General features: G+C 32.5%; 1 protein-coding gene and 1 long non-coding RNA gene across 2 annotated transcripts; both read right to left on the minus strand.

The window, feature by feature from the left end:
• Positions 1-14,967: 14,967 nt before the first annotated feature.
• On the minus strand, positions 14,968-21,119 carry LOC134244926 (uncharacterized). Its single transcript, XM_062727188.1, has 7 exons — positions 20,570-21,119; positions 20,328-20,451; positions 19,788-19,846; positions 18,897-19,303; positions 16,463-16,556; positions 16,073-16,205; positions 14,968-15,975 (listed from the first exon to the last, which is right to left on the minus strand). The coding sequence occupies exons 4-7, from the start codon at positions 19,213-19,215 to the stop codon at positions 15,448-15,450; spliced, it is 1,074 nt and encodes a 357-aa protein (XP_062583172.1). The 5' UTR covers positions 19,216-19,303; positions 19,788-19,846; positions 20,328-20,451; positions 20,570-21,119; the 3' UTR covers positions 14,968-15,447.
• Positions 21,120-33,313: 12,194 nt separating this feature from the next.
• LOC134244925 (uncharacterized) lies at positions 33,314-43,695 on the minus strand. The gene is made up of 3 exons (XR_009987330.1): positions 43,532-43,695; positions 43,177-43,233; positions 33,314-33,534 (listed from the first exon to the last, which is right to left on the minus strand). It is a non-coding gene; the product is annotated as an uncharacterized LOC134244925 (long non-coding RNA).
• Between the last annotated feature and the right edge of the window lie 25,522 nt (positions 43,696-69,217).

Raw genomic sequence — 69,217 nt, forward strand, 5'->3', positions numbered from 1 at the left:
TGGGTATACTAGTTTGCTACAATTTATGTTGCTGTCAAGCCTATTTTGATCTGTTGATAATGAACACAGACTTAAATGAGCAGTTCACGACAAGAAATATTTACAATGACAAGGCTGCGGCTATAAAACTCAAAAAATTTCTCACACATGAATAAAAGTTGGTTTACAATAGATCTATGTATATGGATGAAATGTGTAAATTAATACTTTGAAGAAAACTCTTGAGGTATTTAAAAAAAGTCCCTGAGAAATCGATTTTTATTATTGTTATTCTTGAAGGTATTGGATGTTGACCCTGTCTGGGTGCCCACTACAGAGGAGGAATACGCTCATTTTGGAGAAAAGGCAGACTCTGACAACAGAGCCAGACATTATATGAACCAGGTCCGGAAACGGAAAGGACTCGATGTGGACGAGAAAATAGTGGAGCATGCTGAAAAACAAAGGAAACTCACCAAAATGAAATAAATGTGTTTCGTTAAATGAAATTTTGATTGTGTCTGTGTAGTTTAAAATAATTTTTTAAAAAAACTGCTTTAATCTTGGTTTTATGTCAATTTCAAAATGAGTGTTGTATATTGATTTAAAGTTGCATAAAGACACCGATTTGAAGTTAATATTTTCTGTATAATATCACAACTGATTTAAATGTAATAGCATGTCACAAGAAAATATACACATGTATTAAAAATTTTATTTCATCTAAAGGTAATTTAAACTTCAAATTTTTGGATGGATTTGATTGACACATCCTTGCACTTTTTATAAATTTTACTTTTTTAATTACTTTTCCTAAGTATTAAGAATAAAAATTGCAAGGATGTGTCATTCAAACTCGTCTGAAAATTTGGAAGTTTCAATAACTTTGAGATGAAATAAGATTTTTAACATATTTTCGTGTGAAACATAAGTCGTGATATTATAACAAAAATTTTAGAAAATGTTAGCTTCAAATCTGTGTATATGCAACTTTAAAGTCTCAATACTAACCTTTTTCAGTACAATATCTTTAGGATCACATAAGCAAGAATCTTCCATAAACATTTTTGCAATGAAATGCCACAACTTCAAAATAAAGTGACCCACAAGTTGATTGCACTAAGATATGTACATTTTACAGTAATTCAATGCATCAGTTTTATAATTACTTCTTCTCTAAGACTTACAGATTTAGTCTGATTTTGATATAACTTGGCATACAAGTAGTCTACTCTTAAATTGATAAACTTCATGCATTGGTTTCTGATTTTGATGAATGTAGTTGCCATGATAACATGTCCTTGAAAAGGAAATTTCTGTGATTTTTTACCGGACTTTGCTGAAAACAAAGTCCTGGCTATAGGCATCATGATCGACTGCCTTACTATAAATAGCACAGTAACAAAAAACCAAACAGCATCAAAGCAGATGCTTTCGATAAACAAAATAGTCTCATTGCGAGAGGATATTCGAACAAACTTTTAACATCCCAATCATTGGACAAGTTAATGATCAATTTTTTTGCTTGAGAATTAAACTGAAGAGAAATTAGATATTTGCTTTATTGGTATAATCTTGATACTAATATAACAATTTTGTGAACATACGCTGCTGAAGCAAACTACTTTCAATAGCGCGGGCTTTTCAAAATGTTGATATTGTTGAAGAGATTCATGTTGCATATCGTTTTCGTCGATATTATGTTAGTGGTTATATCCTGTTCTAATTTTTAGTAAATTAATGGTATAGTGAATTGGAATTTCAAGAATTAACATGCGTGAAGTTGCTTGACAATGTACATGTATCAATGTTTATACATGTATTGGCTATAATTAAAACCACTGTTTGTTTGAAACTAAAAGAATGTTCATAAAATGAACATGTGCATTATTTTTTAATATTCCAAGACTGAAATTTTTAAAGTATGAGGGGAAAATGTTTATTGAATAGAAAATATGCGAGAATTCCTCGGAAGTATTATTTATTAAATTTTTTAAATCATATCATCTCTTGGGGTCTGGACTGTTAATTTTAATTACTGGCATACGAGATATTGTTTTAACCCCTTAACGGCCAAGTGCGCCTTTTGACGCATTTTCAGCATCACAGTGATTTAACTGTTGGCGTTTTGTAAATAATTGGGATACAACAAAACAGTTGATATTTTCTAAAACTAGAGAAGAAACACAACAATTTTTTTATTATCAGTTTTTCTCTGCGATGTTAAGAAATTACTGTAAACTTGAATTGAACATTGAATATAATTGCGGGAAGTTAGTGAAATTACGCAAAAATGAGTGATTTTGTGCTATCTTCTGTAGGCTGTATCTCACTTACAGCACATGATAAAAGAAAATTAATGCCATATCCTAAAAGCGGAGAATTTTCCCTACATTTTCTCTGTTGGACATTGAAAGGTACGAGCATCCGTTACAGAAATATTTGCTGTTGAATATTGGAACTTTTTTCGAGTAAAACAAAAAAAAATGCACTATGACGTCATCTAACGTTTTACGTTTACATAATGAAATCGTTCATAAGCTCGGTGTAAAATGAATCGATTCTTTTAATATGCGGAACAGATTTATTTTTGAAAAGAATTTATATAGAAGACTTAATATACGAAACGTTTTGAGTCATAATCATGTAATAAAGGGAATTTTCATTAGCTTTAGAATATGTGATAGTTCTTGACCTAACGCCCCGATTTCGCGCACCCACTGTTTCATAAATCTCTGTCGAATTTTGTGTTATTCCTACATGAAGTATAGGAATAATTAATCAAGTAATCAGGTATTTTACCATTTTCTTACTTTTCGGATTTGTCATTAAAAGTTTAAAAAAAATATACAAGCTTATAAAACTTTTTTCGAGTCCTTATGCTAGTATTTTAAATGTACTTTGAAAGGAAAAGATGTCACAACGACGAAACATATTAGGAGTTAAAATTTCGATGAACGATATATTTTTGCTAACGCACAAACTGCATTTAACTGACGCGATTATTTTTCTTACCCTTATTTTTATCAAATATAAAATGAATGTATAAGAACATGAAAATAAAATAATAAATATACACTGTGATATTTAATTTAAAAAAAAACGGGAAACTTAATTTCGTTTGAATTATTTCCCTTTCTGTTACCATGGTTGTTATATACACAGGGAGACATAGCACGGAACAGTCATTCTACAAAAACAAGCATACACAATTAATTTTTTTTTTCATGCCACTTACAGATTTGCCGTTATAATATCTTAACTATAAATTTTAAGATCGAATTCAGCTCTAAGATATAACATACACGCATGTTTTTTTTAAAAACAATATTTACCGATATATATGTAGTTAAAGTTTAGATATGAACATCACGAAGGCATAATTTTAAAAACGCGTTCCACTGCAGATCTTCATGTCGCTTCATTTATTTACAAATTTCAAGACGGGATTCTCAGCCGTAAAAGCGTTCCTAACAGATTGCGATTTATGTTAAATAATTTTTTTTTTATCTTGATTAAAAAAATTATATCAAACCACTTCTCGAAAACGAAATGCATGGATCTGCTTTCATAAGTAATCATAGCATATCGCTAAAAATCAATTAACTTCAGTACTGAGTTTGCTCTAATTTTCACGGACAGATTATTTGCAGGTATCAAAAAGAACTGAAATTTACCAAAAAACCTTATATCATTAATACTAGTTGCGAGTCAGCTATTTATTTTTAAGACAATGCCTTTTAGATATAACAGATTGAATTGGAAAAAAGCAATTACTTCCGAAATGGTAATTCAGGAAGGATTTTGCATGACAGATATAATATTTTTCATTCTTTGGGGAGCGAAATTTTTCTTCGTACTTTTGTTTTATATCCTAAAACAAGCTTTGATTTTAACTATTGCAGAGAATTTTAACTTTTCTAAAAAGTTGGAGAATTAACTTCCGTAACCTTAACTTCGTAACGATATTTTTACCTAAATTCTAAATTTTAACTTAATTTTGGATATATGAGACTTCATAAATCATACATTTCTGTCTATATTAGGTATCAGAAACAAACATCATATTTAGCTGTCTTTAAGAAAAGATAATGGGACTGGATAAAGTATTAATTTCATAACATCACCTAAAATACAATGGAATATTAAAATTGTTTCCCCAAGTTCAATGATATGTCTTTAAGAAAATTATACTTATGTTTTTGCTCTTTGAAACAGTTATTTCTTTCTTGATTTATGTAATGAATTCGTCCATTTATCGTAGAATGACTGGGAATTACATGTAAGGTCGGGCAGCGAAGTGGGACATACATGTGCAGTGGAAGTATATGCATTGGCGTTGGAAGCAAACTGAAAGTGGAAGGGGGCAAAGTAAAGGAGAAAAAAATATTTAAAAGTAACATTGTATCAAAAACTTGAAAAGTGAAAAAAAAATTGTCCTTCGCCCTTCACGAAAATCCTATTTGGGGGGGGGGGGGATATCGAACTTCTCTCAGTACAATTTCTTTCTCAACCTACGCTCCAATGTTCATTGTCTATATTATGGTTATCTTCGCAAAAAAGAGGCTCTAGCCTCCCAACCCCGGTTCCGACGCCTATGATTTGTAATATGTGTAGCGATTCAGATTTCGTTTTTTCTATTGCGACTTTGAATTAAAAAAATGGAAGAAAAATCGTGTTTTGTCAGACACAGATAGAGATGCTGTCCCTGAATTGCAAGAAACGTGTTTGTCTGTGTAAACCATAATGAGAAGGACCCCCTCCAATAACCATTCTTTTTACATCGAAGGTTCAAATTGTATCGTAATATTCTTTTTTTCTAAAAACGTTCTCGGAAACTGATATCAACATGTATTATGAATATATTTATACAAGTACCAAGTCCAAGAAAAGACATTTGCATGCAAGTCTAATATATGTCACCTATGAACTATTATATACGCGTTCATTGTGAATGCCTAAGTATATCGATAATCAACACTTAAGTCACGGTCCAGAGTCCAAAAAGTTTGGTGATTTCGTTTGCATAAGCTTGCACTGATATTACCACCTAAAATATTGAAGATCTTTAATAATGAAACGAAATCCAAAAAATGAAAAACTCAAACTTTAATCTATATTGCGCTGTCGCCCCATGCGGGTTCATCAGTAGATTAAGCAATTAAACAGATAAATAAAATTAAATATACATGCAAAGCTAACATGATCAAGATTGTGACTCAGACTGGACTCAAAGTGATGCACTCAGTTTTTCTTAAGAAGGTTGACACACGAGAATACTTATTTTAGGGTTTCTTTAGTAAGGACATTTTCAAAGGCTGCTTCATTTGTCACCTCCATTTTTGTTTACATTCCAAGCCTAAGTTTCGTTTCCTTTTTTACTCATCGGTAACCCCCCCCCCTTTTCCACACACACATATTGCTTCACGTCTCTTAGTAAATAGAGATAAAGGATTACTCTGGGTAATTGGTTTAAAGGGGATCAAACAGTTACTTGCCCTGGTTGGAATATTTATTGTAAATGCTACATGTCACAGCTAGTTGGTGTTCATTTTGCATTTGCATTGATAATTGATTTGGGGAGGAGATCATAGGTGATGATAAACCATGTAATGGAGTACATGTGCAGTACTTGGTAAAACCTTCATAGGGAAAAGTAGAATGGACTAAATTTAAATTAAAATTCATGCATGCATAACAGTGAGACCAGTAAAAAGTTCCAAAGTCATGTAAACTCGTATCAATACTGTCAGTCTTTTTATTTTAATCCCGAGGTAAAAATTTTACAATTTGCTTTATGCATACGCTACCGATTGCAATTACATACTCCCAGGTATATAGAACTATATATTGATCAATCAGATTAAATCAGCTGTAAGTTTTAGTTTGGCTACGTTTAATACTAGCCCAGGTACTACGTTGTTCGTCGTAAACGTAGACGAACAGCTGGGGGCATGTTTACAGATAAAACAAAAAAAAAATACATTAGTGAAGTAAAGTGAAAACTGAAAAAATATCCATATCCATGAGAAATGAAAATTTGAAAACTATTTTTAAATCTGGTGATGTTTAAACTTAATTACAGTGGATATATATCTTATAACCCCACCCCACCCCCTTCACCCTTATACAAAGAGTTGTAATTAAGAGCAATTAAAAATTTGAAACTGGTATTAATATAATAAGTAATTCACTTTTAATTCATGTTTGTAATTAAAAAAAGTAATGGCATAATGTCATTTTTATTGAATTGAAGGTGTTTATGTAAAATGTAGGCTGGAATCTAGAGTTAGTGTGCATAGTTCTTTGTCATACTCTCCCCATGACCGTCATATAAAACTTAATGATATATACTGATGATATTGTATATATGTTCCAGTACATAACAGGACATTGTGAATTCTTATATGCAGATCGCTGGAACTAGGCAGGTAATTTTATTCATTGATAACACTCTACTGAAAGTAAATAGATATATAATACCCATGATTTGTTAGAAAGCCCCCTTCTCAAAATTGCTATTTTGTAACCATGGCAACACACACTGTTCCTTGAAATAAAAATACTAAAATATAAAAACAAATTTTTTTTGTAGTCAGTAAAAACGTAGGAGGGAGAGCGATTGCTTACGAAAATCAGACAGTTGTAAAGCGGAAGTCGAACGGATGAAGTACTGACATTGTGTAATTGTATAAACTCTTTCTATTAAATAAAATTGACCAGTAAAACTAAAAACTAATTGAATGCGTACTTTGTTTTAAAAGTAAAACCAAATCCTCTGGTTTGGAAACATTATTTGTAAAATTGTTTGTATTTCATGGACGGATAAAGGGAGAGAAACACATATTTTGGCAATTATGGGTCTCAATCGTTGCCATGGCAACCGTGACGTCAAATTACTCTGCATAATCAAATACTTTAGGATCTTACCTTTCAGAAAATATGTAGGTTGCTCCATGTAAAAGTGACTAGAAAATGTCAAAAATTCTATTTGAACTTTTTTAGGCAATAATGCAGAAAAATTGCAAAATCTCTGGCCGTTAAAGGGTTAAATCATAACCATACAAACTCTACCTGTAAAAAATCAATGGCAAAAGGGAAAAAATAAAATATGTACTAATATCGGATCACGGGATCAGACAATATACTCGAACAATTAAAGCCAGGCTTTCAGTTCTTTCAATACTTTGATTTAAATACTACTCATCCTACAGTTTTGGTTTGATTTCAATATACACTGTACTGTACCTAGGCACACAGGTAGACTACAATAAATAGTGCATTAGTTTTTCATTTTGATGAAAGGTTATGCCATGGTTACTTAAAATAGGTATTTCTTAAAAACGCTACTCCTCCTACGGTTTTGGTCTGATTGCAATATGACTTGGCACACAAGTAAACAACCTTCAGATAAATAACTTTTTTATTTTGTGGAATAGTGTTGTCATAGTTACTAAAAATAAAAATTGCATTTTTTAAAATGCAGTTTTGATCTGCAGGGTTCTCCACAAGGGGTTTTCCCATGGCGCCCCGCCATGGTTTTTATATGCGCCATGGTTAAACGAGCTGCGCCATGGTTAAAATCGGCAGCCGCCATGATTAAATTTTTATACCCCCCGCTTGAAAAGCAGGAGGGTATATAGTGATCGGGATTTCCGTCCGTCTGTCCGTCCGTCCGTCCGTCCGTCCTTCTGTCCGTCCGTCTGTTACGCTTTTTCTCTTATCCGCAACTCCTCTTAAACTACTGAGTGAAATTTAATGAAACTTTCACAGAATCTTTATTACATATTGCCATTGTGCACCTCCTATTTTACTTTTTTATTCGACACGTATTTTACATTTCCCAGAGCAAAACATGGACATTGCCATTTTTTGTTTACCTATGACGTCACATAATAGAAGCTTCTGGATAACATTTGATTGGACGAGTTATTCCTCTTTACACATTACCGTAAAACAATATATAGCAACACATCGACATTATGGGAGGCGGGGGGTATCATTTAGTGAGCTCATTGCTCACAGTACCTCTAGTTTGCATTTCAGTCCTAACACCTACTTTTTTAATTACTTGAGTAGTTAATTGTGTTTAGGCTACGACTGCCATGTGTAAAGACGAATAATGACCCCCATCGAATAATGAGCGGGGGTCATTTCTCGACAGCGAAAAATGACCCCCGGTCATTATTCGACGTCGAAAGATGACCGTTTTGCCCATAGAAAAAGTGTCACCACCCTAAAAATTTGCAGAACCCACGTGAAGAAAAATGACCCCCGTAGAAAAATGACACCCTGTGGATTAAAGCTGAAATTTTTAGGGGGCAAAAAAAAATTAGATAAAGAAGCATATTTGCCAAAATGCTCACCTGAGCTAATTGGGAATAAATTGATGATATGTTGATCTCATAACATTATACAATTATAGCTATATTTTAAGGTCAATGCGATGATTCAGAATCTAAAGGAGTAAAAGATTTATCGAGCCTAAAGGGTTAGGTAACCATTGTTTTTGGAAATCATCGCACTGACAGAAAAAATCAGAAGTATTATGTATTATCATATCCTCCGCTTGAAAAGTGGAAGGGTATATTATTAATGATCAGGATGTCCGTCCGTTATTACACTTTGGGGTATCCATCTCTTATCCGCAACTGCTCTTATATATAAAAAAGATGTGTTTTTGAAAAGCTATGCCCCTGTATGGCAACAAAGCAAAGATTAAACTTTTCTTAAATGCAGTTTAAATATATTGGTACCCAAAGTAGGGTCTTCTCACAAGAAATACAATTGCAAAATAGGAAAGCCCTAGCACCACTTGTTTAAAAGTAATGGCTAAGGATAAGTTTTTGAAAGGTAGGTCAAACTCAAAGGTCAAAGGGTCAAAGTTGATGGTTTCTTAAGAATGTAACAAAGATTACATACCGGTATGTGAAGTATGAAAACCCTAGCCCTTACCGTTCAAAAGTTATGGCCAAGATTAAAGTTTTTTTCATACGTAAGGAAATATCCAACGTTAAGGTCAAAAGGTCAAAGTTTTGAGTATCCAATGAAAGGTCATGTAAAAAAATACCTATGTGAAGTATGAGAGTACTAGTATCTACCGTTTAAAGGTTATGGCCAAAGTAAATAAAAATTGGCATTTTTGTGTAAAATGGGAAAAACTCCAAGGTAAAGGTCAAAAGGTCAAATTTGGTAGTACCCAAAGTAAGGTCTTGTCACAAGGAATACACATATTAAATATGAAAGTCATAGCTCCAATAAATGAAAAGTTATGGTCAAGGTTAAAGTTTTTGCGGACAAACAGACCGCCAGATAGACAGCTGGACATAAGACGGACACGATAAAAGTATATACCCTCGAATCTTCTTATTACGGGGACATCAACAAAAGAAATGGTCTTCAAAAAACTTTTCATATGATGATACAGTTTAAAGAAGACGTTACAAAAATGAAAATGTTTGTTCCGATTTTTGTATTAAATGCTCTGAAAAACTGAGTAAAAGGGTGGAGTAAAACAAGAATTAAGAAATGTAATGAATACTGTGTGCTAACTACATTATAGTTTTTGCATTAGAATGTGCATTAGAATGTGTTTTTACACTAAAAGCTCATATATTTACAGAGCATATTTTTAGGTGTATATACTCTCCCCACCCCTTACTTATTTAGGAGGAAGTCGATTATCAACAAAAGCATTTAAAAAAAAAAAAAAAATAAATAAATAAAAATTAAAAATAAAAAAACTATCCAACCTTTATTTTTCTTAAGAACAAATGGGACTAAAAAATATTTACATTATAAATATATCTACTATTTCACAGTTCAATTTTCAAAATACTGTCAAATACTTTGCACACAATACTTGTCAAGTACATTTCCCATCAAAGATGCCACGACAATATCATAATAGTGGATAGCCTGTTGTTCTGAAACAAACAAACAAACAAAATCATGGCAGTACCTATTTGCCTACCAATTGAGCATTGTATTATTGATAGTGGGTTTTTTGAAGGAAATCAGGACAGTTTATTTTTTAAATTTTTTTAAGAGCTAAAAATGTCCTCATTCTCTTTGTAACGCATGTATTGAAAGGTACAGAGTTTTATATATATATATTTGCTTTTCATTTATTTTTTTTTTTTTATTTAACTTAATGTTCTTTTTCGGGAGGGGGGGGGTATAAAAATTTCCTCCTCTCTCATTGTCAAATATGATTTGCCAAACTTATACAAGTTAAAAGTTGAAATGAAGGAAAAATAAATTTTTCCTATTAAAGAGTAAGTATTAAAACCTGATTGTTGCATGGTTTTAATTTCTAAAAACAAGTGGAAAATCATTCTTTAAGCAAATATTATAAGGAGGAATATTAAAAAGAAATTTTATTTACTTGACAATTAAAGAATCTCTTTTTAAACACAATTTTAGCATTGAAAGACTACGTGACTCTTTTATTTATTTCATACGACTTTTTGTATTTTTCTGGTTACAGAAAATGTAAAACTTTGTTTCGCTGTAAAAAAATATCAAACAGTGTATATTGTGAGAAAAATATTAAAAACTTTATCTCTTAATAAAGTTTATTCATACATTTAAAATTATGGAAAAGGTATGCCTCTCTCTCTCTCTCTCTCTCTCTCTCTCTCTCTCTCTCTCTCTCTCTCTCTCTCTCTCTCTCTCTCTCTCTCTCTCTCTCTCTCTCTCTCTCTCAGCGTGCGTTTGATCCATTTACATGTACCATCTTTGATTTTCTAGGTTTGCTCCTTTATCAGAGAAATGATGATTAATTGATTGATTGTTGATTGCTTAAAACTGATTTTTCAAGATTTCGGCAGAGAGAAATGAGGAACTTTATTACCCCTACGTGCTAAGAAGAACAAAGATCAAATCTATTCGAACAAATGCATGAATTACTCGAAGGAAGAACAATTATAATATACAGCATACGTTTCGTTTCACCTGTTATAAATTTTGTATCACTTTCAAGGGGGTCATTTTTCAATGGGGGTCAATTTTTTATAGGACTAACATATAAAATAATGACCCCTAGGACCCATTTTCTACAAAAAATGATTTTTTTCTACGGATGGGGGGTCATTTTTTGTCGTTGAAAAATGACCCCCGGTCATTATTCGATGGGGGTCATTATTCGTCTTTATTCGTCTTTACACCGGATAGAAGGGCATTGTTGTTTATTCAGAACGCTGTATAACATGCTCAATTCTTTTAGTGGTGTGACTATGATTACAGTTTTTGACCCCAACGTTAATTGCCGTCTTCCTTTTACAGACTTAAAATACTTCCCCCTTCAACAGATGTTCATCTGACCCATTAGCTCCCACAAGAGTATAAATCTATAATAGTCATTTTTCTAAGATCAGAGTTTAAATCGGATTGTTTTTCGAAATGGGTACATGTAAGAATTTCAGATATCTGTTGAGTTCAAATCTTTATACTGAAATATTTTCAGATATCAATCAAAACTCTGACCCTCTCGATAAAACACGCATTTATTTAACCATTTGAAAACATATTGAAGAATAATTGTGTTTAACCTCTGCTTTGGCAAATTTTAGCCTGAAAAGGAAGAAAATGAAAATAAAATAGATATTATAACATTAAAAAACTGATTTTGTCCATATGTTGATTGATGTACATACTAGTTAATTGATGTCGATGATTCCAATTGGCTTACCAGTTTCTTTATTTTCCCATTAGCATTTTATGTACATGTAATTAAAAAGACATAATTTATACGGTTCCTTAATTGAAACATCAGTGACATAATAGATACTTCCTTTCATACTTCTTAATGTACAATAATGCTTTTAAACTAAAGCTCTTGAAAAATTTGATTGTAAAACCATAAATACTGTCTTTGAAATGAATGTACACTCTGCTGACTAATAAGCATTATTAGAACTGGAGAAACAAAAAAATTATTCAACAAAATATTGTCTGGCTGTAGGGTTCAAATAACATAAAAAAAGCAAAAGTCTTTTATGATACTCTAGCTCTACTGGTTTGTACTTTTTGCAAAGAAAGAGAAAAGTTGCAATTGAATTTAAGAGTTTGCAAGAGCAATAAATATTATCGTTTATCTTTATGTTGTCAATTTGTGTGTCAGATTTGCGTAGGAAGTGTGTGTGTGTGGGGGGGGGGGTGCTACGTGAGAGAAAAAAATTCAAACCTTAAAAAAAAATCCTAATTCATGGGGGGTGGGGGTGTTAAGGATCGAACGTTTTATCAATACCAACATTTTTCCAAGCACAACCAATTACCTTTTTCGACATAAACTTCGAGGTGCCTGTTGACATTGGGGGAGGGACTAAACCTAAGCCCTAGTGTTCAATCTCTATGTTATGTCTATCTCTGCAAAAAAGCGGGGGGGGGGGGGGGGGCTGAGATCCCTTACCCCCCACCCCCACCCCCGGTTCCGACACCTATGTTTCAAGATATTTTGAAATCAGACCAAAACTGCAGAAGTAGCATTTTAAAAGATTTTTACAAAATTTATATTTTTAGTAACCATGGCGTCTCCGTTCATCAAAATCAAAAAATGATGCATACATGTTTTGTCAGTGAGTAGTCTACTTCTGAGCCAAATATTATAGAAATCATACCAAAACTGTAGGAGGAGTAGCGTTTTGAAGGAATTACAAAGAAATATTCTATTTTAGTGACCATTTCAACACCATACATTAGAATCAAAAAATGATGCACTACATTATCTCACTTTGGTCTACGTGTGTACCGAAATCAGACTAAAACTGTAGCAGGAGTAGCAGTTTTAAGGATTATCACATATATTTCTTTTTGCAGTCACCATGGCGACTACGTTCATTATAATTATATAGACGTTGTGTAAGGTGGTGTTGTCGATTTTTGTAACATCAAAATGACGTTACTTTTCGTAATGCAATAGATTTAATTTGACGTCACTTTCTTCACTGAATTTTTAATGAAGGAAAAAAAAACCCAAAAATGTCGTTAAATATACAATGCAGTTTATTGAAAAAACATGTAATTCAATTCTCTGCTATTTTGCATTGATAATGGGAGGGTTATATGTGCATAATTTACCCAATTAAATAAAAGCCTCGGTAGAAATTACAAAATTTGTTTGGCATCGCATTTTAAATTAATTAACCTGCTTTTGATTTTATTGAGATACATTCAAAATGATTCCATATTATATCAGAAGCCTTTATAGTGACCGTCATTTATTTTCAGTACATTGTACGATTGTAGATAAGTAGATAAGTTGCCGATTCAGCAATGAATTTTTGATTTATGTTTTTCGTTCAAAGCCCCAATCCAAATCCCATATTTAACCCCCGCCCTCACATAGACCCCTTGTTGTAGGAGATATATCTATTTCAAATAATTCAGTTGTAAAAACTATAAGCAGCGAACCAGAGAATCGACACCCCCCCCCCCTCAAACTAAGAATTACAAGAAAAAGGATATTCGATGTGGTGAAGTTTTGAGATTTTTTTTCAGTTTTCTCGTCTCCACCCTCTTTAATGTACGATGTTTATGCGCAGCAACGTGTGCCCCACAGATCTCTGATCGTACGGTTTGTATTTCTTGAAATATCTGTACTTATGCAGTTTATTTGTTTTATGCGATTGTATGGCTGTCATCATTGAGCAAATGAGCTTTCAAAACATAACTAAAATCAAACTATTAAGAGTGTTGAATGGAATAGATGAAGAAACTAAAGCAAGACTACAAATTGATTCTTCGAATGAAATACATGTATATGTATATGTAGATAACGAACATTATTCAACCTCAAAAGTCCATTAAACAAAACAAATTTAGAGCAGAGGAAATTTAGAATACAAATCGTCTTTGTGATTATCGATGTTGTTCATGTTTTCCAAATAAAGTGTAAGTCAGATGTGGGTTCTCAAAAAAACTTCTTAAGAAAGTTCAGTAAATTTAATATAGCCTATTTCTTTTTCAAAAGTTTGTAAATAAAGATACATATAAAAAGATTTTCTACACTTTCTCACGATAGATTAGAAACATTTTAGACACCTGCTTCATTTAAATAAAGTCACCGGACCACAAGTGTGTGAAAATCAGGCATTAAGTGAGTCTTAATTAGAGCTCATTCGTAAGCGCGCTAGCTAAATACTCAGAGTTGTTTTGATATACTTTCAGTTGTCTATGATGTTTTTGTACGAGGAAGTTACATTGTATGAATTTTAAAGTGCCTTCTTGAAATATCATTTTCCTTAAATAGCCGTGTATCGATCGAGTTATTCCGGAACACCGTTTTTATTTCCTGTTTGTTGCATCAAATTGTTTCTCGACGTTACTTCCGGTAATATTTATTACATTATTTTTATTGAATACTTTGATCTTATTTCATTAAAATTGTTGCCTTCGTGTAAATTTACATAGCAAACATAGCATTGTCATGAGTCTAGACGTCAATGTTTTACTTTTAAGGACTTATCTTGAACACGATTTAGGAACATCTCAACAATTCAATTAATAAATCTTTTGTTAATTTGGTTACTTTAATAAGGCCAATGCATAAGTTGCAGGATAAAAATAAAATACATAAATATCTGCCTTGAAATATACTTATGTGAAAGTAGTGACATACATCAGGATCTACTTAATGCGGGATGTTGAGCCCTATAGTGCCTTTTCCTGTTGAATAAAACAAATAATGAATGTCAGCATGAACATTTTGCCCTTATTTTGATGAATATAATTTATCCAGTCAGAATGCATCTTTTTAATTTTCAAAATAACAGAAATTCAATTATTAATTACAACAAAATCATAACTGCTTTTCTCTCAATTTAACTTTATCACAATGAGTACTTTATGAATATTTTTCTCTTTTGTAAGATGTAAAATCTAAGAATGAGAAGAGAAAATTGTGTTTACTCATACTGTAAAATAACATATTTTCGTGGGTTTTTTTTTTTCGTGTTTTGAGTAAAAACTTTTTTTATAGGAATTTGAAATCATAGATGAAGAATTGTTGAGTAGTCATGTATGTAACATTTTACATTTTGTAGTGGACATGAATTCGTGGGTCTCTCCATACCTTAAAAACAACGAAAATTAGACCCCCATGAAAATTTGTCATTTCACAGTAAATGATGGCGCAGTTAAATGTGTAGTGATCATTTTACAATTTCTATTTTTACACAAATATAAAGTATTTCAGTCCTGCACCGTCAGGATGCTTCCACCTGCCCTGTAAGGGCTTTTTTGTCATGAGAAATAAGTATACATTGTTTGCATCCAAACGAATAGAAAATCCATTTTTTTGCTGAAAGTTCCTCCAAAGGTTAAATGAAATTGTGAAAAGTAAAAAAAAAAAAAGCTTAAACATTTAGTAAAAAGAAAAAGAGAAGTAAATTCAAACCCTTAATCAATCTTCCACTTTTGGGAGAAGTTTTTTACGGGTTATGTTTTGAACAGTGTCCTGGTCGCTGCTTAATCACATGTATTGGTATAAACGGGTGGATTTGTCTGAGTTGTGCTTAAAACATAGTATGCTGGTTCCTCTTCACTGTAATCATCAGTAAACTTGCAAAGGTTTGATGACCTACTATTTTTGTCTTGTGGTAAATAGATTTTACAATTTTCTGTGGAATTCTCGATCAAGATCGAGTAATGATTAACATTTTCGGCATTAGGACCAACTAGATTTGCACCATCCTTTTCATTGACGTAATGATTTTCTTTCTCTAATGAACAACCTTCGTCTTCTTTTTTCTCAATTTTAACAAGATCGCTATCCACCTGCAACTGTCTGTAATAATTGTGAGTGGTAAGTTCCAAACATTCTTCACTTTTTAAAGCTTCAACAGATTGTAGTGGTTGTGAATTTTCCACAAAGCTTGGGCTGCTGGGGCTTTTTGTTACAGTCAGGGATTGTACAACATGTGTTTCAGCACAATCATCTCTACCTTGTTTGCAATCAATTTTCAATCTCTTTTCTTCCAATAGTGCTTCCTCTTCCTACAAATTTCGATTTTAAATTTTGTTAATAAACACAGATTACACATTATACATGTGTCTACATCGTTGTTCTTAGATGTGTGTTCAGTATACTTACTTCAATATTACTATAACTGTTAGGGATTTCAGAATATTCAGTAATTTCCTTGAAAGTGATTTCTTCGTTGTCTGTCCTTTCCCGATTATATACCATGTTACGAACCGATAAAACTCTTGGTTTTTTAGATTTTCTACAATGCAAACCAATATCATTCCATGTAAGAAATTTTAAATAAATATTTATAAATTTTCTTGTGGAGATGGCTTTTTTTATGTGCAATTGACTTGTGATGGCACAAAGCATTGAATGCAATATAAGCAGATCATGTTTATATAGCTTCACTTAATAATGTCATTGTTACACACATTGTCGTAAGAAGTATCATCATACATATATCTGTGTAAATATCTATGCTTTATTCAACAACAGCAAGAATAGAATTCTTACCTTTTAAAATATGCTACAGTGATACCTATTCCAAAAAACAATCCCAACATTGTTCCGCCAAAGAAATAGAGAGCGTTGATACCCATGTTAGTATCTAAAAGTGTAATTTTAACTTTATCAAACGTAATTAAATTTTTACAAAAAACAATTTCAAAAACATAAGTATATGATTTTATTTCATGTATAAACCCATTATTGAATTGACTACGGAATATTTCATTTGTCCGACCATGACAAAGAGCACACGGCTGGTGTGATCGGTCGGCAGGGTCTTGTATGCTCACGCCTACATTACATATGATCCCACCTTTGATTTTTTTTTATGCAAACCATGTTTTCTTTGGTGCTGATTTGTATGTTTTGATGGACTTTGGAGATTAAATACAGTATGTTATCTCACTATTTGTACTATGCATCAGACAAAATTGTACTTAATTAATTAATAGCGATATCAGTACCATTTGAAAGAATTTAAATGAAATAGGAAAATTAAATATTATGCTGTTAAAATATACTGGTATGATTTGTATTCGATTTTCTGAGTGAAAAAACTTATTTTTAAATCAGCATGAATCGAGCAATATTTTCCAGGCATATAACAAATTGAACCGGAAAAACGTTATTTTGCCTTTATCCGATGACTTTAAAAATTACCTGTCAGGCGTATGAAATTATGATAAAAATAATGTTTCTGTTTCATTTAAAAATCAAGGCTCTTCTCCCATGGGATGCTCACTCCTCCATGGCACTTGATCCCACCTCTGATGATTTGGAGGTCCGTGTTTGCTCTGCTCCTGTTTTGTATTGTTTTATGGACTTTGATATTAAATATTGTTCGTTATCTCCATATCCTTCATCCCATATGATTCACTTCATCCATGCACACAAGTATACAGAGAGTATAAAAATCCCAGGCTGAATTGTTTCAATGCAGTACCCTGTTACATGGCAACTTGCCTCTTTCTCTGTTATCACGTTATTTATTTTCTAGTTTGAAAAATTAAAAAAAATGTACTCAGCTTGCATAATCGTTTGATATTTTGAACTTACATTTTATCATTGCTACAAAAAGCTTCTTTTTTTTGGTATTACGAAGGCTGTTCAATAAGTTATGTCCCCGATGTTAAAAAAGAAACAAAAACACCTTAGATTTTCTGCTATAGATCTCCTTTAGATGCTCTCTATTAATTAAAACATATGTCTGTAACATTTTTATTTAATTTGTTTCTTTAATAATACACATGTTCGAACATACTCTCCGTATACTGGAATATATCAGATCCTTCAATTTTCTGGAAATGATTTTTTGTTGTTAGTTTTATTCGCCAAGGACGGTCATCATCTTTGATGCATCTTTTTATATATATTTTGATCATTGAAATCTACCTGTTCATTTTATTAAAAAAAACAAACATTGGTTGCTGTAACAGCAAATATCTCAGTAAATATTTCTTTGTAAATCTGACCAAGTTTTATGGCAGCTTTTATGGAACTTCTGACTTTATTTTTAATGATTCTTAACAATTAATTTTAATGCAGTGTCTCTTTTTCCAACGTCTTGCTATTAAACTATTTGAAGAAACGTGGTCACATAAACGGTTATCAGTTAATTTAATGAATCACTGTCTAGTTAGTAGAGTATGCAAGGGAAATCAGCAATAGTTAGAAACTTAGAATAATTTATGCAAAACAGGCTTCGCCTTAATCCAAATTATCCCACGTTTCCAACTATTGCTGATGTCCGTCGAAAAAGAAAATCCGTCGACAATTCAGTGTGCATATAACGGTCAAACAATTTGTATGAAAAACGTCCGTAAGCAGTCTACGAAAAAATACAAATTTGAAATTGATTTCTTTAAACTATCAATAAAATTATCAATCATTAATAAAATTCATTGAAGACAGAGTCCTTCCTTTGCGGTCTTTTAAAAGAAAAATCTCTTGCAGATGTTTATCCTGTGCTCATACTAAAATGTTTTTGTAAAATATTAATCATGAATGTGGTTGATTTGTACAAATCATGTGGTGCTTTAAGACACTCATTCGTACTACAGTCGTCGCCCACAGTGGCTAGAGCATCTGCTCTGGAGTCACGAAGTAAGGAGTTGATCCTTACGTCGCGGCTCAAATCCCACTGTGAGACGTTGAGGTCGTTCCTTCAAATGAGACGGTATAAACCGAGCTCCCATGTCACAGTAGGTGCTGACACGAAAACGATCCCTCCCTGCTCAATGGCCCTGAGTGTCGAGTACAAAACAAAATTTGCAGCTCTCCATCGGCAAGTGGTGGCGGCTCAATATGAGTGAAAAAATCTCGAGAGGAACGTTAAACAATGTACAATCAATTAATCAATCAGGCTAAAATTATTTTGTGCTAAAATGCTTTGCAATACTAGTGCATGTCATGACATCATGCCAAAATGTTGTTCCCATACCTCTATTTTTTCGATTGTTGCATAAACATTCCTCTTTTTCTGAAGTTTTTTCCTCCTTGAAACCATTTTGTTTGACAACGTTTGTACAGATCACATTTTGATTTAAACTGCTGACTGTTTTATATTGTAGATATTTCTTTGTTGATTTTCTGAGCTCACACCGTAGATCATATTTATCCCGATCACCAATTCTATCTTCATCTTTAGTCGAATTCAGAAAAATTATTGACGGAATTTCTCGTTTTCCTTGCCTTTTCTGACAAGAACAATTGGATATGTAACAAACTTCCGATCTGTCTACCAATAAGCAAAGAAACATCACACCTTTTTTGTTTTGTCTAGGACAGTAGAAAGTTTACAGTTGATATCTTTGGAACATTTGTTAAGATGAATTTTCAAACTTTCATCTGAAATGTTGAAAGGGACAAGAAGTTAAATAATTATTTGATTATCACAAATCAATGTACGTTTTAGGGGGAGAATAATTTTCCATAAGGTGAATGGATATAACAGCATAAAACAGCAAGTACAATGTATCCCTATGTCGTGTATCAAGGAAAGTAAATATCATTTACAATTTTTGCAATTTTTTAAGACCTATTAATATATGCTTAGAAAATGTTTTGTATAATCAACCTTAATTACAGAAATTGAATATCATATAAATCTGCTGATTATTTGAGAGGGGATGCTCACTCCTCCATGGCACTAGACCCCACATCTTATAGTTTAGAAATTTGGCTTGCTCTACTCCTATTTCACTTGTTTGATGGACTTTTGAGCTTGTGTACTGTTTGTTATCTCGATATATTTCATTTTGTTTCTTTAGTAATATTCATCTATGTTAAACTATTGGTAAAATATTTTTAAAGGAATTTTGATAAATCTTACCTTCTTCATGACTATATAAAAAACCAGTGATTATATTTCTCAATCCGTCGAAAAATCTTCTGTAAAATGTATTTATCAAAAGTAAATTTATACTTGAATTCATAATAGACTTTTGCAATAAGCAATGGCTTTTGCAGTTGACGGTTAACTTGACATTTCAACCTGTATCATGTACGGAGGTACAGAATTGATAATTGATAGGATAACCTTATTAGTTGTCAAAGGTAGTGCCCCTAATGTTGTTAGGGGCACTAACATGTGAAGCCCGAGAGCTGAGGGTAGTGTGGTAGTCGTTTTCTTTAGGGATAACTGATAAATCCTTTATTATGGCTGAATTAAATATTGAGCAAAATCTTTTTATCGTAAAAGAGCTTCCGTACATTGCTCTAGTGTAAAAAGTAAGCTGTCAACTGTAAAGGTTAGTGCTACTCGAAAAATTCCAATATTACATCTCGATAAAAAAAGAAAATATTTAGATGAATGGTTTTCGTAGAAATAATAATCAATATTTCAGTTTAAAACATACAAAAACTCTCATACCCAGTCTCATCTGTCGCATTGGTTGTTAATCCAAAAATTCTTTTCCAAGGAAGGGCACACCTATGTTTTGAATTAGTAACACTTGAGGTGGCATTGTAGAAGACATTAAAACCAATAATCCACACTAAAAATGAGAAAAATGAAGTCTTGATTTAAAAAAAAAAATTCCTTATTTTCTTTTACAAGTTTAAAAGAATTAATATAACTTAACATACAAATAATACAATGACACAATACTTTACCGAAAAAACCAACAAATTGGTTCAATATTGAAATCATTCTTCAAATCTGCATCCACTTTCAAATTATTCTTCTCGCTCACAAAGTTAATTTGTTTTGAATGCATTTAGTTATTGACACAAATATCTATTAACTTAACCGATATCACATTTTTAAACATTGTATAGGAGGAAGCAAACGCAATACATTTATGATTAAGTCAAGTGACCTGAACTCCTCACTCAATATTTCCGAATTGCCCAAATGAGGAAAGCGATATTTTTCTATTACTTTTAGTTTCAAAACATTCTAGAGGTAAGTTGGAATAGCTCAAAATAATTAAAATATATACTGCTTAAAATTTAATACCTGAATGTATATGTGTATTCCTTAATTGTCTTCTTTTCATACGCAACCCACTGCTAAGTAAACCAATCTCTGTCACTGATGGTAAACTTAGTAGACAACAACCTAATTTACAATTCTATACTGTAGTGTTAAAGTATATAAAATCTATGAAAGAAGTGTATTTTACTATGTCCTAGCCTTGGTTTCAATTCATATCCCTGCTCTGATTTAACAGGAAACTTAAAAAAATTATTCTCTGTCTTTGTGCAAAATTTTTACCAAATAAAAACATATGGAGATATCGAACAGTATTCAAGATCAAAGGTCAATAAAACAATACAAAATAGGAGCAGAGCAAACACGGACCTCCGAAGCATCAGAGAGGGGATCAGGTGCCATGGAGGAGTAAGCATTCCCTGCTGACCGGTCACACCTGCTGTGTGCTCCCCGTCATGTTCGGGAAGCAACGGAAAAATCCGTTGTCAATTCAGTGTACAAATAATGGACTAACAAAAAGAATGAAAAACGTCAGTCAGCATTTGACCCATTGATAAATTGTATTTGATGACAAGGTCATTGCATCGACCATAGAACTTAGGAAATGATGCCTTTAAAAGGGACAGTTAAAATTCTTGGTTCATCAACTTCTGTTTCATTCTAACTCCTTATAATATTGATGGGTTATAATGTCATTTTTCCTCAACCATTTCTAATGAATCCTTTTTGTCGCCCTTGTGGTGCAGTGGCTTTGAGCGTCTGCTATAGAGTCGCGAAGTGAGGAGTTGATCCTTACATCGTGGGTACAAATACCACTGTGGGGCGTGGAGACCGGTCCTTCTGATGAGACCGTATAAACCGAGGTCCCGTGTCGCAGTAGGTACTCCCTTTATGGGTTTTTTTTTTTCAGATCCTTGTGTGGCGATCTTTATGTGAGCGGATCAAAGGATCTAAGTTTAATCAGATTGCGTTTATCTTACCTTCGTATTGGAAATTTACAACCAGGAAATCAATTTTTAGTGTATGCACGTGGACTGCAGCTGAACAAGCACCAACTTCTGTGACTGTGTAACTGCGTGTTGTCAGAATTGTTCAACACCAAGAACGCTTTCAAAAGATGTTTTTTTTTATTTCAGAACTGAAGATACTTCGATCGGAACCTTTTTATTTTATTGAGAAATTCTTAGGTGTTTTTGTAATAGGCCTTTGGAAATATCCAATGCGATTGGAACCAACTGACAATATCAGTCGTGAGTGACCACACAATTTGGCAGGACCTGGTTAGCAGATAGTAAGGTTATCGAAAACTAATTTGACCGGCTCCAATTCGGCATTAAACAGTTTAAAAGACTTCAGTAGAGCTTTAAATGATGAGAAACCTGTTTTAATTAAGGAATCACTGTCTAGTTAGGAGACTATGCCAGGGCATAAACAATAGTGGGAAACATGGGATAATTTGCATAACGGGTGAAGCCCGCTATTGTTGATGTCCATGGCATAGTCTCCTAACTAGATGGTGATTCCTTTAATTTTCATTTTTACTTGAAATAACAATTTTGAAATAATTCAAAATACCGTCTTAATTAGTAAATTTGAAATGCACGAGGCATTCCATGTTAGTTTTCATTGCTCCGCCCCTTGACGTCAAATTTTACTATAGAAAATGGTCCCATAAAAACACGAAACAAATTCAATGATTGTTTAGTTACTGTAGTCAAATGTCAACATTTATGAAAAAAAACAACAAATCTTAAAGAATTTCAAATTATGATCAAAGCAATCTTGTTAACGTTGATTAAATATGTGACCTTAATTTGGGTTGTCGGAAGCACAAACACGTGTGTAGGCCACTTCTCCGTCGCCATATTGAATGCAATGTTGCAGTTAATGAAACGGGAGTTGGTCAGGAAAGCGATTTGTGTCGATGTTAAAATAACAGAAGAAGTTAAGTTGCTTACGAAGTCGGATGGTAATGACTGAGGGACGATGTCTGTATCAGATGAGGGAGTGTGGCTGTGCCGATTTCTCCACGTGCTCTAGATAGACTGTTTACGGAAGTGGAGTTCTCCGTGCTCGTTGGTAGTTGACACCGTTGCGCTAGAGACTTGCTCCGAAGATAATTCATTTCTAATTTTGTTTGTAAAAAGATATATCATACATGTATATATTTACTTAGTAAACAATTAAATATAGCATCTATTTTTTTTCTTCAGTGCATTTATACGCCACCCATTTACACGCAGGTTGACACTGGACCTTTCAGTAGTATTTCAATAGAGAATAAACATATCACAGGTATTACCAAGAAATTTACTAGATGGACTTTTGTAGTGTTTATCATAGAGAAAACAATTGAAAATGGAAATATTTTCATATGATTTCCATTTTGTATGCCATTGACTTCAAGACAGCATCTATTGAACAGCCTCGTATTTATGTTTTTTAAATGTTATTGTCGAAACCCTTATTAATATGTGTCTGATGCATGAAATTATTGAAATTGTCATTAAAATTATCAATGAAAAAGCAAACCTTCAATTGAGGTCTTATGAAAGAAAAGTCTCTTACAAATATTTATCTTGTGCTCATACTAAATATTGTTTTTTAAATATTTTGATAATGAATGCGGATGATTTGTAAAGATAATTTGGTGCTTTAAGGTGCTCATTCAAGTTCCAATTATATTTTTTCTAAAATATTTAGCTAAATGTTATGACATCAGGTAATAATTTTGTTTCCATAGCTTTATTATATATTACCTTTATTTATTCGATTGTTGTATAAACATTCCTCGTTGACTGAAGCATTTTCTCCTTTGTATCCTTTTTGAGTGTCAACGGTTGTATAGGTTACATTTTGGTTGAAAGTGCTAACTGTTTTATACTGTAAATATTGCTTTGTTGATTTTCTGAGCTCACACCGTTTCTCGTTTTCCTTGCCTTTTCTGACAAGAACAATTGGATATGTAACATACTTCCGATCTCTCTACCAATATGCAAAGAAACATCACATCTCTTTCATTTTTGTCTAGTACAGTAGAAAGTTGATATCTTTGGAACATTTGTCAAGATGAATATTCCAACTTTCATCTGAAATGTTGAGAGGGACAAGAGATTAAATAACTATTGGATTATCACAAATCTAAGTACGTTTTAGGGGGAGAATAATGTCTTTCCATTAGGTGAATGGATATAATAGCATAAAACAGCAAGTACAATGTATCCCTATATCGTGTATCGCGGAAGGTAAATATTATATTAATATTATTTACAATATGCACATTACTATAACTTAAAAAAAAAAACTAATTCAAAATCTCTTTTAACATAACCTTTTTTTCTTTTAAGACCTATTATTAAATGCTTAGAAAGTGTTTTGTATTAACAACTTTCATTGCACAAATTATATATAAATATGGTGATGGCACCTGATCCCACCTCTTATGTTTTAGAGATTCGTGTTTGCTCTACTCCTATTGGTGGACTTTTGGGCTTGAATACTATTCATTATCTCGATATATTTCATTTTGTTTCTTTCTTTAAATATATATCTATGTCAAAATACTGGTGAATTATTTTAAAAACCAATTTTGATATATCTTACCTTCTTCATGAATATGTAAAAAATCAGTTATTATATTTCTCAGCCCGTCGAAAGAACTTCTGTAAAATTTATTTATCAAAAGTAAAATTATACTTGCATTCATAATATTACTAATCAATAAAAAAAATTAAGAAAACCTTTAAATGAATGGTTTTCGTAGACAAAAGTAGCATAATTCCAGTTTAGAATATAAAACGACTATCATACCTGGTCTCATCAGTTGCATTGCTTCTTAATTCAAAATTTCTTTTCCAAGGAAGGACACACCTATGTTTTGAATTTGTAACACTTGAGGTAGTATTGTAGAAGACGTTCAAACTAATAATCCACACTGAAAATTAGAAAAACGTAATCTTGATTTTAAAGAAAACTTTCCTTATTTTCTTTTACAACTTTGAAAAAAAAATATGACTTAACATACAAATAATACAATGACGCAATAATCTACCGAAGAAGCCAACAAATATGTTCAATTTTGAAATCATTCTTCGAATCTGCATCCACTTTTAAATTGTTCTTCTTGCTGACAAAAATGAGATGTTTTAAATGCATTTAGTTATTGACACAAATATTTATTAAATCCGATATCACATTTTTAAACCCTGTATGGAAGGAAGCAAACAAAATAGATATAGGATCAAGTTAAGTGACCTTAATTCCACACACAAAAATTAATGCATTTCCGAATTGCTAAAATCAGGAAAACGACTTTTTTTTTCTTTAATTATATATTTCTAAACAGAATAATAAATCTCTATGTTGACACAAATTCTGAATGCTCAGGGACTCCGTTTGTATTTGTGGCGCGACAACATAATTTTTGACGTCTCTTCATTCTTATGATGAGATAATTAAGAAATCCTTTTATAAATAAAAAAAAATGTATAGGTGCAATTGAAATTTAATAAAAAGAAAAAAATCGTTGGGAAGTATGAACACCCTATTTGTGGAAATTGCAAGGTCGATCAACTTAACCTGCTGATCAAAATTGCAAATGTCGTGAAATATATAAAGCTTGTTCACAAATAAATGACTAGTAGTCACAACACGGGCATGGATTGTTGCAGCCACGAGGACCGGGCTGGAGAGAACTTATATAGGCCATGCCTGATGTCCAATCCAATTATGTAATCTTGCTTACATAATAAAATATTGATTAAATTAAATTAAAAATTAAAAGGAACGGGCTGCTCTTAACATTGAGATGGGAGAAGTTATTCGGATCAAATGTTAACTATACATTAAAAAGTCTATACATAAGAATGTTTTTTTTTCCTTTTGTAAATTACGAGATACACAATATATTTACTCCAAGAAGTACATCTTTTTCAATATATATATTTTTAATACTATGAATTTGTTATCATTTGCCATCAAAAACGACAGATCCTTTTTTTTAGATAATAAATTTTACTTGTTGCATTGAAACGTACGTTACACAGTTTTTATTTTATATTTACTGGGTCAATCTTTTTTTTTATGATCGATAGGTAAATATAGATTCTATTTCATATTTTATGCAGCCAACAGTTGCTTGAGGAATTAATGAAATATAAAACGTTACCGTTTTTGTTTGATTTCCATTCGACTAGAAGTTTTCGTAAATCTTCTCGACTATAGTCTCATTCAGACGCATGTCTTATCACGCAAATCGAAACAATTTGATGGTGAAGACTTATTTTCATTATTTTTTTGTGTACTTCACTGGCAACAATTGATGGCTATATAAATGTATTCTTGTTTATTTTACATAAAGATTTCAAATAACTTACAAGTACACACAAATGACGTCAAATAATGACGTCATTGTCTTTGAGAGCTCTAATGAAAAGCTACAAAAAGGAACATACCCTTGAACACACACTTAAAATATTTTTGAAGTATTTGCGCAATGTTACGTTACAGAAATGATTTGTCATGAAATTCGTATAAGTTTAAAGACTGTCGGGTGTCCTCAAGGAATTCACTGTAGTTGTTCTCGTTATGTTTAAAATCAATTAATATTGATAGTCATCATTTCGTAAGTTCTATGGTCAATACAATGACCTTGTCAGCAAAAACAATTTGAAAAAAAAGCAATTGAGTGAAATGCTGTCTTATGTTTTAATACCAATTGTTATTCCATTATTTACACACTGAATTGGCAACTGATTTTTGCGTCATTTCTCAGTCATGACAAGGAGCACACAATAGTTGTGACCGGTTGGCAGGGAATGCTCACTCCTCCATGGCATCTGATCTTACCTGTGATGTTTTAGAGGTCTGTAATTGCTCTGCTTCTATTTTTTATTGGTTTATTGTGAGATTGGATTCTACTGTTTGTTATCTCCCTTTATTTTATTGGTATAAAAAACATCAATTAAAACATTCTGTTATGTTTCACACAAATACTTCAGTCCAATTTAATACTACAGTACGTTGCCACTAATACAATATATTTTTTTAGATTAGATAAGAAACCTTTATGCCAAATTTTATCAAATGCTTTTGAGATATCACGGAATACCTCGTCCTTGTGGAAAGAAATCTCTACAATACCTATAATCTCTACAATAAAATTATTGGATCATCAAATCCTTCTGGGTAACCACCAAAACTATCCCCCTTGTCCATATTGCAGTAAAAAGTAATAACGAAATATTCTACTAATCAATTGCAAAAAATATTTACAATGTAAGAAATTTTAAACATTTTATATATCAGTTGGTATAAACATAATATACATGTAGGGCAAACAATTAAAATAAACATCTGTTCTCCTTAGTCATATGTGTCAAATAATGTAAATAACTCTTAAAAAGCTGTACAATTCTGCACCAATTAAATGGTCCTCTTAAAACACTGATATTTAATCAACACTTCCTATTTGTAACCAGCGTTTCAAATTTATTTTTTGACGTTTGTTAGAGTATCCTGTACGTTCTTGGTGTTAAATTTCCTTATCATACTTGTAGCAATTAAAACGTGCATACAATTTCTGAGCCTTTTTAATCTTTTCAGTGATTTAAAAAAACACTTGAAAGGACTTAAAACAAAAACCACAAAATAAAAGAATTAAAAATCCTACCTTTTTAAGTAATATTATGAATAAAACAAATCAATAATATAAAAATTATTCAACGTAGTTTGATTTTGAAGAACTTAGCAATAGTAAAACTTCTTTACCCTTAAATTTAATAACATTTATTTTATTTTCTCATTTAATAAATTGAAAAGAAAAGCATTTTTTTGTAGCAACATTTTAAGATTTTTGCTTGATTTAAAAAAAAATGAGAAAACTACAATTTTATTGTAAAAGATCTTAAAACATAATTTTTAAAGTGAGATTGTTAATCACCTATTACGTTTAATGACAGCACTTTTAAAAACGAAACTCAGCATGTCAATATCATTTTATTTATTGTCTAACAAGTTAATGAAACAAGACTATCAACCGTCTAATCTAAAGTTACCCTTTAATAACAATATTAATCATTGAGTCAATTGCTGACTTACTTTTTTCCTACTGATTATTAGGCCATTATTTACAGACTGAGCTTTCCACGGATTTTCTATTTGATTTTTTTTTTCGATACATATATTACAAGGAGCATATAATGGGCATAACCGGTCGGCAGGGGATGTGATTCCTCCTCCGTGGCATCTGATCCCACCTCTGATGTTTTGTCGTATCAATTTGAAGTTGTTTTTTATATATAAATCGGCCATGTATTGCTCTGCTTCCAAAATATATATATATATATATATATATATATATATATATATATATATATATATATATATATATATATATATATATATATATATATATATATATATATATATATAAACACATATTCACATACAAAATGGGTTTCTAAAAATTATACTTTTATGCCTCTTACAACAACAGCAATTTAACCTTCACATATGTAACTGTGAAAATTAATTTTTAATAAAGAAAAAGAGAAGACAAAATACTGAAAGGGCAGAAGTTAAAAAAATGCAGATATATAGATAGTCTCTCAAATAAAGTGAAGCCTTGGAATAACATTAAATATTCCATTACAGGTTATCATAAATATAATGATAATAAATATAAGTTGTTTTTTTAAGTACATCACGGCTATTTTGCCAATGCCTTTCATATCTCAACTAGTTACTGCTTTGTAACATCAAAACATTTTCTGTAAAAACGAATCTGTCTATGATCCTCTGCATAACAATATCAATATTTAATTTTTGAACTTTTTTATATTTACTAGGAAAACTGAATTGTTTTACAATAGTGTTGTCAAATTGTGAAATTCAAGTAATCAAATATGATTTCATATTTACTAAAAAGTATAGCTAGTCTGTCAAAACTAAAAGAATATAAAAAATATTCAAAAATTTTTACTTCAATGCACCATAATAATTCTTCTACTTGGAACATTCAACAAATAAGTGATCAATTGCTTCTATGTCATCTGTACAAAAAGTACATGTGGGTGAATGAATTAGCTTCAGTCTCAAAAGATGATTATTTGTTGTGATATTCCTGTGTAAAATTTGAAATTGAAACCAGTAAAGCTTCGATACCCAAGTTATTATAAAGGAATGTTCGAATATTTTTGTCCAACATTTATTTCCTTCCATTTTAAAATAGAACTAATTAGATCACTCTTTTTATTGATAAATAAATTATGTTATACATATCCTTAAACTCTTTATTTTATTTACGGTTTTTGAAGTAGACACAACTTCGATAAAAGATATATTGGACACAGTTTGGATGTTGGATAATGGACACACTATCACATAAATTTAGGTTCTGAAATATACAGACATAAAATAAACATACACAAATATTACAATACAAAGGGAAAGAACTCAATTTCAACATTTAACAAAAGTAATATTATAATTAAATTACTTGAAAATAAAATAAATATGAATTTGAATAGAAAAGTTATTCATTAGATTTTCCTCATTATTATGATTTAAAATTAATGTTATATCAAATTAAACAAATAAATCAATACCAGTATTTCCCATTTTCATCAGTACATAAAAAATGTTAACACAAAAAAAAACACAATCAAATACCAGAAACAAATTCAACACACACGAAATGGATCTTGCCAGATATATGGTATCAAAACCGGATTTTTTTTTAATGCAAGCATGTACAGCTAATATAAGGAAACCCTTAAAAATCAATTTTACATTTAATATTGATTTCATCAAATTGTAAAATTAAATAAATAATTTTTTTTATATTCATCACTTTATTTTCTATCGATTAACATCCTCACAATTTGATGACGATTTATAAGTTATGTCATTCCATACATATTTAGTTAGATGAAACATTCTGTAGTTGAATGTTATATAGGAACAAAGGTCTAACAGTGTCGTATGAAACATGTCAGTAACAGTTCTACCCAGCAATAAGTTATATTTGTTGACAAGGACATTATAAAGAACATAAAATTTATGGAAATGCCGACGTAAAACGGAGCACATTCTTGAATATCAATAAACAACTCTTGCAGGAAATATAAAATTAAATAAGGAAAGTCGACGATAGAAAAATTCATCATGTTTGTTTTACAATTTAGCTATAAGTTTGCTCTAATGTTTCCTTTAAATTTTTTATCTTTATGTGTGACTGATCCATCAATTTATTTGGGATTTTTTTTTTAGTTTTTTTTAACAACGTTTTTGGATGTTTTAATTCTAAACACATATATTATGGTCATAAAGGTATAGATTATCAACATACTCTTCGTTTGATTGTAAATTCTGTATTCTTTAAAGCGCAAAATTAAATTACAATTGTAATTCATGTCACAAATTTAGGGTAAGGAAATGATGCCCTAATAATTTTTTATGTTATCGTTTTGTATTATAGTGATTTCTCAATGAAAAGCAACAAGCCTCAGCGTAGCAAATATTCACATGTATTTATATTTAGGAAAAAGACAGGCTTATGACATTCATATACTGTACGTGTACTAAAAAACGCGAGCTTTATATCAAAGCAGCTTTGACGTGGACACGAATGCGTTAATTCATGAATACCGCTAGCAAATCATTTACTAATACAAAACAAAGCATGAACATGTGTAGCGCTAATTCATGATTACGCTAACAACTATATACCCTTGATTCCGCTGAATTTTGAATACGCCTATTCATGTTCATGTACAGTATAATGAGCAATTATCATTCCAATGATTATTGAAGTGCTGACTGAGAATTTATGTCTCTCAGTGTCTGGTACAAAAAAATTTGTTATTTGCCTTGCCATACTAGTGTCAATAATAACTTAAACATATCGCTTTGACATCATAATGTCTATGATTGGGCTGCAGGAGGCTTAGGGGTCAACAAATTAACCATCAGATGTATTTTTTTTTTTATGACAGCTGTCAACTATCATTTGGCAAAGAAAAATTTCATGCATTTTAGTTTTAAATTTTGATCATTTTTGTATATATCTTCATATGGAGCTAATTTTCCAAAGAAGATCAATATAGTCTAAAAATGGCCACAACCCCAGCCCCTTTATAGAAAAAAATGATAACTGTTTTTCGAAAATACATGGAAATCCTGATAATAACCATGGGAAGACAAATATGGCTTAAAAATCAAAATGAGACTCTTTTAAGTAGGTGGTCATAAAACATTATCATGCGTATAATTAAGGATACCCTCGTATTTTTTTGCTGAACATACATATTTACTGGGATATTTTTGTACATTATTAATGTATTACGTGGCCTATAGCTCGTAATTTAGATGTATCAGCGACGTTTTGTCAATTAATAATAGTAACTGTAGAAGTGGAACACATAATTCCGGTGTTTTTGATTTCACTATGTTCAGAATTTAAGAATGTTACGCGAAATTTAAACCATCGTGATTATTATTTCATTTTTCTACCAAAAAAGGCATTACATAGCACCTGAATAAACGATTCTCCGTGAAATTAAAATCACCGTAAAGGGTAACTTTCTTACAAGCCGAGAAATTTTAGACACGTGAAATTAAAGACGTCCACAGTATTTCCATTCATATGGTGATACAACATATCCTACTGAGCTTGAAATAAAAACACTAGTTATTTTAGTGTGACGCACCTGTTTCATATTAAGACATTTCACTATAATAAAAATCATCAATGGTAATCTAACAGCCAGCACAGTGTTAATACATTTATGAACGTTTTGGCTTGAACTTTTAGTCGTTAACTTTCCTTATCAGGGCTGATACACTTTAAGATATGTTTGATATAACATGTAAATTCCCTGCAATAATATTCCGTTATGATTGCCACGTGTATACGGTTAATGTCTCTCAATTGCTTCGCATTCTTTACATATGACTATTTTCTAAAACAGGGTAGGTTATTGATAATTAAGTTGATGAAACAATGAACAGTCTCGTTCAAAGTCATTATTTCGTATCTGTTTTGAGTGATACAATGACCTTGTCAGTAGAAACATCTATCATTTAGTTTAAATGCTGACTGACGTTTTTCATACTCATTGTTAGGCCATCATTAACACAGTGATTTTTCGAAGGATTTTTTTTCTTTATTTTCATGTCATTACAAATATACCGTGTCAGGTGTGGGATGCTTACTCCTCACTGGTACCTAAACCCATCTCTTATGTGGTTCGAGTTTGTTGTTATATTAAGTGTTATTTTAGTGGACTCTTGATTTTGAATACTGTTTGTCATCTCATTTTTAACATTTTTGTATTTTTTATTTGTAACAATATTTTAATCGTTCAAAATTTGTTCTTTGTTAAAACAATATTATATTGAGAGGAGGAGAAAGCATTGATTGTCCAAAGGTCACATCTATCGTCATCCCAGTATGTATCAATCATGTGGATGGAATATCCGAAGTTAAACTAAATGTAGTTTTCAAAACAAAACCTTAACAATTTGTATGTAACAAATCAGCCAAAATATGACCCAACAAAATATTTCGTTTGCCAATAAGGTCAATAAAATGCTTATAGAATTTTCATTGCGCCGACTTCAAAAGAAGTGTTTTGAAATCCCTGACGTATATTTCTGCATTAGTTTCTGAAATGAGTTAGAAGATGTTGCAATTCAACGTAAAAACAATAAGAAGTTGCCAACTGTTTAAAGGGATATAAACAACAAATGTAGTCTAATTTACAGAGAATCGTTGAATACATTTCTTTACGTTTTTTATCACTTTTAAATTGAACCTACTTAAATAATCAAATTTAATCAAATAAATCATTAACTTAAAGATATTTCTGGTCTATATGCGTGCACGTTTTCAGAACTAAAGGATAAATGTACGTGTTATTTACTCGTGAGACGCTAATGGTTAATATCTAAAACAAAGCTTTATGATCAACATGATAACTTTTCAAACGTAATCTCTCCTTTCTTTGGCACAAACAGAGCATTTAATGCTTACACAAGGAGATCATTTTATAAAGCTTCATATGATAATGTTATTGTTACGCATAATATTTTAAGTATCATAAAAAAAATCTTTGTGAAAGTCTATATTTTATTCAACAAAAGAAATTATAACATAATTACCTTTTGAAATAGGCTACATTAACACCTATTCTAAAAAAAATTTCAAGCAGTGCTCCGCCGAAGAAAAAGAAAACTTTCATTGTTCGGATAATCAAACATAACGGCCTTTACATTGGTCTATTTTCGTCTCCAACTATGCGCTTTTATGACGTGCAAGAATCAGTGTCACGACAGCCGTCGTGCTCTGTTCAGTCAGTAAAAACAAGATTTTTTTTCTATTTACAAATTTTTATCCATAAATAAAATCAATATGAACAACATTTACAACATATTTATACAAAAATGTATCTACAATAAATATCACTTTATGTTTCTAGATTTTCTATATGTCATCCTTGTGTACCACTCCACCACGTCCTGACATGCCCCGTTTAACGACGGACTCCCCCGAACTGGCTCCAAGAGGATTTCCGGTCCAGGTTATGCTGGTGCCACGTGTCCACAGAAAATGGCTGGAATACAGCTGGAATATGGCTGGAATCTTTTAATTAAATAATATTTTAAGTCGCAAGTTACGTATACTAAAAAAACTCAAGTCAACATTGACTACAACTGCACTTATGACACGCCATACAAACGTACATAATTTCTTAACAAAAGTTGTTTTAACAGTTAAACCCACAACACCGACTTTATAAGCCGCCCCTACTATTGTTTTTGTGATTGAAATTCAAGGCACATGGTTTAGGTTGACCTATTCAAAGGTTATAGGGTAGAACCGGTTTTATAAATAAAATTGGCAGTAAACAGTAAATAGCTATAGTCTGTATATCCTGTTAAAATGTGTTTTCAGACCTTTCTCAAAAAATTTCCTGATTTTAAACAGAAAAAAGGTGGCTAAAGGGTGATATCTTATGATACTTTAAGACGAAAATAATAGTTCACTAGCGACTGATACACTGGTAAAAAATAGGTGTAATATCATCTACACTGACAAACCTTTGTTTGTCTTATATCATGGCTATTATTTTAAATGCGCACAGAGGATCTTTCCACGAGCAACTGACCAATCGTTGAATGAATAGCAATGTTTACGCCATTTACATGTTTACATTCTACTTCGAACACGTGTTTCAGGTCAATCTATGATCATGTGAATGGAGTGATTAATAAAAAAAATGTTCTTATGAACAAAATACCAAGATTAGAAACTATGAAAGATTTGTTGTTAAGTAGAAAATAAATATATAATAAAATGTAGTTTTTGACTAGTTTAGAGCACCATCGCTTCAAGGGTAAGGAAAACGAGCAGCACCGCTTAAGCATTTAAGGTCACACGACACGTTCCTCAAAATTATATAATTTTTCCTAAGATTTTGTCATTGAAGCAAAGGTACTAAAAAAAGTTTCCTCACAAAAATTAGGGTACCTTACCAGGCATTTGGCCAAGATACCATAGGGTCATATTTCTTACATAACCCTTATGGGTAATCTTCTAAATGGTCTAAAACACAATTTTTGGTGTACTTATATTCAAAAACATTTTGAAAACAACATTGAAATCCAAAGAGAATGACAAATATGAATAATTTTTGATATTATATAAAGAGATACAAAACATATATTTGAGAAACGTGTCGTCTGACCTTAAATGAACAAAAATTTGTTTACATAACTATATACTCGTGATCACGTGTTTTGGCCCGAGAATCCACCTTACAACTGTATTCATCGATAGTATAACAATTGAACAAAGGAATTAATACAGACGCAAAACTTTTTGCAGCATGGCTTTGAGAAACCTAGACTTCCACCGTTTATTTAACAAATGAATTGTTTGTCATTGTGAGCATGAAAATAATATGGAATTTTAAAAAAGCTTTTCATTTACCATAAGAATTTCCTTTTTTTTAACCGTGAAATTCCTGTAGTAACCCATAATGCAATTTTCATTCAGCTGATTGGTCAGTTAAAATTATGCTGGTGCCTCATTTGCTAATCTGGTGCCAAGAAACATAGTCCAAAAAGAAATTTTAATTCATATCTGCAGAAAATTGTAATATAGAGAATACTTACTTAAGTTTGAATAAATGTAAGAGAGTTTGAATGAAGTGCATTTCTACAGATACAATGGGTTGGTAAAAACTGAAACGCAACATAACTTTTCTGTTTACCATGTCTCCACGTGCTAGTCACTTCCTAGCCACATTTCCGTGAATAATTTACCCATCTCGATGAAGTCTCACTAACTCTCGTAAGAGCCACTGTCAGAGCTACTCTGAACTCATCTTTGTTTTATAATTTGAAGAACACCGAAAAAAAAGGTTCCGAACACATTAATAGGGGTTTAGGTGGCAAAACAAAATATCTTACGTGCGTATATAACTTAGTGTATTGCACAGAAATAGAACAATACACGCATGAGTAACTCTACCAAGCAAAATCTGTATACGTAAACACATTTGTAGAGGTGTTAGTGGCAAAACAAAATATCTTATGTGCGTATAGAACAAAGTACATTGCACATAAATAGAACAATACATGCATGAGTAACTCTACCAAGCAAAATCTGTATACGTAAACAGTGACAAAACATATTGTACCGTTGTACCTCAAGCATGAAGAAACGATGAAAACGTGGACCAGGGCCAATCGCAACTTCTCGGGCCTTTCCGTCAGAGGTCGGAAAAACAACCTCGTTGTTTTTCCGACCTCTGACGGAAAGGCCCGAGAAGAGGTTGTTTTTCCGACCTCTGACGGAAAGGCCCAAGAAGTTGCGATTGGGACCAGGGCTACTTGGTCAGCTATGCAGCGATTTAAATACCCTCTATACAATATATAGGCCGAAACTGTCCAATGCCTGCAAATCTATACTAAAGGTTCGATAAAGGTAAAAGTATAAAGAGGTCCAATAAAGGGCAAATAGAAAAAAAAAAACATAAAATAATATAAAAACAATTACGATTAAATATTGATTCTGAAAATCAAATTGATGCTAATCAACTATGTTATACTTGTTAGCAGCAAGAAAAGGTAAGAAAATGAAAGATGAACGTACCTGTATGGTGTCTATATGTCGCTTACCTTTAGAAACCAGGTATATCAATTAACAATCCCTAACTCTTGTGCTAATCCGCTTTGTTTTCATTTTTATTTTGGTAGAACAAGAGGATCATTTTGGACAGTAAAATGTACACTTTGACGGCTATTGTCTACCATCTTGGATATAAAGAACCAAATGATGGGATGTACCTAGCCTGAGGAATGCAACGCTCTTTTATGATTTCTGCTCCTGCGCTTTATCTAAGAAACGAGCAAAAAACGCGGTATAATTCATGTTAGTCGATGTTTCTTGCCAGATTTTTGGTCTGATCACCCTCTCAATCGCCGTCCTAGACGCTTAAGTCTAGCGATAACATCTCGAAAGGAATCAAGCGCCAGAGCAGTAATCGCCAAAATACCCTTACATTCCTGATGCTTACTACGCACATGAATCTCACTGATTGTAGTTTACGGTGCTTTATGAATAAAACTGCCGACCCCTTAGGTTAGAAACATTCAAATGATCACGATGGCGTCTTTGTCGTTTTACATCCGAGACTATGATTTGAGTTTGGAAGACATCCCAGGATTTACGATTGGAAGATTTCTGGCATACATCAAAGGGAGATTTATTTTAGCAAATAAGTGAAATTTTAGGTCTAGATTTCTTAAACAGTTTGCATTTGTCAGGTATTTCATTTTTCATGCATGTAATTGTCACTCAACTTGAAGATAAGATTCGGGAAGATTAATTTTGCAAAAAAAAAAAAAAAAAAAAAAAAAAAAATTCTACGTGTACTTTTAGATTCATTGGACACGGGGACCCAAACTCATAACTTCAAATGTACATTTCTTTTAAATTTGACATCAAAAGTCGAAATTTGTTTGGTGAGATGATCTAATTCAGTCTTCACTTTATTTTAAAAAGAACAGGAACTAATTCGGTTTCATACGACTTATCACATATCTTCAAAATGACAGCAAAATAATAACAAGAGGCCCATGGGCCACATCGCTCACCTGAGCACCAAGGGTAAGACTAGTATATAATGGCTTTTTATTGTAAAGTTTAAATCCAAAAGTAGTCCCATGACCAATCATGGATTTGCTATTTTTTAGAAAATGATTGAAAAGAAGATCTTTAAAGAATTTTCCTATATATTTCTATGTAAAACTTTGGTCTGGCCATTTTGGCCCCGCCCTACCCCCGGGGGTCATGATTTGAACAAACTTGAATCTACACTACCTGAGCATGCTTCCATATAAATATGATGAATTATGGCTTTGTCATTCTTGAGAAGAAGATTTTTAAAGAATTTTCCTATATATTTTTATGTAAAACATTGTTCGGCCATTTTGGCCCCGCCCTACCCCCGGGGGTCATGATTTGAACAAACTTGAATCTACACTACCTGAGCATGCTTCCATATAAATATGATGAATTATGGCTTTGTCATTCTTGAGAAGAAGATTTTTAAAGAATTTTCCTATATATTTCTATATAAAATCTTGGTCGGCCATTTTGGCCCCACCCTTTGTGAAACAAACTTGAATTAAAGAACTATATACTACCTGAGCATGCTTCCATATAAATATGATGAATTATGGCTTTGTCATTCTTGAGAAGAAGATTTTTAAAGAATTTTCCTATATATTTCTATGTAAAACTTTGGTTGGCCATTTTGGCCCCGCCCTACCCCCGGGGTCATGATTTGAACAAACTTGAATCTACACTACCTGAACATGCTTCCATATAAATATGATGAATAATGGCTTTGTCATTCTTGAGAGGGAGATTTTTAAAGAATTTTCCTATATATTTCTATGATTTTGGCCCCGCCCTACCCCCGGGGGTCATGATTTGAACAAACTTGAATGTTTCCATATAATATGTAAATTATGGCTTTGTCATTCTTGAGAAAAAGATTTTTAAAGAATTTTCCTATATATTTCTATGTAAAACTTTGGTCGGCCATTTTGGCCCCGCCCTACCCCTGGGGGTCATGATTTGAACAAACTTGAATCTACACTACCTGAGCATGTTTCCATATAAATATGATGAATTATGGCTTTGTCTTTCTTGAGAAGAAGATTTTTAAAGAATTTTCCTATATATTTCTATGTAAAACTTTGGTCTGCCATTTTGGCCCCGCCCTTACCCGGGGGGTCATGATTTGAACAAACTTGAATCCACACTAAATGAGCATGCTCCCATATAAATATGATGAATTATGGCTTTGTCATTCTTGAGAAGAAGATTTCTAAAGAATTTTCCTATATATTTCTACGTAAAATTTGGTCGGCCATTTTGGCCCCGCCCTACCCCCGGGGGTCATGATTTGAACAAACTTGAATCTACACTACCTGAGGATGTATCCCCATAAGTTTCATCTTTCCTGGCACAGTGGTTCTTGAGAAGAAGATTTTTAAAATATACCACTAAATTTTCATTAATTCCCAATTATCTCCCCTTGAATAAGGGCGTGGCCCTTCATTTGAACAAACTTGAATTCCCTTTACCCAAGGATACTTTGTGGCAAGTTTGGTTGAAATTGGCCCAGCGGTTCTTGAGAAGAAGTCGAAAATGTGAAAAGTTTACAGACAGACGGACAGACGGACAGCTAGACGGACAGACGGACGCCGGACAAAATGTGATCAGAAAAGCTCACTTGAGCCTTCGGCTCAGGTGAGCTAATAATAATGAGAATAATTCTCACGTTAACCCGCACTTAACAATTCCCAGCAAAAATAAACTTATTTATTCTTACTTTTTTCCACTTTGCATTAAATTGAATTTAATTGAATTGGTACCTGTGTATTGATCTATGAAACTTTTTCCAGCCATTGAAGATGTCCCTTCTGACTGATTATGATTCGATGTTTTATTTTTAGACGTTTCTACCGTCTTATTTTCATGACATGGGCGATCTTGTAGTGAACTAGTATGCGTTTTAGCTGTACATAGTAGGTTAATGTTAATTGTACGTAGACTACCCTCTCCGGGGGCATTCTGACAGTCACATCGTATTTCAAAACATTTTCTAGTACTTAGCGAAACAGCACATATCTTCAGTGGTCCGTTTCTTGCAACTTTGAATTCAACAAAAGTATCATCATCTGAGAAGAAATCATTGATCATCGGATTTTCAATTTCTATGAAAGAAAAAAAATCAAAAACATTTCTAACTTAACCCGATGGTGAACTTAATATTTTACAACAATATTTTTACTAATTGATTGTAATGATAATTATTATGTGATGAAGAAATTATTTAATTGATAACACCTCGTAAACCAAAACAAATATTGTTATTAAACATGATGGTTATTATAATGAAAAAAAATGTATCAGTTCTCACTTGTCAAATTTGTATTTTGGACTGCCCGTTTTATATTTTCGGTTATATTTTCCAAACCTCTGTGGGAAAATGATAAATTTACTATATATATTAATGTAATCACACAATATCTGCTGTCAATTTTTGAGAATATCCGCTCCTGCGACAGAAATGTCAACTCTATTATTATTATTTTCTTTAATTTTACAAGTCACTGAACTTGAAGGGATGTTTTTTTTTTATTTGCACATTTTAACTTTCAAATAACAGTATATTTACGAGAGGTTATCAAAAAGTTCATGGACTAGCGTCATAAAATTAAAATCGCTTTAGGCATATCAATTAATTTTAAAATATCAAGTTAGCAACATCTTTTCTATCTTAAGGTCATTGGCAACGCAGGGTTTCCGGTAATCCGAGATTCCTCTGACTCTAACCCCCGCTTTTGACTTGTGCGGGGGAGAGTCAGAGCGGAGGCCATATTGAAAACTGGGAATTCAGAGACACCAGCTAGTGCCGCAACTCTGCCTACCTTTTACACCTTTATTTCGCGGAGCTAACTCCCGAGACGCGAGAAATCAGTAAAATAATTATTCTCCTACTTGTTAATTGTCATTACAAGGATGCTTTCGCCGTTTAAACGGCCCTATCACCGACAAATGAAGTATCACTTGAATAAGGTTGCCTCCTCGCCATTCGACTTCTTTGCGCATGACGTCATACACAAATACACAAACAAACTATCACGTGAAAATATCATGTGTGGTGTTAATACTGTTTTTTAACCTCATATTAGCATAGAAGTCGTTTTTGAAAGTTGCTTTCCTTATCAATAAAACATCATTCTGTTGTTTTATGTGTTTTTTCACAACACTTTCAAATATAAAAGCGGGGGTTACAGTCAGAGGAATCTCGGATTAGCTTTCCGGAGAAAAAAGGTTTATACTTTGGTTTTTTCACTTATGAAAACAGTCATTGAGAGTGATCTCCCGTATGGAATTCTCTAGGCGGTGAAAACAAATAAAGCATATGTCACAGAATTGATAGGTAAACAAAAGCACGTGTGTTTTTTTTATCGGATATATTCAACTCTACAGAAATAAAAGAAAAGCAGGGATAGATTTGTTTACATTGTGCTGAGGGGGCAGACAGTCAACAGGTCGTCATTTAGAATAGGTACTTGTATTGAATTTGTATGTTTGGAAGTGCAAAGATGTGACATAATTATGCTGAAAGTGTTGATAGCTAGGTAGACCGGATGATCTAACGATTTTATAGCTTATGCAGACGGGGCACTATGAAAAGTTAATAATAAATCCTTGCCAAAATGTTTTATGACAATTCATTTCCAATAAAGTGAATTATAGAATAGAATCAAACAACCAGTCTCTTGATCATTATGAATAATAATTAGATGTAAAGGGAAGTTACTCGAAATTAAAGAACAGTGCTGATATTTCTGTGTCTTGTTTCTATATTTGCATTTACAGCCAGACTATATGCATGCCATCGAAAATGAGGATTCAACAATGTATTTTATGCATAAACTTTATGAAATAAAGGAGTGTTAGAGAAAACTTATGGTTCAAAATAATATAGGTTCTTTTTATCAACATTTTACATAGAAAATGCATTGACTATGATTGAGAATTGTAAAAACATTGCTTTGACAAAATCTACAAAGGAAGGCTGGCTTGATGGGTTAAAAGGGCCTGAAATAAACATGTTTTGTACAACTAAACCTGTTCTAAAGTTCTTGAAAAATTCTATACTAAAACCAGAAACGTTGCCAATGTCCTTTAGTATGAATCATAAATCATAAATTTTATTTTATAATAAATTGGTAATGTATTTATAAACAAAGGTAAGTCCAGGCGGCGCAATCTCGAAAATGACGTTTTTGTGACCTTTGTGTAAATGAGAAAAACTCTTTTGATATGATCATTTGACATCCAAAAATCCCGTTAATTCAGGTATGTGTCGGGACACAATTGTTCCATAAAATATGAAATTTTCATTTAATTCTGAAAGCTCTATGAAATTTTATTGTAAATTTTACACGGAATGTCCAAACAAATGAGGCCTTAAAAATAACGTCAAAAGGGGGAGGGGTTTCCGTTCCCAACATTCTATAAAGTTTTGCCCTGAAAAACTGGTATAGACCTAAAATATATTGAAACTGGCTAAAAATTATATGCATCCAGAGTACTTGTCTTTTAATGTCAAAATAGATTCAGGGAGAAAAGGGATACACGATTAATGTCGATTTGCAGTAAATTTTTAAGGTGTGCAAAATCAATCACGTCAAAAAATGATGCTGATCATGTATTGTATATATTGAACTCCCAAAAGCAAAACATGACGGCACAATCAAGTGCGGATCTCTCCCAATGTATTAATCCATTTGGAATATTATATTCATTAAAGGCCACTGTTCATGGCATTGTAAAGTCAAATAAACAAGGCGGGTTTAAGTCCTTACTCAGCTCCAGGGAATCTCATCAAAAAGTGAATGAGGTAGAAGAAGCGGACATTAAGAAAAATAATGACGTTATTGGACGTCACGAATATAAACGACGACAGCGCAGGGTGATCATATAATGTCGTTTTCATTTTATAATATTAACATTTGCAAATGTTTTCCTTTATATAACACTACTGAAAGCAAGCGTTTTTATAACTGTATAAATACAGGTACGGGGTCAAGAGGTCATAGATGTGCGTTTGGATAAACGTTAGACGTAATCTCTGTGTGACGTCATGAAGGGTCGACGCGCGATTAGTGGATTACATACATGCCGTTGGGTTTGAAAAATAACGCATTTCTCACGTTAAAAGTAACAATCAGGCAAATTTAAAGTATGAATAAGTCACAAATGTCAATATAAGTAATAAGGTATCATTTTTTGAGTTTTATTGAGATGTAAAACGGGTTGGCACATGATCAATCTTCCATAAAGCACTTCGGGCTTTATGGGATTTGATCACGTGACCAACCCGTTTTACATCTCAATAAAACTCAAAAAATGATACCTTATTTCTTAAATAATTTGGCAAATAATGAACATATCAGGCTTAAATTTCAACATTTCTTTATATTTTGTTGTTTTTTGTTCCATATAAATTTTGAAAGCACAGACTACATAGTACTAATTTTATAGCCCCAGTCCACGAACTTTTTGATAACCCCTCGTATATAATCATTGCGGATTTTTATTAAGCATTCACTCGCTGATTCTTTCACCTCACTTGAAGAGAAATTTATTTTTGCAGATCTACTCATTCGTGCATCTCAATATAATAAAAAAAGGAAACTTTAAAGGGGTCTTGTAAAAATGTTAAAAGCTTTGCCTTCATTAATGTTGTAAAACGAATTCCTTATTTCAGTAAACACACATTCTTTTCTATAGCCGTACACATCAGCATTTTTTAATCCTAGAATATATTTAAGGATCTTATAAATGTTTATATTTAAGAAGACAGAAAATGACTTTCAAAGTAATTCATACGAAGACATGTGTTCCCACCCCTTTAACGGATGTGTCAAATTTCAGTAGATAACTTCAAAGACAATAACATTCGAGGTCAACACAAAACCAACAAAAGCGTTTAAAGCTATGCAACTTTTTTTATGCTTACACTTGCTTTTTGAAATTTGCTATTTTTTCGTATTTAAACATAAATAAGCTCAAATGTAAATGACTTTCTGAAAACCTAGAATAACGGACTACCTTATGAGACATTACAATATACATGATAATAGGAAATCATAACTTACACTTTCTTATTCGAGCCATAAATACCAAAATCAAGCGGGTTATAGCAAAGAGACGCTAAAGCCACAGAGGAGGAGGTGGAAACTGAAGAAAAAAAATAATCAAATAAGGATAACAAGAATAGTTTCATTCTGAACCAGTTATTCGTTTCATGGTGAAATTTATATAGATTTATATAGAAAGCAAAATTGATTTGCTAATCAAAATGAATATCGAAGTTTTATCAATTTAGAATGAAGTAAATATGATACTTGATTTATTCCTAATGGTAATAAAATTAATCACTGTTTTTTGCTTTTGAGCAATATTTTGTGTTAAATTCTAAAAAAAAAAAAGATGTAATATAAATCACTAATAAAAAATAACAAATCAAAAGACTTACATATTAAAGATAAAGCAATCATTATTCCCACAAGCAGCTTTTTCATTCCATTCAAGGAATCCTACAACATGGAAGTAAGGTATTTTCCTTCTTTTGAGTTTTTTCTTAACATTTACAATGCTTCTTACTCTTTTCTTATCTTCATTAACATAATTTTGACTGTCATATTGGAGTTTCTAGAAATACAAACAATATATTAAATATAAATCATAAAATATTATCTGAACTTTGTTTCTTTATAAAGTACATCATCAACTTCCTCAAATTCGTACATGCAAATATGCGAAGAGACTCATCTATTCTTTTCAGTCCATTATTTTAACCTGATAAACATATGATAAAACATACAAGTTAACAGTCAATACGTGGTATGTGTATAGTGTATAGTATCCAGAGATTTCTTTTCAATATTTCATTATTACTTGATTTTTATATGAGAAGTGCAGGTCTAAGAACTTTATAAACTCATCTAAAAATGCCTATAGAACAATTATCTTTCATGAAATCATTTTTCTTTTAGATTGGTAAATTTTTCCAGGACCTTCTTTAAAGCTAAAAAATTTAATGCATACATCTCACAGTTTAAAAATTTTAACAAAGTAAATTTGTCTTCCTTGTTGAAAATCAGTAAATATCTGATACCTTTGCCATCATATCTTATGCAAGTCTACCATGCTCGTAAAAATTCATTATAAAATGTAAATAACATGCCTGATTCTGTTCATAAACGCCGGTGTAGAGACGAATAATGACCCCCATCGAATATAGACCGGGGGTCATTTTTCTACTTCGAAAAATGACCCTTTTGCCCGTAGAAAAAGTGTCACCACCCTGAAAATTCGCAGAACCCACGTGAAGAAAAATGACCCCGTAAAAAAATCCCTGTGGATTAAAGCTGAAATTTTTAGGGGGCAAAAAAAATTAGATAAAGAAGCATATTGGCCAAAATGCTCACCTGAGCTAATTGGGAATAAATTGATGATATGTTGATCTCATAACATTATACACTTATAGCTATATTTTAAGGTCAATGCGATGATTCAGAATCTAAAGGAGTAAAAGATTTATCGAGCCTAAAGGGTTAGATAAACATTGTTTTTCGATAGTGGAAATCATCGTACTGACAGAAAAAATCAGCAGTATTAAATATTATTATCCTCCGCTTGAAAAGCGGGAGGGTATATAGTGATCGGGATGTCCGTCCGTCCGTCTGTTTCACTTTGGGGTATCCATCTCTTATCTGCAACTGCTCCTATATATAAAAAGATGTGTTTTTGAAACAGCTATGCCCCTGTATGGCAACATAGCGAAGATTAAACTTTTCTTGAATGCAATTAAGTAGGTCAAACTCAGAGGTCAAAGGGTCAAAGTTGATGGTTTCTTAAGAAAGGTTTAATGTAACAAGGATTACATATGTGAAGTATAAAAACCGTAGCCCTTACCGTTCAAAAGTTATGGCCAAGGTTAAAGTTTTTTTCATACGTAAGGAAATCTCCAAGATCAAGGTCAAAATGTAAAAGTTTTTAGTATCCAGTGAAAGGTCATGCCAAAAAAAAAATACATATGTGAAGTATGAAAGTGCTAGTATCTACCGTTTAAAAGTTATGGCCAAAGTAAAAATTTGGCATTTTTGTGTAAAATGGGACAAACTCCAAGGTAAGGGTAAAAAGGTCAAATTTGGTAGTACAAAGTAAGGTCTTGTCACAAAAAATACACATATTAAATATGAAAGTCATAGCTCCAATAAATGAAAAGTTATGGTTTATAAGGTTAAAGTTTTTGCGGACAAACAAACTGCCAGATAAACAGCTAGACATACAGACGGACACGATAAAACTATATACCCACGAATCTTCGATTACGGGGACATAAAAAGAAATGGTCTTCAATTAACTTTTCATATTATGATACAGTATAAAGAAGACCTTAATAAAAAATGAAAATGTTTGTTCCGATTTTCATATTAAATTCTTTGAAAAATATACTCAGAACTGAGTAAAAGAGTGGAGTAAAACAAGAATTAAGAAATGTAATACTGTGTGCTTTAAATCAAAAAGTTATGTCTACATGTATTGTTTTTGCATTAGAATGTGTATTTTACACTAGACCATTAGCTTTACAGAGCATAATTTAGGTGTTATACTCTCCCCACCCCCTTACTTATTTAGGAGGAAGTCGGTTATCAACAAAAGCAACAACAAAAAAAAACTATCCTACCTTTATTTTTCTATAAGGTGGGACTAAAGATAAGCTTAAGATATTCTACTATTCTACCAATTTTCAACTGTTACTTTGCCACAATTCTTTCAAGTATACCCCCACCAACATTTAAAGTATGCTTTAATCATGGCGAAGTAAATTATGATATGATAGTACTTGTGTGAAGGCTTAACTTCATTTCAATATTTTATCTAGAGCCTCTTTCAGTATTATTGAAAGGTATAGAGTTTTATCTATATAGATGAAATAAAAACAATAAATATATTTTTAAACATTTATTGTTTGGCGTTGTTGGTCGTGGCATAATATATAAGCAGCAAAGGGTCGCCAAGCAGGGCAGACCCAACATTCAAGCAACAACACAATACAAAGCAAATCAATAATTTGGCTGTTTCGGGTTTACCGCAAACAGTCATTTACCTTTAAGCTTATTAAAGTTTTTTACTTATAAAAAGTTTGAATTAATTCAAATATTGCAACAAGCACAAAATGAGCAGCACAAATTCAAGCATCATTTGTTTGTTCCGGGTTGACCGCGAACAAATGAATAAAATGTTAATGTATTTACATTATAAAATATCAAGCCAATGTTCACAGTTCAATGTCTTCAAAATATCATACACAGTCAAATGCACAAACTTGACACATCAGTTGAATGGATGGGCGCAAATGCCTCCGTGTGCGATGCTCTAGACCATTTCTTCCATCAAAGATGCCACGACAATATCATAATAGTGGATAGCCTGTTGTTCTGAAACAAACAAACAAACAAAACCAAGAGCAGTACCTATTTGCCTATCAATTGAGCATTGTATTATTGGGGAGGGAGGGATGGGTTTTTTGAAGAAAAGAAATCAGGACAGTGATTATTTTTTAAATTTTTTTAAGAGCTAAAAATGTCTGCTACCATTCTCTTTGTAACGCATGTAAAAAAGGACGAGTATACCGAACCCGACTGTGTACGCCGATCTCGAGCAAAATATTTCCTCATAAGATAAAGGCATCTATACAACATTTATATAGATGCTGTTATTTTTGCTTTTCATTTATTTTTATTTTTTTTTTTATTTAACTTAATCTTCTCTTTAGGGAGGGGGGGTATAAAAATTTCCTCCTCTCTCATTGTCAAATAGGATTTGCCAAACTTATACAAGCTAAGAGTTGAAATAAAGGAAAAATAAATTTTTCCTATTAAAGAGTACTAGTATTTAAACCTGATTGTTGCATGGTTTGAATTCTAAAAACAAGTGGAAAATCATTCTTTAAGCAAATATTATAAGGAGGAATATTAAAAAGAAATTTTATTTACTTGACAATTAAAGAATCTCTTTTTAAACACAATTTTAGCATTGAAAGACTACGTGACTCTTTTATTTATTTCATACTACTTTTTGTATTTTTCTGGTTACAGAAAATGTAAAACTTAGTTTCGCTGTAAAAAAATATCAAACAGTGTATATTGTGAGAAAAATATTAAAAACTTTATCTCTTAATAAAGTTTATTCATACATTTAAAATTATGGAAAAGGTATGCCTCTCTCTCTCTCTCTCTCTCTCTCTCTCTCTCTCTCTCTCTCTCTCTCTCTCTCTCTCTCTCTCTCTCTCTCTCTCTCTCTCTCTCTCTCTCTCTCTCTTCTCTCTCTCTCTCTCTCTCTCTCTCTCTCTCTCTCTCTCTCTCTCTCTCTCTCTTTGATTTTCTAGGTTTGCTCCTTTATCAGAGAAATGATGATTAATTGATTGATTGTTGATTGCTTAAAACTGATTTTTCAAGATTTCGGCAGAGAGAAAGGAACTTTATTATCCCTACGTGCTAAGAAGAACAAAGATCAAATCTATTCGAACAAATGCATGAATTACTCGAAGGAAGAACAATTATAATATACAGCATACTTTCCGTTTCACCTGTTATAAATTTTGTATCACTTTCAAGGGGGTCATTTTTCAATGGGGGTCAATTTTTTATAGGACTAACATATAAAATAATGACCCCTAGGACCCATTTTCTACAAAAAATGATTTTTTTCTACGGATGGGGGGTCATTTTTTGTCGTTGAAAAATGACCCCCGGTCATTATTCGATGGGGGTCATTATTCGTCTTTACACCGGATAGAAGGGCATTGTTGTTTATTCAGAACGCTGTATAACATGCTCAATTCTTTTAGTGGTGTGACTATGATTACAGTTTTTGACCCCAACGTTAATTGCCGTCTTCCTTTTACAGACTTAAAATACTTCCCCCTTCAACATTTATCACAGATGTTCATCTGACCGATTAGCTCCCACAAGAGTATAAATTTATAATAGTCATTTTTCTAAGATCAGAGTTTAAATCGGATTGTTTTTCGAAATGGGTACATGTAAGAATTTCAGATATCTGTTGAGTTCAAATCTTTATACTGAAATATTTTCAGATATCAATCAAAACTCTGACCCTCTCGATAAAACACGCATTTATTTATCCATTTGAAAACATATTGAAGAATAATTGTGTTTAACCTTTGCTTTGGCAAATTTTAGCCTGAAAAGGAAGAAAATAAAAATAAAATAGATATTATAACATTAAAAAACTGATTTTGTCCATATGTTGATTGATGTACATACTAGTTAATTGATGTCGATGATTCCAATTGGCTTACCAGTTTCTTTATTTTCCCATTAGCATTTTATGTACATGTAATTAAAAAGACATAATTTATACGGTTCCTTAATTGAAACATCAGTGACATAATAGATACCTTTCATACTTCTTAATGGACAATAATGCTTTTAAACTAAAGCTCTTGAAAAATTTGATTGTAAAACCATAAATACTGTCTTTGAAATGAATGTACACTCTGCTGACTAATAAGCATTATTAGAACTGGAGAAACAAAAAAATTATTCAACAAAATATTGTCTGGCTGTAGGGTTCAAATAACATAAAAAAAGCAAAAGTCTTTTATGATACTGTAGCTCTACTGGTTTGTACTTTTTGCAAAGAAAGAGAAAAGTTGCAATTGAATTCAAGAGTTTGCAAGAGCAATAAATATTATCATTTATCTTTATGTTGTCAACTTGTGTGTCACATTTGCGTAGGAAGTGTGTGTGTGTGTGTGGGGGGGGGGGTGCTAAGTGAGAGAAAAAAATTCAAACCTTAAAAAAAAAATCCTAATTCATGGGGGGTGGGGGTGTTAAGGATCGAACGCTTTATCAATACCAACATTTTTCCAAGCACAACCAATTACCTTTTTCGACATAAACTTCGAGGTGCCTGTTGACATTGGGGGAGGGACTAAACCTAAGCCCTAGTGTTCAATCTCTATGTTATGTCTATCTCTGCAAAAAAGCGGGGGGGGGGGGCTGAGATCCCTTACCCCCCACCCCCACCCCCGGTTCCGACACCTATGTGTCAAGATATTTTGATATCAGACCAAAACTGCAGAAGTAGCATTTTAAAAGATTTTTACAAAATTTATATTTTTAGTAACCATGGCGTCTCCGTTCATCAAAATCAAAAAATGATGCATACATGTTTTGTCAGTGAGTAGTCTACTTCTGAGCCAAATATTATAGAAATCATACCAAAACTGTAGGAGGAGTAGCGTTTTGAAGGAATTACAAAGAAATATTCTATTTTAGTGACCATTTCAACACCATACATTAGAATCAAAAAATGATGCACTACATTATCTCACTTTGGTCTACGTGTGTACCGAAATCAGACTAAAACTGTAGAAGGAGTAGCAGCTTTAAGGATTATCACATATATTTCTTTTTGCAGTCACCATGGCGACTACGTTCATTATAATTATATAGACGTTGTGTAAGGTGGTGTTGTCGATTTTGGTAACATCAAAATGACGTTACTTTTCGTAATGCAATAGATTTAATTTGACGTCACTTTCTTCACTGAATTTTTAATGAAGGAAAAAAAAAACCCCAAAATGTCGTTAAATATACAATGCAGTTTATTGAAAAAACATGTAATTCAATTCTCTGCTATTTTGCATTGATAATGGGAGGGTTATATGTGCATAATTTACCCAATTAAATAAAAGCCTCGGTAGAAATTACAGAATTTGTTTGGCATCGCATTTTAAACTAGGGCTAATTGTAACGGGGACCGTTACAGATGTTCCCCAAACGCTCCCCAACTCCCTTTTGGTGCCATATTTCCTTAATCTCTATCAAATAAGACATACTTTGTGCAATTTAGACTTAAGCAACGTTTTCCCAGAAGACTACAAAATATATTTAAATTTTTGCATTTCATGCGAGCTCATGTGAATGCATGTGGGTAATGATCATATCATCTTTTCTACACAATGTATATATATTCAAATAGACTTAATATCACAGCATTAAATCCAGAAGTATTAAAAGAGTCACTTATTCAAGCATATTTTTAATTTTACTCATTTCACGTACACGCACGTGCAAGCATGTGCATGATGACCATACCTTCTTGTAGGGGTCCATTATGTCTATCAATATTCTAAAAACATCCTTTTTCGTTGAAAACTATGGGAGTTATAACCATTTAAAGTTTAAGCCAATCAGATTTCAGCGCACGTGCATGCGTGTGATTTAATGACAATTGTTATATATCATATTGTAGGACATCCTATTGTATGCTTATGTTTTAAATTTCGTAGCATTTCGTCAAAAAACGGAAAAGATATTGAGATTTTTGTTTCAGCCAATCAGAGTGAAGAACACGTGCACTCACGTGTATGACGACCATACCATCTTGTTGGAGTCTATTATGTCTGTCTATGTTCTAAATCCCATCCAGTTTGGTTGAAAAACAAGGGAGTTATAGCCATTTAAAGTTTAAGCCAATCAGATTGCAGCGCACGTGCATGCGCATGTTTTCACGACAACTGTTATATATCATATTGTGGGACATCCTAATGCATGACTATGTTTAAAATTTCAAAGCATTTCGTCCAAAATTAAAAAAGATATTGCGATTTTTGTTTCAGCCAATCACAGCAAAGCACACATGCACGCACGTGCATGCATGTGCATGACGACTACACCACCTTGTAGGAGTTCATAATGTCTGTCTATGTTCTAAATCCCATACTGTTTCGTTGAAAAACAAAGGAGTTATAGCCATTTAAAGTTTAAGCCAATCAGATTGCAGTGCACGTGCATGCGCATGTTTACATGACAATTGTTATATATCATATTGTAGTACATCCTAAAGTATGCCTATGTTTCAAATTTCATAGTATTTCGTCACAACACAGAAAAGATATTGAGGTTTTTGTTTCAGCCAATCAGAGCGAAGCGCACGTGCATGCGCGTGAGTTCGTGCTAATCTGACAGTGTCACATTATCTACAGTATTAATATATCTTTATATGATGAGTTTCAAATCATTTCATCAAAAAATGTAATAGAAATAGCTATATCAAGTATATCAGTCAATTTACTCATTTCACGCGCACGCACGTGCATGCGTATGCGCGCAAAATGACCTTCGTTCCGCACACCTACACTACACACCTATTAACTCTAAAAAGGTTTTAGCTCAGTTGGGTGAACAGTTTCTGAGAACACTCGCGGACAAAAAAGTACCGGAGAAGAAATAAGAAAAAAAATAATAATAACTAGTGCTAATTGTAACGGGGACCGTTACAGATGTTCCCCAAACGCTCCCCAACTCCCTTTTCGTGCCATATTCCCTGTAATCTCTATTAGATAAGAAATACTTTATGGAATTTAGACTTAATCAAGATCTTCCCAGAAAAATACTAAATATATTTAAAAATAGGCATTACACGCGTGTTCATGTGCGTAACGACCATATTATCTTGTCTACTTAATATTAAAGCATTTAATAAAAAAGTATTTAAAAATTCACTCATTCGAGTGTATTTTTAATTTTACTCATTTAACGTGCACGCACGTGGAAGCACGTGCATAATGACTACACCTTTTTGTAGAAGTCCCTTATATTCATCTATGTTCTAAATCCCATTCTGTTTGGTTGAAAAACAAGGGAGTTACAGCCATTTGAAGTTTCAGCCAATCAGATTACAGCACACATGCATGCGCGTGATTTCATAAATTTTTATCTTTATCGTATTGAAGAATATCTAAATGAATGACTATATTTTGAAATTCCAAACATTTCGTCAAAAAACAAAGGACATATAGCCATATAAAGTTTCAGCCAATCAGATTGCAGCACACGTGCATGCGCGTGATTTCAAGAATTTTTTCTATATCATATTTTAGGATATCTTAATGCATGACTATGTTTTAAATTTCAAAGCATTTCGTCAAAAAACAAAGGAGATATAGCCATTTAAAGTTTCAGCCAATCAGATTGCAGCACAAGCGCATGCGCATGCTTTCATGAAAAATTTTCTATATCATGCTGTAGATCTTCATAATGTAGGACTATGTCCAAAATTTCAAAAGATTATGACAAGAAACAAGAAAGATATTGAGACTTTAGTTTCAGCCAATCAGAGCGAAGCTCACGTGCATGCGCGTGAGATCTTGCTATTTTGACCATGCCATCTTGTCTATACTACTAATGTATCCTTACATTATGAGTTTCAAAAAAATTCATCAAGAAAAAGAAAAGTTACAGCAATATCCATTATATTGATCATTTTATGTGTTGCACGTGCGCGCTCTTGCAAGCACGTGCGCGCAAAATGACCTTCGTTCGGCAAATCTACATAACATGTCTATTGACCCTAAAAACATTTTACCTTAGTCGGATGTGTAGTTTACAAGATCACTCGTGGACAAAATTTTCCCAGGAAGAAGAAAAATAATAACTAGGGCTAATTGTAACGGGAACCGTTACAGATGTTCCCCAAACGCTCCCCAACTCCCTTTTAGTGCCATATTCCTTGTAATATACTAAATGTGAAAGCATTTAGTCCAAAAGTATTAAAAATCACTCATTCAAGTGTATTTCTAATTTCATTCGTTCCAAATGCACGCACATGCGTGCACGTGCATGATGACCATACCTTCTTGTAGGAGTCCCTTATATTTATCTATGTTCTGAATCCCATCCTGTTTGGTTGAAAAACAAGGGAGTTATAGCCATTCCAAGTTTCAGCCAATCAGATTGCAGCACACGTGCATGCGCGTGATTTCATGATTTTTTTTCTATATCACATTGTAGGATATCCTAATGAATGATTATGTTTTAAATTTCAAAGCATTTCGTCAAAAAACAAAGGAGATATAGTCATTTAAAGTTTCAGCCAATCAGATCGCAGCACACGTGCATGCGCGTAATTTCTTGAAATTTTTTTGTATATCATATTGCAGGACATCCTAATGTATGACTATGTTTTAAATTTCAAAGCATTTCGTCAAAAAACAAAGGCGATATAGACATTTAAAGTATCAGCCAATCAGATTGCAGCACACGTGCATGCGCGTGATTTCATGAAATTTTTGCTATATCATATTGTAGGATATCCTAATTCATGACTATGTTTTAAATTTCAAAGCATTTCGTCAAAAAACAGAGAAGATACTGAGGTTTTTGTTTTAGCCAATCAGAGCGAAGCGCACGTGCATGCGCCTGAGTTCGTGCTAATTTGACAGTGTCACATTATGTACACTATTAATATATCTTTATATAATGAGTTTCAAGTCATTTCATTAAAAAATGTAAAAGATATAGCTATATTAAGTATATAAGTCATTTCACGTGTTGCACGCGCACGCACGTGCATGCGTATGCGCGCAAAATGACCTTCGTTCCGCACACCTACACTACACACCCATTAACCCTAAAAAGGTTTTAGGTCAGTTGGGTGAACAGTTTCTGAGAACACTTCCGGACAAAAAAGTACCGGAGAACAAATAAGAAAAAAAAGAATAATAATAATAATAATAATAATAAGAAACCGAGTAAAAACAATATGTTCCCAAACTCCGTTTGGGGAACATAATAACTAGGAAACTTATTGTTCACAGAACAATAAGAGGTCTTTCCACCTTCTTTGAATTTTTCAATTTTGTTTTATATATGACTCCTTAAAATTAAATTCCATGAATAAGAAACCAAAATTGTCTTAAAGGATAGAAAAAATGAAAATTTAAAAAAAATTTGAAATGACCTTGACCTTTGACCTTGGGAAAATCTTCAAGGTCAAAGGTCAAGGGTCACAATGTAATTGACGCCATCCTTCTACGACACATAGTCTTCAAGTTATAAGGTTTTATATTAAGTACAAAGAAGTTAAAGGGCAATAACTCATATAAGGGGTCATCAGATCCTTTCACACTTATACAGTGAAGTTAGGCCTAAAGACCCTTAAGACATTAGTGAAGGTTTGGTGTCTCTGCGGTCTACAGTTTCGGAGGAGTAGAGATAACAAGGTTTTTTGCACAAGGGGCAATAACTTTTAAAAGGTTTAATCTTAGGGGACAAGAATGAAATCTTTGAAACAGTTTTAAGAGTACATATTAATGATTCAAAGACATAAAGTATATGTAGAAAGACAAAAGAGATATAAAAAAAGCTTAATTTCTCAGTTTTGGAATGACCTTGACCTTTGACCTTTCCATAAATTTCAAGACCAAAGGTCAATGAATCTTATGCACTTGGTCCCATGTCTCTACAACTTCTTGTTTTGAATTTATTTAATTATTCCTAAAATTCATAAAGTTTCAAGGGCAATAACTCATTGTAGGGGTAACGAATACTTTTGCAATGAATCAATGAAGTGTCTACTAAATTAGTCGAAGACATTAGTGAAGGTTTCATTTCTCTACAGTTTACGGTTTTGGAGGAGTAGCGATAACAAGCTTTTTTGCGAAAGGGGTAATAACTCCGAAAAGGGTCATAGTTTATATACGCAGGGTGAACTGCGAAAATCTTTTACAAAGTACATTCTTATGAACTTAAAATCTTTTCGATAAATCTTGAAACTCAAAATCACACGGCGGAAAAATAATAAAAAATAAAAAAAAAACAGAAGAAAATCAATAGGTCTTTCCACAGAAAGGTGGAAAGACCTAATAATAAGAAACAGAGTAAAAACAATATGTTCCCCAACTTCGTTTGGGGAACATAATAAGAAACAGAGTAAAAACAGTATGTTCCCAAACTCCGTTTGGGGAACATAATTAATTAACCTGCTTTTGATTTTATTGAGATACATTCAAAATGATTCCATATTATATCAGAAGCCTTTATAGTGACCGTCATTTATTTTCAGCACATTGTACGATTGTAGATAAGTAGATAAGTTGCCGATTCAGCAATGAATTTTTGATTTATGTTTTTTGTTCAAAGCCCCAATCCAAATCCCATATTTAACCCCCGCCCTCACATAGACCCCTTGTTGTAGGAGATATATCTATTTCAAATAATTCAGTTGTAAAAACTAGAAGAAGCGAACCAGAGAATCGACACCCCCCCCCCCCTTCAAACTAAGAATTACAAGAAAAGGATATTCGATGTGGTGAAGTTTTGAGAATTTTTTTCAGTTTTCTCGTCTCCACCCTCTTTAATGTACGATGTTTATGCGCAGCAACGTGTGCCCCACAGATCTCTGATCGTACGGTTTGTATTTCTTGAAATATCGGTACTTATGCAGTTTATTTGTTTTATGCGATTGTATGGCTGTCATCATTGAGCAAATGAGCTTTCAAAACATAACTAAAATCAAACCATTAAGAGTGTTGAATGGAATAGATGAAGAAACTAAAGCAAGACTACAAATTGATTCTTCGAATGAAATACATGTATATGTATATGTAGATAACGAACATTATTCAAGCTCAAAAGTCCATTAAACAAGACAAATTTGGAGCAGAGGAAATTTAGAATACAAGTCGTCTTTGTGATTATGGATGTTGTTCATGTTTTCCAAATAAAGTGTAAGTCAGATGTGGGTTCTCAAAAAAAAACTTCTTAAGAAAGTTCAGTAAATTTAATATAGCCTATTTCTTTTTCAAAAGTTTGTAAATAAAGATACATATAAAAAGATTTTCTACACTTTCTCACGATAGATTAGAAACATTTTAGACACCTGCTTCATTTAAATAAAGTCACCGGACCACAAGTGTGTGAAAATCAGGCAGTAAAGCGAGTCTTAATTAGAGCTCATTCGTAAGCGCGCTAGCTAAATACTCAGAGTTGTTTTGATATACTTTCAGTTGTCCATGATGTTTTTGTACGAGGAAGTTACATTGTATGAATTTTAAAGTGCCTTCTTGAAATATCATTTTCCTTAAATAGCCGTGTATCGATCGAGTTATTCCGGAACACCGTTTTTATTTCCTGTTTGTTGCATCAAATTGTTTCTCGACGTTACTTCCGGTAATATTTATTACATTATTTTTATTGAATACTTTGATCTTATTTCATTAAAATTGTTGCCTTCGTGTAAATTTACATAGCAAACATAGCATTGTCATGAGTCTAGACGTCAATGTTTTACTTTTAAGGACTTATCTTGAACACGATTTAGGAACATCTCAACAATTCAATTAATAAATCTTTTGTTAATTTGGTTACTTTAATAAGGCCAATGCATAAGTTGCAGGATAAAAATAAAATACATAAATATCTGCCTTGAAATATACTTATGTGAAAGTAGTGACATACATCAGGATCTACTTAATGCGGGATGTTGAGCCCTATAGTGCCTTTTCCTGTTGAATAAAACAAATCATGAATGTCAGCATGAACATTTTGCCCTTATTTTGATGAATATAATTTATCCAGTCAGAATGCATCTTTTTAATTTTCAAAATAACAGGAATTCAATTATTAATTACAACAAAATCATAACTGCTTTTCTCTCAATTTAACTTTATCACAATGAGTACTTTATGAATATTTTTCTCTTTTGTAAGATGTAAAGTCTAAGAATGAGAAGAGAAAATTGTGTTTACTCATACTGTAAAATAACATATTTTCGTGGGTTTTTTTTTTCGTGTTTTGAGTAAAAACTTTTTTTATAGGAATTTGAAATCATAGATGAAGAATTTTTGAGTATTCATGTATGTAACATTTTACATTTTGTAGTGGACATGAATTCGCGGGTCTCTCCATACCTTAAAAACAACGAAAATTAACCACCCGCGAAAATTTGTCATTTTACAGTAAATGATGACGCAGTTAAATATGTACTTTATTGATCATTTTACAATTTCTATTTTTACACAAATATAAAGTATTTCAGTCCTGCACAGTCAGTATGCTTCCACTTGCCCTGTAAGGGCATTTTTATCATAAGAAATAAGTATACATTGTTTGCATCCAAACGAATAGAAAATCCATTGTTGTTCTTTTTTTTTTTTTTTTTTTTTTTTTGCTTAAGGTTCCTCCAGTGGTTAAATGAAATTGTGAAAAGTTAAAAAAAAAAAAGCTTATATATTTAGCAAAAAGAAAAAGGTAATAAATTCAAACCCTTAATCAATCTTCTACTTTTGGGAGAAGTTTTTAGGGGTTATGTTTTGAACAGTGATCGCTGCTTAAAACACATGTATTGGTATAAACGGGTTGATTTGTCCGAGTTGTGCTTAAAACATAGTATGGTGGTTCCTCTTCACTGTAATCATCAGTAAACTTGCAAAGGTTTGATGACCTACTATTTGTTTTTTGTGGTAAATAGATTTCACGATTTTCTGTGGAATTCTCGATCAAGATCGTGTAATGATTAACATTTTCGTCCCGTGGACCAGCTAGATTTGCAGCATCCTTTTCATTGACATGGTGATTTTCTTTCCCTATTGCGCAGCCTTCGTATTCTTTTTTCTCAATCTTAACAAGATCACTATCCACCTGACACTGCCTGTAGTAATGGTGAGTGGTAGGTTCCAAACATTCTTCACTTTTAAAAGCTTCAACAGAATGTAGTGGATGTGAATTTTCCACAAGGCTTGGGCTGCTAAGGCTTTCTTTCACAGTCATGGATTGAACAACATGCGTTTTACCATGCTGATCAATAACACACCCATCTCTATCTTGATTGCAAGAATTTTTCATTCTCTTTTCTTCCAATAGTGCTTCCTCTTCCTACAAATTCCGATTTTAGATTTGTCTAATATTCTTACATTACAAAAAAAAATATGTGCATTATTCTTCATAGATGTGTGTTCAGTATACTTACTTCAATATTACTATAATTGTTAGGGATTTCAGAATATTCAGTAATTTCCTTGAAAGTAATTTCTTCGTCGTTTGTCCTTTCCCGATTATATACCATGTTACGAACAGATAAGATTTTTGGCTGTTTAGATTTTCTACAAGGCAAAACAATATCATTCCATGTAAGAAATTTTAAATAAATATTTATAAATATTTCTTGTTGAGATTACTTTTTATGTACAATTGACTTGTGATGGCACAAACAAAGCATTTTATGCTAATATAAGCAGACCATTTATTCACTTAATAATGTTATTGTTACACACATCGTTGTAAGAAGTATCATCATCCATAAATTCATGTAAACATCTGTGCTTTACTCAACAACAGAAAAAATAGAATTCTTACCTTTTAAAATATGCTACAGTGACACCTATTCCAAAAAACAATCCTAACAGTGCTCCGCCGAAGAAAAAGAGAACATTGAACTTCATACCCGTGTTAGTATCTAAAAGTGTAATTTTAACGTTATCAAACGTAATTAAATTTCGACAAAATAGAATTTCAGAAACATTAGGACATGATTTTTTTCAAATATAAACCCATTTGTTTTACACTGAATTGTCTTTGGAATATATTTGTTTGCTCGATCAGGAAAAGTAGCGCACGGCAGGTTTGACCAGTCGATTTGTGATGTTTACTGCTCCATGGCACATGTAGCTTGAATGCAGTTTGTTATATCAATATTTCATTCACCATGCATTAGACACACATGTACTTCAACAAATACCAGCGATATCGTAACCATTTGAATATAATCAAAATTGAGTAAGCAAATTAAGTATTATGTGAATAAAATATGAAACACTCAAATGATTTGTTTGCGAATTTTCGAGAAAACCTCACCCAAAACTAATTTTTAATTCAGCATTGGCCAAGCAATATTTTCCATACATGTAAAAAATTAATCGAAAAACGATTTGCATTTTTTCGATGACCTTAGGAAATTTTGAGAAAAAAAACTGTTTATGCTTCAATAAAAAATCAAATCTCTACTCCTGTGTGATTTACTTCATATATACACATAGGTATATACATGTACACACGTGTACAGCGACAATACAGATCCCAGGATGAGTTTTGTCAATGATTATCTAATACATGGCAACTTGCCTTTTATTCTGAACGAGGGATGTTCAATAATTTATGTCCTTAGTGTTAAATAAGAGTAGAACACCTTAGATTTTTCTGAGATCCGATCATTTAAATGGTTTTCATTTATCTAGTTAAAGCAATTGATTCTGGCTTTATTAACTGTTAGAATTTCAGGCAAACGTAGCAAAGCATGGATATTCTTACACACTGTTATACAATTTTCACTTATTTGTCACAATATAGGCCAATATAGGGGTACCGTATATACTCGCCTATAAGTAAGTCCGCCTAATAATTAGTGGAGTGTGCCATATGCAAACTTTGGAAAATTTATGCAGAATGGGCCTTTCTACACATTATCCGACGTTTCCCACTATCGTGGATGAAAAAGACAAAAAAAACCGTCGACAATTCAGTGTGCATATAATGACCAAACAATTAATTAGTATGAAAAACGCCAAGCGGCAGTCTAAGAAAAAAATTGCAAACTTTGAAATTGATTATCTCTCAACTATCAATAAAATAATCAATCATTAATAAAATTCATAGAAGACGGACCTTTCCTTTGCGGTCTAATGAAAGAAAAGTCTCTTGCAGATGTTTATCTTGTGCTTATACCATATTAGTTTTTTAAACATTTTAATCATGAATGTCGAATGAATGTACAGATCATTCGGAGCTTTAAAGCACTAATTAAAACTACAATTATTTTGCATTAAATGCGTATGTTATGAAATCAAGTAATAATTTTGTTTCCATACCATTTTTCATTTCATTGTCCTCTTTAACTGAGATTGTTTCGTCTTTGAATCCTTTTTGTGTGCCAACGTTTGTACAGGCCACATTTTGGCTGGAAATGCTGACTGTTTTATATTGAAAATATTTCTTCTTTGATTTTCGAATCTCACAATGTGGATCATATTCATCCCAATTACCTATTCTATCTTTATTTCCAGTCGTATTCTGACCAAACTTTGTGTGGATATCTCGTTTTCTTTCCTTCTTTCGACAAGAACATTTTGATGTATAACAAATTTCCGATCTATCTGCCAATATGCAAAGGAACATCACATTTTTTTCGTTTTTGCCTAAGACAATATAAAGTCTACAGTTCATATTTTTAAGCAATCCTCAATCATTACTTCATCTGAAATGTTAAGAGAGAATAAAAAGGTTTAAATAAATAGATTTTTTTCTGTTTTTTTTTTTTTTTGAACGCTGTAGAGGGAACATATATAAAATCTATCATTTTGATGATTTGATTCATCAATGTAAATCAACAGGTCCCTGGCTTTCCCTGTCTCATTCATCGACAAAGATGATATCTGCATTATTAGCATAAATGTATATGAAATTACTCTATAAAGAAAGCTGTCTCTTTGTAGTATTACTTATCCATTTTAAGACATACTGATAATTTCATACTGGAACATTTTTACATAAAATATCTTAATTGAAAAATTAAATATCATATAAATCTTTTAATTACTTGAGGTTGAAATAGTGTTCAAATTGTTTTGAATTATTTCAATATATCTTTATGTAAAACTATTAATTAATACTTTTAAAGGAATGAATATTACTTCACCTTACCTTTTTCGTAATTGGATAAAAAACCAGTGATCATATTTTTCAACCCGTCAAAAGATCTTCTGCAAAATTTGTTTATCAGAACAATAATCATACTTTTATTCTTAATATAACTTCTTATGCATAAAAATAATATGCCAACCATTAGATGAATGTTTATCGAAGAAATAAACTGAATTAGTGAAATTTTAATATATTTCTTTCTTCCTTTATATCAGAAAACGCATCATTCATACCAAATTACTTCTCTTGTATTCAGTGTAAGTCCAAAATTTGTTTTCCAAGATCACACCAATGTTTTGACCTCGTAACGCTTGAGGTGGCATTATAGACGACATTAAAAACAACAATCCACACTAAAAATTAAAATAACATTGTGATGATTTTAAAAATTCACCTTACTTTCTTTTGCTCTTTTAAGTTGATAAAATAATCGTACCATAAAAAATCTTTAAATGATGTAATACTTTACCAAAGAAGCCAGCAAATGGGTTCATTTTTTAAATAATTCTTCAAAATTCAACCCACTCTGAGATTCTTCTTGCTATCAAATCTGTACTGTTTTCATCGCATTTAATTATTGACACGGATACTTAACTCATTATTGTTAGAGAGAGAACGATCATCGGCATTTATACTTGTTGTTCAATCCAATTCATTATATAAAATATGTTTTAAACTATATCATCTATATGAGGAAACCAAAAATTGCAATATGATTAAGCTTTAATTTCACACTTTATATTGATAGATTTCCTAATTGCTTAAATCAGTAAACAACATAGTTTATTTATTTTTTTTTATTTTTGACATATTTTTCAACAGACTATTACGTGCTCATATTTATCAATACTCTGATTTCCCAGGGATTCATTTTTTGTTTGTGAGGCCACAACATATATGTGATTAGTTGCACACATCTAAATTTTGATGTACACAAAAATCAATAACCTGTCACATACAAATGATGTCAAATATCCAGAATTCCTTCTAACAATGTTTTAGTACTATTAAAATATGTATGTTAAATTTCATAAATGATATGAGTTCTATTGAAGATTACGCCAGAAGATGGTCCAGATATAAAAAAAGAGGACATTGACATCTTGTCAAAATGGATTAAATGTATCAAATCCATGTTAAAGTCACGTATTAAAAGATTGAGGAGCAATATAAAAACCATCTATCCTTCTGCATTCAATAATCCAGATGTGAAAAAAGAAATACATAGATTACATGATCAGTACGTACTGGTCCCTGCTGACAAAGCAGGTAACGACATTGTACCAGGTATATGTTTGTAAGGCTCATTATATAAGTTGTAGTTTAGGAGAGGGGTGATTTAATTCTACATAGTTCACTTTCTAAGGTAAAAATTCTTCAAAATCTTATGTCAGTTTGGAATATTTTCAATATACCGAAAAATCAAAATTAATTTGGACTACCCTATATATTTTGGATACCGAAATTTCATAAGAATACTTACAAACAAAGATACATTGCTGTTACCAGTAAATGTTCAACCAAGCCTCTTTTTTTACTCCTCACTAAGATATTGACAGTAGTGACAGAGAATTTTCAAGAGTACTATATTCAAGACTGAAATGGTGTAAATCAGATGTGGATACTCAAAAATTCTAAAGAACTTTTGGAAAATTTAAAATCACAAGATTTTACCAAAATCAACATCTTGAAAACTTACGGCTTTTCCACTTCATACACAACTATTCCTCGTGATAAATTAAAGTCCAGGCTTTCTGCATTGACAGCTGCTTTTTCAATAAAAATGGAACTTGTCACTTGCAAAATTATTTTGCTAAAACACATTTTGACTGCACAGACAAGTACTCTGAATATCACATAAAAACATGCTTGAGTTTCTGATTGACAAAATCTATGTGGTTCTTGAAGACATGTCTTCCAATAAATTATTGGAATTTCCATGAGTACTAATTGTCCTTTGGTATCAGCCGACCTATTTTTGTATTCATATGAAGCAGAATTTATGCAAAATCTTATGCGTGAAAAAAAAGAAAACACTTGTCGTGGCCTTCAACAACTCGACCTTTAGATATATCGACGACGTATTGTCAATTAACAATGGTCAATCCCAATCTGTCGTGAGCTGTAGGTCAAATATAAATCTTTTCATTTTAAGGAAATTAACTGCATAACAAGTTTTAAGGCATGATGTTTGAGGATGAGAAGTTTTTCGTAATACATGTATATCAATTTCAGAGTTGTTTTCCTTCCAGTGAAGCAGCTTGAGATTTCTCCTCTTTGTCGATACGATATGTCCTGGTGAGCTTGACATGAAAGATACCACAGAGACTGTTTCATACTTGGATATTTTACTCGAAAAAGACATTAATGGTAATCTTACAAAGAAGTTATATGATAAACGTGATGCCTTAAACTTTTCTTTCGTCAACTTCCCTTACTTATGCAGCAATATACCTTTGTCACCTTCATACGGAGTTTTGTATCTCAATTGATTCGATACGCAAGAGCATGCTCTACGTATGAACAATTTCTAAAACGAGGTAAATTATTAAAAAATAAGTTAATGAAACAGGAATACTAACAGTCCCGTTGATAAGTCTTAATTTCGTAAATTATTATCGATACAATGACCTTGTCAGCAAATACAATTTATCAATGAGTCAAACGCTGACTTACGTTTTTATACTAATTGTGAGTCCTTTATTTATAAACTGAATTGACGACAGGTGTGACCGGTCTGCAGGGGATGCTCAATCCTCCATGGCACCTGATCCCACCTCTGATGTTTTCGGAGGTCCGTGTTTGCTCAGCTCCTATTTTGTATTGTTTTATGGACTTTGATATTGAATACTGTTCGTTACCCTTATCCTTTATGGTTAACCTTCTGCACATATTTACAACTGTCTTACTTGAATTAACTTTCTAATACATGTACATACATGTGACATCAAGTAATGACACCATTGTCTTTACAAATCCAAAGGAATTAAACAACACCAAGAACACACTTTAGGAAAAAGTAATTTATTTGTTTTACTTTGTATATAATGCATTAGAATCATTATTAATTACAAAACTTATTACATTGCAGAACAGATAAGTTATTATAAATACAATTATTGTTATTTTCACGGCTTTGGGATATCTAATCGGAATTCAGTATAATTTGTCCTCGCTATGTTTGATTCATTCAGCAAAATCCAAACAAAATAACTAAATATTTTCTTCGCAATATTTTTATGTTGAGTATGAAAATCAGAAAATGATAAAGAAAATTTAATTAAGTAGGCAAAATAAAAAAAGAACCAAAAAAAATTGTACTCAGAGGTCTTTAAATTAAGATTTGCATATACACAACTTTTTTCAGTTATTTCCCTTAGTAAAATTTCATCCCAATATGTGAAAAGTTTACAACGACGACGACAACGACAACGATGACAACGATGACAACGACGACGACGACAAACAACGGACAAATTGTGATTTGAAAAGCTCACTTGAGCCTTTGGCTCAGGTGAGCTAATTATGGAATTCTTACATCTGAATTATTAAATAAAATACTTTTTTTTCTAAACTGCGTCATACGAAGAGGGATTTTTAAATATTGGATCCGCAGCTATGACCTTTGATGACCCAGGTTTATGTCCGGAACCAACGTGCCTGCACCGCATATTTCCCCTCCACATTGGAAATTCCTCAATGAAGGATTTTGAGATTACGAACAGAACAAAAACACCCGCCTAACCCCATCCCAAAGAACCAGAAGGGCTTGGATGATTTGCTTCCTGGTTCTCCCTGCACTGTGCACATATACCTCCATTGCATTAATATTCTCCAATGCATTTACAAGGTTAAATTGCAAAAAAAAACTATGACATTGAACCATACCCTAAACAGCGAACCTTCGTAAATAAAAAGAGTCTTGTTATGAAGAGGAAATTGCATTATGAATGTGACTTCTCTTAACCCTTTACCCCACCCCCCCCCCCCCCCCACTTATTATTTTAGCGGGGTACAAAAGTTTTCGTTCATTATAAAATAATCTTAATCAATATATGACAAAAATATAAGTAAATATGTCACAACTGCGTTATTGTTTGAATCTCATTTCAATACTTATGGCTTTTGTCAGTTCCACTTACATGCTCTGTGCAAATTTATTCCTTTCATCGCCTGTACATGGCGTTTATATATCCCAGTTGATTCGATACGCAAGAGCACGCTCCGTGTACATGTATGATCAATTTCTAAAACGAGGTAAATTTTTGAGAAACAAGTCGATGAAACAAGAATATCAGCAGTCTCGTTTAAAGACATCATTCCGTAAGTACTTTGGTCGATATAATGATTTTGTTAGCAAATATAATTGAGTCAAATACTGACTGACGTTTTTTATACCAATTGTTAGTCTATTATTTATACACTGAATTCACGACGGAGTTTTCCGTTATTTCCTGATCAAGAGAAGGAGCACACGGCGGATGTGACCGATCAGCAGGGGATGCTCATATCTCCATGGCACCTTATCCCACCTCTGTTGTTTTAGAGGTCCGTGTTTGCTCAGCTCCTATTTTGTATTGTTTTATTGACTTTGAGATTGAATACTGTTCATAATCCCCTGTTTCTCCTTTCTTGTATTCCCTCAATCCTCCTAATCCTCCTAATCAACCTCTTTGTACATGTAATATCATGAAGAAAACTGACACTGTAAGACGATTGTACAATCTGAATATCAAATTTTATACAATTATGGACTTCAGTGTAGGTCGATATGTGGTTATATTATATAAGAAGATTATTTTCGTATTTTTCATTGGCTGAAGGGACGTCACGTGATATTCCTCCTTTTGCAAAAGCGCGTCCACGGAAAATGATATCACACGACACGCCGTCCGGTTGCACTAACGTTACGTAGAACGTGACGTCATAATATAAATGTGAATTTAACTATTTGACGTAATAACAGCCAAGTCCGTTCAGTTAGGATTGTGTCAGTGCATTCAATTTGAGTGATTATATAATATAACTATTATGGACTTCAGTGAACGGTCAGTATGTGGTAATATATACATTTGTGGTATCTCTCTATTATATAAACATACGGAGAACAAATATCTTCAATTCTGTATGAAGTTTTTCCGAGGTCAGAGGTCAATACGTGACCTAATCACACGGCGCAATAATATCTACCGGAGCAGAAATGTAAAATGACTTGCTCTACTTGCTTTTCATGTATAAAAATGAACAAAATATGCAAGTAGAATAATAATTTTATTTACAACATTAACAAGTATTTCATACAGTTTTTTGGCTATCGATTTAACCTGTGTACATGGAAAATATACCGATAGAAACTAGCTTTTGTTAACAAGTTTTATGTCATTTTTTTCAGCTGTACAATCTCTAACATTTATCCTTATTTTTGGGGTAGACTTTTAGTTAAATATTCACGATAAACTATAACTTTTTCATCAAATTCTACTCACGATAAATGTGTAAATCTGTTGGAAAATATCAAAGCATTGCAATCACGCCACGAACAGCTGATAAACACCTCGGCGCTGTCGTAGTTCAATGAAAGCTTTCGCATGTGTCTCCGTGTCTCCGTTATTTACATCATGAATATGCCTGTATTTATTGAAATCGTAGGTTAAAAGTTTTTGATCTGAAATACTTGGTTGCAAATAAACTGGCACGGTCAAGTGTTTCCATCCATCGGATCATCCATCCCTTTCTGACGACCGAAATTCCTCCAAATTTTTATCTTAAGGCGTGTTTCTTGTGTCTTTTCAGCATTGATTATCAATTTTCACGAATAGAAATATTCCCAGACAACAATATGTTCACTATTACTGATCACAAGTAGCCTTTCACAAAATGGTCCCTTAGAAATAAAATCCTCAGCCTAATGCCAGTGAATCGAAGCATTACCGCCATTCAAGCCGATTTACACTTTGCGTCATTTTTCAAAATCTACGACGGACGGTTAGTGCAATAATTTATATTCGAAAATATTTAATCGTCTCCCTGTCTCAAATGTATATATAAGTAATAAATAACAAGTTTATAAACTTCAATGGGAATTGAAGTGGGTCGGTACGTGATCAAATCTTCTGAGAAGGCCTTCGGCCTTCACAGGATTTGATCACGTGACCGACCCACTTCAATTCCCATTGAAGTTTATAAACTTGTTATTTATTTCTTAAGGGGACGAAGGATGTATGGTCACGTGACTCAGTTGATTTACGTCATAATCTCTGATAAAATATGTATAAAACGAGATTGAAACCACAGTACTTGTATATTTTTTTTACTGTTTGTTTGCGTTCACCATCTAGTATAAAAATATCTGAAAACATTAAAAATTTCTTGTAAATATTATCAAATTACGGAATAGTTTAATCCACTCTGTCGTTTCCCTACACTGCGCGCCCAGACGTCATAGTGGATCTCTTAGTACAGTAAGATCATACACGGTAAAAACGGGTAGTATAAAATCATAAAAACGGGCCATAATATTACATGGTGGGGTATTTTGTGAATTTCAGAACGCAGCAAATATTTTTACATGATTGTTGACGGAAAAGTTCTGTGGGTATGTCTTATTTCGCTTATTTCAGAAATGTGTGACGTCATAGTTGGGTTTTCCCGTACTCGAGAAATGTAAACATGACACGTTTTTCTCATGATCATGACTCGTTTAACTTTGCCCCGTGCAATATTGAGCTCAGCTTCACAAATCGATATTTTTACAGTTAATCAATATAATGACGACCTTGAACTTCGACGTAAATTTTCAAATATTGAATGATAGGATTTTTTGCAAATTATTATTTTTTTTATGGTTTAAGTTGTCCTAAAAAGTTCGTAAATTTCCGCCTCCTGATGTGGTGTTACAAAAGAATCTTGCTTTTTCGAATTTTTAACCCTATTCATACTCTAAAATATTTTAAAAGATACATTTCCGCTGGCATATTTTTTATCTATGCTGAAAAATTTCAATTATCGACCGAGTAATGGACCCAGAAACACGGAGAATAAAAACTCCGCTCAGACATTGTGGGGTATGGTATTTGTCACTCAATATCTCAGAAATAAGTCTAGAAACCTATTGATATGTCTGCTTTATAGTATGTGGGACATACTAAATAAGATATATACAAAATATGAAAAAAATTAAATGACTGGTATTTTTTCAGCCAAAGGTCCTTCATCCCCTTAAATAAGGACTCGTGGCAATTGATATTGACCGAAGACACAGAAAATGATAGCGACCTCGCAGGCTCGGTCACTATCACTTTCTGTGTCTTCGGTCAATATTAATTGCCATGGGTCCTTATAACCACATATTGACCTACACCGAAGTCCATAATTGTACAATATACTTGGACTCATGGCAATTGATATTGACCGAAGACAAAGAAAGTGAAAGCGACCGAGCCTGCGATTTAGCTATCACTTTCTGTGTTTTCGGTCAATATCAATTGCCATTAGTCCTTATAACCACATATCGACTGTTCACTGAAGTCCGTAATAGTCATATTATATAATCACTCAAAGTGAATGCACTGACACAGTTCTAACTGAACAAAGTCGGCTGTCATTACGTCACAATGGTTAAAACTCGCTTTGTATATTATGACGTTACGTTCTACGTTGCTTTAGTGCAACAGAACAGTGTGTCGTGCGATATCATATTTTCCGCAGACACGCTTTCGCGTCGACATTACAAAAGGAGGAATATCACATGACGTTCCTTAAGCCAATGAAAATTACGAAAAAAATCTTCTTATATAATACATGAATTTATTATTACTTACCTCAGAATACTTCATATACCAATTGCGGAGACAGTTTCCATATGTGCTTTGTACCTGTATCTTGTATTCTTTTTCATGAATGCCACCCGGAATCTCTTTCTATCAATTTAAGTTAATTTTTTTTCTTCATTGGGGAAAAACTTACATTAGAGTTTCCACACTACTTTTCAAATGACATTCTTAAGAATAAATCCATGCATGAATTAATGTTTTGCATTTTAATATTCACATTATTATAAAGACCATTTCTACTAAAATTTTCTATCAAATTTTAGCATAACATGCATGCCAAACAAAAACATTGGTCAGATAATCAAACATATTAACGGTACTTTTCATTGGTCTATTTTCGTCTTCAACGTGCAAGACTCTATATTATACTTGTTAGCAGCAAGAAAAGGTAAGAGAATGAAAGATGAACGTACCTATATGGTGTCTATATCCCGCTTACCTTTAGAAAGCAGGTATATCAATTAACAATCCCTCAATGTTGTGCTGATCCGCTTTGTTTTCCATTTTATGTTGGTGGCAAAAAAGATACAATATGGACAGTGAAATGTGTATACTATGGCGGCTATGTCTACCATCTTGGAGATAAAGAACCGAATGATGGGATGAATGCAACGCTCATTTGCGATTTCTGCTCCAGCGCTTTATTTAAGAAACTAACAACAAAACGTGGTATAATTAATGTTGTCGATGTTCCATAACAGATTTTTGGTCTGATTACCCTCTCAATCGCCGCCCTAGATGCTTAAATCTAACGATGACTCTCGAAAAGAATCAAGCGCCAGAGCAGTAATCGCCAAAATACCCTTACATATA

The sequence above is a fragment of the Saccostrea cucullata genome, unplaced genomic scaffold (genome assembly GCF_032062105.1).
Source record: "Saccostrea cucullata isolate Sc308-1 unplaced genomic scaffold, CSIRO_AGI_Scuc_v1 ctg5846, whole genome shotgun sequence".
In the NCBI taxonomy this organism is placed as follows: Eukaryota; Metazoa; Mollusca; class Bivalvia; order Ostreida; family Ostreidae; genus Saccostrea; species Saccostrea cuccullata.

What these genes read in the sequence shown, in the direction of transcription:
- LOC134244926 (XM_062727188.1), bottom strand. Translation starts at nt 19,215, where the DNA reads ATGTTTCTTTGCTTATTGGTAGACAGATCGGAAGTTTGTTACATATCC. An exon ending in CAACAATCGAAAAAATAGAG is followed by an intron (nt 16,557 to 18,896) that starts GTATGGGAACAA and finishes TTACACTTTTAG; the next exon opens with ATACTAACATGGGTATCAAC. An exon ending in ACTGTAGCATATTTTAAAAG is followed by an intron (nt 16,206 to 16,462) that starts GTAAGAATTCTA and finishes TTTGCATTGTAG; the next exon opens with AAAATCTAAAAAACCAAGAG.